General features: G+C 43.6%; 1 protein-coding gene and 1 long non-coding RNA gene across 2 annotated transcripts; both read right to left on the reverse strand.

The window, feature by feature from the left end:
- Window positions 1–27129: 27129 nt before the first annotated feature.
- On the reverse strand, window positions 27130–37434 carry LOC115073304. Its single transcript, XR_003851972.1, has 3 exons — window positions 36863–37434; window positions 30472–30668; window positions 27130–28259 (listed from the first exon to the last, which is right to left on the reverse strand). It is a non-coding gene; the product is annotated as an uncharacterized LOC115073304 (long non-coding RNA).
- A 1383-nt stretch (window positions 37435–38817) lies between these two features.
- TRNP1 (TMF1 regulated nuclear protein 1) lies at window positions 38818–43597 on the reverse strand. The gene has a single exon (XM_029571617.1). The coding sequence runs from the start codon at window positions 43430–43432 to the stop codon at window positions 42857–42859; it is 576 nt and encodes a 191-aa protein (XP_029427477.1). The 5' UTR covers window positions 43433–43597; the 3' UTR covers window positions 38818–42856.
- Between the last annotated feature and the right edge of the window lie 22920 nt (window positions 43598–66517).

Below are 66517 nucleotides of genomic sequence, written 5' to 3' on the forward strand. Positions count from 1 at the left end.
CCGTCCCCCCCCCCCCCGAACCTAATAGCACCCGCAACATGCAAATGCATGTTGATGGCCCTATTAGGTATTCCCGCGCGATTCAGAAAGGAAAATGTGCAGCCGAGCCGCACATTTTGCTTTCAGAAATTAGCGCCTACCCAGAGGTAGGCGCTAATTTCTCTGGGCACCGGGAAAGTGCAGAGAAAAGCAGTAAAAACTGCTTTTCTGTACACCCTCCGACTTAATATCATGGCGATATTAAGTCAGAGGTCCCGAAAGTTACAAAAAGTAAAAAAAAAAAAAAAAAAAATTTGAAGTCGGCCCGTGGCTCGCGGGTTGAAAACTGGATGCTCAATTTTGCTGGTGTCCGGTTTCCGAACCTGTGGCTGTCAGCGGGTTTGAGAACCGACGCCAGCAAAATTGAGCGTAGGCTGTCAAACCCGCTGACAGCCGCCGCTCCTGTCCAAAAAGAGGCGCTAGGGACGCGCTAGTGTCCCTAGCTCCTCTTTTTACCTATTTTTACTGCCGACCCTAATTTGAATACTGAATCGCATGCACAGGAGAGTGGCCTGTGCGCGCGCCGGGAGAGCGGACGTTCACCCGCTCTCCCGCGGACTTTACTGTATCGGCCCGTAAATGAGAAGAAGAGAAGAAGAAGAAGAGATGTGAGCCAGCAGAAGTAAACAGCTGAGGAGGAGCAGAGGGAAGAAAGAATGCAGAAGTGGAGGGAATTCAGAGGAAAAGAAAGCGTGAGGAGTGCTGGGTTACCTGACACTGGATCTTCTACAGCCACAAATGTAGGGCAAACTTTTATTGCTCCCAAGGTAGATAAGGTGAATTATATAACCTGCCTGCACAGCTTCTAGGTCATTATTATTATATTATATTATTAAAACTTGAACTGTTTCAGCTTCAGCAAGCATGTGTGCAACAGAGCTGAAAAATGACCTCATCAGGTACCATTAGGGCTTCACCAAATATACAAATGGAATTTCAACAATGTGTTTCAAGAAATTGCCCCAAGGGTGAGGAGGGCTCATGTGAGCATGGCTGTCTCCTGGCTGCCTTTGCCTGACCATTTCATTGGATATAATGGATATAAGTCAAGTCCACCAATCGGATTGCCCCTGTTTGTGCCCTGAGTTGTAAACGCTGGAAAGCACTGTGCCCTGGCTTCATCCATAATGAAATCACATTCCGCAATCATCACAAACTCTCGCACCTCTTTGATAGCCGCACTCCTTATTACAGTGCTGTACAAACCTCATTACACCGCCTTCATGAAAAAAGGCGGTGTTCAGTGTGTTTACATCACATTATCATCATGGTTGCAATGATCCAGAACACAAGCTGTGACCCGGGATATAAAGATCATTTAGTGTCCTAACCTCTCATCACCTCTCTTGCTATTTACCATGGGTGTCTATGTCAGTATCAAGATCTTCCCTTTAGACACAGCAGCCTCCCACTGTTGTTACAACCTTTCAGCCCTATTTTTTTGCTTGTCACCTTTAGCATCTAATAATAATAATAATAATATTTTATTTATTCATTACCATCAGTGCACAATGGACCAGAATTCAGGATGCTGTTCATTTGCTAATCAAGTCTAGCCATTTTTAGTGTCAGCTACCCAAACGTTGAGGATGATAAAATGTTCACCTGTAAGTGACCAATGCCTGCTTAAAGTCTGGCAATCCAGAAGAGCTGTATATGATGAGGAGTGAGACACCGATATGCACGGACCAAGAGAGGGATCTTAGGGTGACAGTGCCTGGCGACCTGAAGACGGCGAAGCAATGTGACAAGGCGATAGCTGAAGCTGGAAGAATGCTGGGCTGCATAGAGAGAGGATTAACCAGTAAGGAAAAGGGAGTGATAGTCTCCTTGTACAGGGCCTTGGTGAGGCCTCACCTGGAGTACTGGGTTCAGTTCTGGAGCCCTTATTTCAAAAGGGACAGAGACAGGATGGAGGTGGTCCAGAGAAGGGCGACCAAAATGGTGTGAGGTCAGTATCAGAAAACTTATGAAGGATCTGAATACGTATACCCTGGAAGAGAGGAGGTGCAGGGGAGATAGGATACCTGAAAGGTTTTAAGGATGCACAACCTGAGAACCTTTTCCATTGGAAAGGATATAGTAGAACCAGGGGTCATGAAATGAAACTCCGGGGGGGGGGGGGATGACTCAGAATCAACATCAGGAAATGTTTCTTCACGGGAAAGATGATGGAAGCTTGGAATGTCCTTCTGGAGGAGATGGTGAACAAGAAAACAGTCAACAAATTCAAAGGGCATGGGATAAACACTGTGGATCCCTAAAAGCTAGAGGATGGAAATGAAGAGGAGGGTACATTGGGGTAACCTGCACGGAGCAGCAGTTACTGCCTTTAATAGAAGGCATGGAAATTACTACCCTCCATCAAGAGCCTTTTTGCAACTGCAACATTGCTCCCTGTTATGACTATCCGGATGGGGGAAAGGGAACTGGATACAGATAACAATCAATATGGACCCTGACGTATATGGTCTGGGAGTACTGACACACAGACATAAGGACGGCTTCTACAGCCAAGTCCCAAAGCTAAGAACGTCAAGCAGCAGCATCTGAATTATCAAGAAGGCTCCTCACCCAGTAAAAATGTTGCAGGCAGTAATTCATGGGTTTTACAGCTACTTGGTTTTGATCCAGTGTAAATATTACTACCCTTTTCATAAGGCTTGGGGGCAACTGCAGCGGTTACTACCCTTGAGAGAAACATGAGGGCTTCCTGCATGGAGTGGCAGATAGTACCCTTGAGAGAAACATGAGGGCATCCTGCACGGAGTGGCAGATACTACCCTTGAGAGACACATGAGGGCTTCCTGCATGGAGTGGCAGATACTACCCTTGAGAGAAACATGAGGGCTTCCTGCATGGAGTGGCAGATACTACCCTTGAGAGAAACATGAGGGCTTCCTGCATGGAGTGGCAGATAGTACCCTTGAGAGAAACATGAGGGCTTCCTGCATGGAGTGGCAGATACTACCCTTGAGAGAAACATGAAGGCTTCCTGCATGGAGTGGCAGTTACTACCCTTGAGAGAAACATGAAGGCTTCCTGCATGGAGTGGCAGATACTACCCTTGAGAGAAACATGAGGGCTTCCTGCATGGAGTGGCAGATAGTACCCTTGAGAGAAACATGAGGGCATCCTGCACGGAGTGGCAGTTACTACCACAAGAAGCTTCTTGGTCAGACTGGATGGGCCATCTGGTCTGTTTCTGCTGTCATTACTATGTTATGTAACCTTCCTATTTACATCTGTCCTCATTGGCATGAACCCAGCAGATCTTGTCATGTGTAGCAGAGGAGCTGTTCTCATTCAGATCACTCCATTCCCCTCTCCTCCTCTACTCCACCTGAGCCCAGCCTTTCCTAGCACAGCAGGTTACAAGCCCTCAAGAAAGTTTTCATTTATAGAATTCTTCAATTTGGGGAGAGATCAGAGATCCCAATGGTGCTAGGATTATCAGAAGTGATAATTCATTGGCGTTATCTCCCACCAGACAGATGTAATGCCTGTTTTAATAAAGACATTGGGATCTTTAGTGGATTGGGCACTAAATTGGCCCATATGTTAAAACTGGCTATTAACATGAGTTAAGGATTGACTTTATGCTACTTAGTTATTGTTTATTTGTTCTAGGATTAGTCATTAGTGCGGATTTTTGGCAAGACACTGGTAATGAGGGCACTGGGCAACGGTTGCAGTCCAGGGCAGCAGTGATATGGCTGCATTGTGCTTCCTGGATTGCAACCCTAGAGGGGTTACAGTGGGAATGGGGGTTGGATTCCATGTGGGAATCTACTTTGGGTAAATGCTCATAAATCACTATTGGGAAGTGTTGGTTTTTGACTGCTTCATTTACTGTGTTACTGTAGGTTTAACTCTTAATTTGCAAACTGTGAAGCTTCTGATGAAGGACTGGATTCTGCTATTTCTAATTTGTTGTAGTCCACCTTGGGCACACTTTTCATTCACATACAGGCCGATTCTGTAACGTGCGCTCAGCTGAGCGCACTGTTTTACCCCAGTTGGACGCACGTTTTCCATGCGTGTCCACTACCCCTTATACATTAAGGTGTTTAGCGCATCGAAAACATGTGCCAATCCGCCCCCTCCAAAACTAATAGCACTCATCATATGGAAATATATGTTAATGAGGTTAATACTGCTTTTCTGTTCAGCCTCCGACTTAGTTTCCTAGTGATATTAAGTCAGAGAAACCAAAAATGTTAAAAAAAAAAAAAAGATTTAAAAAATGTGCCGGTTAATTATTTCTTATTTTAAAATGCCTCATACCAAGAGAAAGGCTAAAATCAGGCCTCCTCTTGGTACGTCGAGTATTGAATCTGTTCAGAGGACTGTGTCAGAGTGGTTAAACTCCCCTCAATATACCCCCATGGAAGGAGCCGCGTTAGGGGAAGTTTTAGAGCGAAAACTCCCCCTTTTGGCTGACGACATCTCATTAAGCCCGGGGGTGCCTGAGATTACCATCTCCACCTGGTAGAAATGGGGAGGAACCCCAAGAAATACCAAGTACATCTCAACAAGACAAAGTTGTTCAAGAAGGATTACAAACGTCAATAACATCTGAACTGGGAGGTTCTGATGCCCAATTATTTATTCCAGATCAAGGGAGCACACCGAAGAATGATAAGAAATTAGAACAAAAATATGATTATCAAAAAGTCCAGAATGTTACTATAAAACCTAGTAATATAACCATGGAAACACTATGGAATTATATTGCTAAACTTGATTCTTCCATCATGAAATCAGCTGATGTTGTTCATGAAACAAATGTAGTTGTGAAAAGAAATTCTGAAGTGTTGGAAACTCAACAAAAACAGATTGTCAACATAGAAAATCGAGTGGAACAGGTTGAAAAAATTCAAAGTTTACAAATTAAATCTGAAGGGGAAATACAAAGAAAGATTGAATATTTAGAAAATCATATTCGGGCTTTAACTTTAAGGGTTATAAATTTCCCCAAGTTGGAAAAGATAAGTCCTGCTGAATTATTTAGATCTTATGCTATGCAAGTATTAAAAATACCGGAACAATGCTTGCCAACAATAACTAAAGCTTTTTTCTTGAATACATATACAAAGGTCAAGAATAGAAAAGATGGAGATCATGAGGAAGTAAAGGATAAGGAGTTGAGTGAGCATAAGATAGATGTTGACCCATCTATGAATCTTTCAGATTTCTTAATGAAGTCTCAAGAGGAAATAAAAATTGAAAATTGTGGCATAATGCTTATCACTTTCGCATTCAACTCAGATAGAGAAAATGTGTTGAAAATTTTTTTCAGGAATAGAGAAAAAACTTTCTATGGGCAAAAGATCTTGACAGTGGGGGACAATTCTTATTAAAGTTCCCTTGTAAATGTGCTGTTAAATTTAAGGGGCACAACTTCCAGTTTACTAATCCTGAACACCTTAAGTCATTGTTAGGGATTGAAGAACAGGCATTAGAAACAAAATAAGGGAAGTAAACTTACTTTATTTAACCTTGAGATATGGTTTATTACATAAGATGTTGCACTCAGTAAGTAACAGTGCTTTTCTTATCTTTTCCTGTGTATAATACAGAATATTTCTCATATGAAATTATGATTAATCTTATATTGTATTTCTTTTATTTAAATTTTTCTTGATATTCTGTATTAATTCTGAAATGCAAGTTATTCTTGTATGATGTATAATTATGATAATTCGTTAAATAAATAATTTAAAAAAATGTGCCGGCCGGTCAGGATAGGAAAACAGATGCTCAATTTTACCAGCATCCGTTTCCCTAATCCGTGTTAATGGCGCCTCCTTGGCCCAGGAAGGAACCTTACAGAATTGGCCTGAAAGGCAGATAATAAATCCAAATAAGAAACCAATAAATGACTAATTTGGATCCCATAGTGAGCAATGTCCTTATTCATTCAGAGCAAAGAAACAAATCTGAATCTAGAAAGAGTTTCTTAAGCCAAACAAGGGGGGGTCAAACCACTAGGGATGTGTGCAGTCATTAAAAACAACATTGAAAACATGACATTATCTACTGTTTCATTTATACATTTCTGCATTGCAGTATGGGCTTAGTGCATGCTAAAATGCGGAACAGAACAAGACAATAAAATAGCAAAAGAAAATGAAACAACATGATTTTTCCCCCTATGCCCACCCCATGTGCAGGAGCCCTCCTGGGCTGAACGCTTGCCAGCTCTTGCACTGCACTCTCACTTCAGAACCTGTGAAGTAATGAAGAGTCCTGCAGCACTTCATTAACTAGTGGCAGACCTTGCAAGACCACAGTGCTCCCCTCTTCAGATGAGACTGGCTCAAAAACCCTTTTACATAAGCAGATAAGAGGTATAGCAGGCTGCCAAAAATGCAGTTTTCTCTGGGACTGGAATGGTTACTGAAACTCAGGACTATAAATATTGGTAAGCAATTATTCTGATATGCCCTAGTTACAAAGTACAGTGTGTTACTGTGTATCGTGTGAAGCGGATACAGTGCAACCTGCCCATACAAACTCATTTTGCCACCACTTGCCTTCTCTGTTCGCTGTTATATAAACAATAAAGCACACCCAGCTGTGGTTGCAAAGATTGTGCATTCCATCCAGGGGTTTCGGATGGCATCCTAAAACACCCAGCTGTAAGCGCGGCTTGAATTAGCAGGAACCTAAGCCCTGAGTCATCAGAAAACCAGCCATTGACTTGCAATTAATACAACTTTGTGCAGTAAAAAATGTACTTTCTTTATGGGCGACCAAAAATAACATCCTAATTTCACAGTGCAGAGACCAGTCACTCCAGTGTATTTTGGTGCAGGTCAATAAGCACTTTAGCAATGCACATGCATGTGCAGAGTCTGTCAGTTTGCGGGTTGTGACATCTGAATTTAAAGGAGCAGATTTAAGTTTCAGGGAGAAATAGGGAAAACTGCATGCCAGCTTTCTTATGCAGTTTTGTTTTGGTTTTTTTGAAAGATTTATTTATAACAATGCAATAGAAACAAAGATCCTGAAAATTAAGAGAGAGCAGTATAAAAGTACAATTGGTAATGCTACCAAATCTCCAAAAATTAGTTGCACAGTCCAGGAATGCATCGCATCATTAAAAAAAAACACAAAAACTTATAGAATGTCGAAAGATTCCACATGAACATGAGGCAACCATTCACAAACCATTCAGATTGAAACTGGAGCACTCCTAGAGTAACATGTAGGTTAAAATTTATTTCTGTATAACAGAATAATGTAGATCCTGTAACTTTTCTTTTGTTTGGTAACAAAGTATAAAAGTTTTCCCATGCTTTTACATAGTCTTTAGAGATTAAGCATTGTGAATAGATAGCATCCAACTTCTCCAATTGCATCCAGTCTAATATCTGTTGATACCATAGCGCAATAGACAGCAACATATCGTTAAGCCAAAACCTCAAAATCTGGACACATTTCCTGTATCCCTTAGATGAGTCCAGTGATCAGTTAGATGTTCCTAATAATAATAGCCTACCCCAAAAGGGAGTTCAGATAGATGTAACTTGCTGAATAGTTGTCAATATGCTTCCCAAAAGGCATGAAGTCTTGTACAAAGAGCAAAATTATGCACCAAAGTGCATTGTTCTGTATGACATTTAAGACATAAATCTGAATTGGCAATGCCCAGTTTATAGACCTTGACTGTATCAATGTAGCTATGTTGCAAAATCTTGAATTGTATTTCTTGGATATTTAGTATGTTGAAATTTAACTAATCTTATCAAAGCCCTGCACCATATCTCTTCAATCTCTATATCCAAGGCAGTGGACCAATATGTTACTAAATAGGTCAATAGCTCAGAGGAGTATTTAAAAATCTGCAATATACCACCTGGATAATTTATTTACTTTTGTTCCAACTGCTCGTATGACTTACACCAAAGTGCCGATTGAAATAGTGTGGGTTGTTATAATATAAGAACATAAGATATGCCATACTGGGTCAGACCAAGGGGTCCATCAAGCCCAGCATCCTGTTTCCAACAGTGGCCAATCTAAGTCACAAGTGCCTGGCAAGTACCCAAACATTAGATAGATCACAAGCTACTATGGCTTATTAATTACCATCATAGCAGTTTATGGATTTATCCTCTAGAAATTTATCCAAACCTTTTTTAAACCCAGTTACACTAACTGCTGTAACCACATCCTCTGGCAATGAATTCCAGAGCTTAACTATGCGCTAAGTGAAAAAGAATTTCTTCGATTTGTTTTAAATGAGCTACTTGCTAACTTCATGGAGTGCCCCCTGGACCTTCTGTTATCTGAGAGAGTAAATAACCGATTTACATTAACTTGTTCATCCTTTCATGATTTTGTATATTTCTATCATATCCCTCCTTCGTTGTCTCTTCTCCAAACTGAACAGCCCTAACTTCTTTAGCCTTTCCTCATAGGGCAACCGTTCCATGCCCCTTATCATTTTGGTTGCTCTTCTCTGCTCTTTCTCCAGTGCAGCTATATCCTTTTTGAGATGCGGTGACCAGAACTGCACAGTATTCAAGGTGCGGTCTCACCATGGAGCAATAGAGAGGCTTTGTGACATCCTCTGTTTTATTTTCCATTCCCTTCTTCATAATTCCTAACATTCTGTTTGCTTTTTTGACTGCCGCAGCACACTGGGCCAACATTTTCAATGTATTATCCACTATGATGCCTAGATCTCTTTCTTGGGTGAAGTTGTCTTGTTTGTAAATATGCATTAAAATGTTTCTTAAACAGATTTGAGCAAATACTGCAGTTGCAGTATTAGTCATAAGAACATAAGAATTGCCAAGCTGGGTCAGATCAAGGTCCATCAAGCCTAGCATCCTGTCTCTAACAGTGGCCAATCCAGGTTACAAGTATCTGGTGGATCCTATAAAGTAGATGTAATTCCTGGTACTCAACCCCAGGGATAGCAAAGGCTTTCTTAAGTCTACCTGGCTAATCATGTGTTATGGACTTTTCCTCTTTTAAACCCTGCTGTGCTAGTTGCCTCCATCACCTCCTCTGGCAATAGAGTCCAAGGCTTGATAGTGCGCTGAGTGAAAAAGTACTTCCTACAATGTGTTTTGAACCTGCTGGTGGTTAGTTTCATGGAGTGACCCCTTATTTGAAGGGGTAAAGAACCATTCTTTACCTGTTCCACCCCTCTCATGGTTTTATGAACTCCTATCATGTCCCATCTCAGCCCTCTCTTTTCCAACTGAAGAGCCCTCGCCTGCATAGCCTCTCATCATAGAAGAGCTGTTCCTTCCTCTTTATCGTTTTTGTTACCCTCCTCTGCACCTTTTCTAGTTCTGTTTTCTTGAGATGGGGCAACCCAAATTGTACACAGTACTTAAGGTGTGGTTGCACCATGACTCAGTACAGAGGCATTATGATATTTTCTGTTTTATTCTCCATTCCTTTTCAGATCATTGCTAACTTTCTATTTGCTTTTTTGATTGCTGCCACACATTGAACCAAGGATTTCAACAAGGACTCCAAGGTCCTGGAGTTGGGATTATTTTTCCCCTAGTGCATCACTTTGCACTTTTCCACATTCAGTTGCCCACATTCCTGGTCCTTCCACAGTTTTTCACAATCCACTGCCAGTTTAACAAAATTTCAATAATTTGTGTCATCTGCGAATTTGATCATCTCACTTGTTGTTCTCTTTTACAGATCATTTATGAATACATTAAACAGCACTAACAACCTTTCTCCATTTGAAAAATTGACCATTCAGATCTCCCCTTCGTTTCCAGTCTTTCAACCAGTCACCAATCCAGTTCTCTTGAATATGTTCAAACAAATTGTAGCTGAGCCCATTTTATTGGACTAAACCAAATCCTCTGTAACTAATTTTCAAGAGCATTGCTCCCTTCACCAAATCAGTGAAAGGATTAGAGCTCTCCAAAACTTGCCCCAGATGTATTGAGCCAGTCTAATAAAAAGCTTTCACCTACTATTTCCTTGCTGACCCTTTTTTCAACTTTAGGCAGTTTTGTTGCCCAAGGACTTATTGTCCTGAAACTTGAAGAAGGAAAATTAGAAGAATAATCTGATGCATGCACTCACAAATAAAGTGTTAAGGGACTTGTGATAAATTTCTGAGTCAGACACAATTCCTAAGCATTTTGTCCTTTTTGCACAATTTGTAAGTTGTAAGAAATTAAATCCTTGGGGGAAAGCAAACTGTTTCCCAATTGAGCAAGAAAACAGGTTTTTGCATTTTGCTTGCCTTATATATTCCTGAAGCTTAAATCCAGCACTATTAGTACATCCACTTATATATATAAACTTTGGTGCCTGTTAGATGGTGCATGTAGTCAAGACATGTAGCGTCAAATGTGAAGAACACTACTTTCAATTTTGTCCTCAAAGTATTGGTTGATACTGTGAAACATTTAGACAGAGGTCACCCGATACAATTCTACCATATATCTGCGGTTCGTATAATTGCCGGTCTGGCCGCATACAATAGATCCTGCCCATACATATTGCCCCTGAGGCAGCTCTTGACCAAAGAGCGAAACTCGGCCAGAGTCAGGCTATTTTCAATAAAGGGCTTTTTGTATATAAACTGATCTTCGCTTATTCTACTGCTATACAGCCAACTGGATCGGCTTCCGATTTGTTTTCTGGGTCCATCCTATATATATTTATATATACACAAAAAAATAAAAACATGTAGCACAAAACTAAAATCAAGAAATAGATAAAATGTATACATTAAAAGAAATCTATACCATATAGGCTGAAAGTAGTTGCTGAAATGACTGGCTGATCTGAACTGGGATGTTTCCTCTTATTACTCAGTCACCATATAAAAATATTCATATTCTTTTGTCACCTCAGCAACAGTGACACAAACACCTTCCATTGCCAGGCAGATGAAGTAACACAAAACCCTGCAAAACTGTCAGTTAGAACATATAGCAAACATCTTATACTAAACAGCATCAACTCCCAGAACTCAAACAGCAGCAACTCTACTCATGGAAAGGCAGCACTGCAAATCTTACATCAGGCTCCAGATCAGCATTACAGTCTTCCTAGTATGGAAAAGGAGTCACCCATGGTCAGAGTGATGGGCTGAGAACCAGGGAAACCACCTGCGACCTTCCGCAATATCTTTATCTCCCATTTCCTCAGGTACCCACAGGTTAGATTGTAAGCACTTTGGGACAGGGACTTATTGTACCTGAATTCTAAAAATGCTGTAAACAACCATGTAACACTCATTTTATTTATGAATGTTTTACATGTAAACCATTGTGAACTAGTGATTCTCACATGGAAGGATGGTATATAAAAAAATGTACATTAATAAAAATAAATAAAGAAGTAGTGTTTGGAAAGAGGGGCTTTAAATTGAAATATGTATTATGCTGGGAAAAGAGAACAAGCTGAAGTACACAGAAACTACATAATAGCATGACACCTCGTGTTGGTCACACACAGAAAACCCCTCACCAAATATAGAATAAATAATTATAAATAGAAATATGCAGGAAAAACCAACCACCTCATCCCTTCCTCTCCTGTTCCCTGCAGGGCAGGAGGGGAGTTGGAATGGGGAGCAGAGCAGAGTGCCTCTTCTGTGACTTGCTCTGTCTTCTCTAGCCTTGTACCCTCCAATCCTGTTTTTTTTGCATAAGGGGAAGAAAGAAGTGAAACAACAGGAGGGGAGGGGAAGGGAAGGGCTGAATTAGGATGCTCTTCCATGATCTGCTCTATGCTCTGTTTGCTCCTGGCTCTCCTTCTCCCCCCTCTTCTTCCCTTCTGCTGCTTGAGATTCAGGCCCTGACCAGCAGAGCCATCCAGCACATTCCTCTATGCTCACTGATAGAAGTCCCTGGTGCTGCTCCCACATTTTCTGCTTGCTAGGCAGTTGTCTAGCATGCCTAGACAATTGGAAGAACCCGCTCTGCAGCTGCAAGTTAAGTTCTTTTTTTTTTTTTTGCCTTTTCATTATGTTTCAGAGTGAAATCACCTTCTTAATTAATGATACAAGCATCTTACAAAAAAAATACCACTGCATGTCAAAGCCTGAATTTGGCATGGTATTTTGGAGAGAAAAGAGCAAATTAATACTGGAAAGGATCTAATACTCAAGTTGTGTGATTAGCGAGTCCTGTCCCTCAAGATCTGATAATCAGTAACATTCTTTCTTTCTTTCTCTTTTTGTTTTAAAGTAAACTCTAGGGTAGATCTGTAGGTGACAGCAGTCTGTGGACACCTCAGTGATGCATGACAGCTACCAATGTACAAAATCTTTAGCAACAACCACTACTATCACTATTAAAAATGTAGATAGTGCTCCAAGGTGTACACAACTGCTTTGAAGTGCCTGAAAAGCAGAATATAAATAACTAAATAAATAATCACTAACAGAGACACATAGGAGGCAGCCTCTGCACTGTGGAGTTTACAATCTAGTCAGGACAGAAAGAGAAGACAAATAAGCTTTTGAGGAGAATCAGGAAAAATATTTAAAGGTGGGTTAATAGGTGCACTTTAATTAAAGAAAAAGCAGCCTATTATTTAATTGGATATAGATGTAAGAATCAAGCCTTGTTCCACAAAACAATCTATATAAGAAAATTAGGAAATGGGATGGGTGACAGAGGGGTGGTGGTGTCTCTGCTGGGCGCAGTACATAGAAGGATTCCATAAAGCTACATGTGGATACCTTTGCAGGCCAAGTTTCTATGCTGAATTTTTAAATCATAGATCTAATTTATTGAGGGGTTTTTTTTTCCTAACACTGGACTCTATTCACCCATCGTAGAAGCCTATAAACATTTTCTGACAAAGTTATTTGTTGATTTGGTGCATAATCATATTTTACTTTTGTTTTTTTATGACTCCACATAACTTGAGAAAATCTGATCTCCTCTCCCCCATTCCTTCACTTGGAATCAGTGTTCATGAACACATTCTTCGTAGTCCTGTTGTTCCTTTCTTGAAGTCATCAATGTCTAGAACTGAGAAGAGGAGATGCAGTGACAATGATATCAGCTTGAAAAAGGAGCAAAAAGCCAATAATACATGGGCATCTCTCTGCATCCCACTTCTCCCCCATTCCCTCCTTTTCAGCCATCTCACTGCCTTATTTGAACAATTTCCAAAACATTTATTCACCCTAGCTCCATAATAATCAATGGGGGAAATGAATGATTATAGGAAAAATAGAAAGCTGTACTATTTGACTGAGAAAACATATTTTTATCTATCCTGATGGTAAAGAAGCTGTTGTAAAGGAATTTGGGTCACCTGAGGCAATTGTACCAGTAAACAAATGCTGGTATATAAATGTAACATAACAAATAATTAGAGAGAAATATTAGCCTCTCCCCACAAACATAAATCCATTGTAAAAATGTCTAAATCACCCCCCACAAGAAGTAACATCAGTTGTGCAGCTCTGGGGCTGGAGCAGTAGTAAATATACTTGGGTCTGAGGTCTCTGATAAAAATTAAAGGTATATGCATATATTTTGGTGAATGGGCATTCGTGAGAGGGTCTGGGGATGCAATGGAAGGCATTAATAGGGCATTTGTGGTATATTTTCCTTCTGGGTGCTTCAAACATATTTTTTGGGATCTGTACTTGAACCAGTGCTTTTCAATAAAATGCAAAACTGGCAGTGATCACACCACGGTGGTGTGATCACTGCCAGTTTTGCAGGCCCGCCCCCTGCTTCGGCCCCCCCATCACCGCGGGATTCACAAACCACTGCAATCTTAGAAAATCCAGCCCAATGTTAGGAATTATTTGGAAGAGAATGGTGAATAAAACAGAAAAGATCATAATGCCTCTGTATCGCTCCATGGTGAGACTGCACCTTGAATACTGTGTACAATTCTGGTCGCCGCATCTCAAAAAAGATATAATTGCGATGGAGAAGGTACAGAGAAGGGCGACCAAAATGATAAGGGGATGGAACACCTCCCGTATGAGGAAAGACTAAAGAGGTTAGGACTTTTCAGCTTGGAGAAGAGATGGCTGAGGGAGGATATGATAGAGGTCTTTAAAAACATGAGAGGTCTAGAACAGGTAAATGTGAATCGGTTGTTTACTCTTTTGGATAATAGAAGGACTAGGGGGCATTTCATGAAGTGAGCATGGGGCACATTTAAAACTAATCGAAGAAAATTCTTTTTCACTCAACGCACAATTAAGCTCTGGAATTTCTTGCCAGTTAGTGTAGCTGGGTTTAAAAAAGGTTTGGATAAGTTCTTGGAAGAGAAGTCCATTAACTGCTATTAATCAAGTTGACTTAGGAAATCTCCATTTCTATTACTGGCATCAGTAGCATGGGATCTTCTTAGTGTTTGGGTACTTGCCAGGTACTTGTAGCTTGGATAGGCCATTGTTGGAAACAGGATGCTGGGCTTGATGGACCCTTGGTCTGACCCAGCATGACAATTTCTAATGTTCTTATGAGACCATGATGATATATGTTTTATTGTAATCTGCTTAGCATGTGATAGTTAATATAGGCGAAATGTAAATATTTTAAATAAATAAAATAAATTATATATATTTCTTTTTTTCCTTTTGCCAAATATCTCCAGAATAGCTACTTCTTTTTAATGAGAGCTGCTAGTCAAGATTTTTTTTTTCCTACTCATCACTATCCAGGGGCCAAAATAAGTTGGAGTAAATAGGCCTCTCTGTGCCTGATACACCAGGTTGTTATGCTTGGCGGCCCCTGCAGCAAAGCTGCAGACCACTGCACTCACCTGTGATCCTGACGCTAGGCCTGGCCTCTCTCTCCTCCTTGCAGCTCCCACCGTGCCTTCGCAACCCAACATATCCCGACATCGGGCCTGCCTACTGTGCCACTGCCTCCTCCGGCTCTGTCTCACAGCTGCTGCAGCCCGACATAGCCAGACACCAGGCCCAGTTTGCCATCCATGCCTCCCCCCCCCCCCCCCCCCCCGAGTGCTCCTAAGGCACGCATGCTCCCAATCCTCTTCTACTTAAAGGGCCAGTGGTGGGAATAGCCTGGGGATGCCCCCTGATGACATCACTGCTAGAACCTGCCAAAGCTCCTCCAGATGCCCCTCCAGTGCCTCGGCAATAGGTCGACTCCTTTAGAGAAGTGCTTTGCCTCTGTGTTCCGGGCTCCTGGTTCCTAAACCTTGCTTCCTGGTTCTGCTGTGTCTTCCTGAGTTCCTGTGTCATGTTCCTGGTTCCTTGGCAGTCTGGATCTGTCTTTGTGGTCAGTCTTCCCTCCTTTGTCTTCAATGTCTCACCTGGCTCCCGTGGTCCCTCGTCCTCCTTCCTCCTCTTTGTCCCTCATCTCATTGGATTGGAATTCTGGCTTGATCTTGGATCAGACTTCTGGCTTTGACTTTAGAGTGGACTTGTGGTTTGACCTTGGATTGGACCTTGATGCTGCTTGACCTTCGCCTGCCCCTGACTACTGCCTGCTCATCATTACTGATTGAACTCTGCCTGCCCAGACCTCTGCCTGAACAATAACACTAATGAACTCCGCCTGTCTCTGATCACAGCCTGAACCTGACTCTGCTTGCCTGCTGCCTGTCTTGACTGCCACTTGCCCTGACTCTGCTGTCTCCATGCTGGCCTGGAACCTCTTCTACGCATTGGATCTTCACCTCCACAGAGGCCCGCTCCTAAGACCAGCAGCCCTGGCCCCCGAGGGCTCAACCTTAGGGGAATGAGGGCTGGTATTGGTGAAGCTCCAGTTGGGTCTCTGCTTCAGTCAGCTCCACCTGGCAATGGTGGGGACCTGCAGGGCTCCTCCCTGCAAGTAGCGCCAACTCTCCCTTGGCCTAAGGGTCCACGCGCACAACATAGGTCCCCATATCTGATAACAATTCTTAATTTTTTCCTTAATGCACCCTACATTTTATCAGATTTTCCTCTCGTAATTGAGGAGTGACTGCCAGAGTCAGACAACTTGCTTCAACAATCCAGAGACCCATTACTTCTGCTCTCATTCTCCGTCTCTCCCCTGCCTCCCTTTCCATCAGCTCCAGAGTCCGTTTAAAAGCCCAGCTGAATGACTTTCCTTCATTCTGCTGTTTAATTTCCAGAGCTCAGGTCTTTTTCAGATTTCTACCAGCTCACCTATGTTTCTTAGTTTTCATTCTTTTCACCCAATATTTTGAATTCCTTTTTGATTGCCTTCTGCTTTCTTCTGCTCTCAGTGTGTGGCCATTAACCTGTTGCTCTCTCCCTCCATATGAGATGGAAACCTGACTTCTTTTAGTTTCTTCTGAAACCTTTCAGATTATGTCTCTGTTCCTTTTTAGTGCCTCTTTCCACTCTTCTTAAAGCTGGCAGACAGAGGAAGGAGTTTAAGATGAAACTGCAACTCAGTAAACCCAAATACAAGGAGGGTTTTGGATCTCACAGTGAAAACTGGAGGATATTCAGGTGCATTGCAAAAGATGATACCTCTTAGCTCAATGGCAAGCAAAATACTGCCTACATATTTTGTGTATCCCATTGGTCGGGTCATGAAGGAACATGATTTATAAGCTTTACCATCTTTGGGGCTGGGATCACATTGTTACCAGGAACAATGGGGTGAAGAGAGCAAGAGGGAAAGAGGACGTGATCCCCCTGACATGATGGTTTGAGAGAACCTCAAAGCCCAGCTAGAGTATCCCTCTGTAGAAAGTATATGAAAAAACAGCAACAATCACTCTAAGGTTTGGAAGCCTTATACCCACTACCAATGAGTAAATCAGCTTTCTGGCCATCACCAGCTTCTGCCATCCTTGCCACAGGAAACACCAACCAGAAATAAAGATGATTAGGATCATTTGCTTCTGTGAGATCATTAATCACCAAAAACTCTTGTTGCAGTGAAGGTTTGCATTTAGGGCATGATGACAGGGGTTCAAGCTGCTTCTCTCCCATTTGCTGTTGCTCCCTGTATTCTGATTGGCAACTATTTCCACCCAGTTTGCCACTGTAGAACACTGGAGCACCCTTTTGATACACTTTTTCAATTGGTAAAAGATGGCACAGACCTTAAATGTGTTTTGAATGTTTGTGTGTGTGGTGTGTTGTGTTGTGTTATATCAAAAGGATCTTTGGGTTGGGATCGACTATAATCTGTTTCACCACATTATGCAACACTACATGGTGTAATCATATCACAACCCAAATAACAAGATGCATAATCTGTGCCAAACAGGGCAAAGCAGCACACACCTCCCAACACCACCTCAGACAGCCACACCTGACTCCTGGCACACCCACACCCCTCCCTGCTTGAAAGCACACACAGGGTCCTCAGCATCAAAGTTCGAATCAAGAAGATGTAGGACAGAGGAGATAGTGATAAGGGAGGATTGCTTAAAATATTCAAGGTGGGCCTAGCTGTGAGCTCGCACATGACCATGTGTACGCTTTGGATTCCTAATACCACGTGACAGTATCTGGTTGGTTCTGGATTATATCCTATGCAGAATAACACTGGCTTGGAGGGCTGCTGGTGGCATCCTCCATCCCCTCCCCATCTGTCAATTACGACTACCTGTATCCCAAGGCAGAGAAGAGATGGGAGTCTTAAGCAGATCTTAGTGCTTTCCCCCTCCCTAAGTGTTTTTTTTATTACCCAATTACCCTGTTTACTGGCAGCATCCCCAGAGATCCTGACAGGAGAAGGTTCTCCTCTTCTTGTTCAGAAGGTCAGCCAGTTTCGGGAAACCTTTCACTTCTCCTCTCATATCCATCTACTCATCCTGTGCTTTGGCCAAGCTCCTGACATCTGTGACCTTAGGGGTGGCACCCCCACCCCTACACCGTGCTCCCCAGCCTGCTGCATTAAAGGAACAGGGGCACAAGCAGTCCATGCCAGGGTACTGAGCTATAAGCTGACAGATAAGAACCACAGCTCCAGGATTTAGACAGAGGTGATAAAAGAACATTCAGATGCTTTAAACACTAATATCGCCTCCTGAAGGAAAAAAAAATCAGAATTAGTAAGATTTTGTTCGATTTTTGAAGTTCATATTTTTTTGTTTGCAGAGATTACCATATAATGAGAAAATTACAACATATAAGAGCAAACACCAAAATAAATCCAGTGACATGCACAAAAAAAAACCAAAACAAGCATAAGATTTTGTTTGTTTAAATTGCCGAATTAATTATTTGGAAACCAAACTGAGAGGCCGATGTACTAATGTTCATTCTGCAGAATGCACACAGTTTTTTACCAGCAGATGTGCACACAATTTTTTTGATGCAAATGTTACTCTCAATGCAGCAAGGAGATTTGCATATAAAAACTGTGCATCCTGCTTAGTGCAGATGAAGGTATTAGCTATTACTCCCAAGGTAGAGCGGTGCGCTGGCTTAACTCAGGTTTTCTTGGTGCTGGAAATATTACTCCTGGTCAGTCTATGGGCAGAAGCTGGGACCTGTAACTGGGATTTATGTGCAGAAAAGATGCTTTTAGTGCAGAAATATGATTTGTGTGCACAAAAAATATTTTCTGTGCTGAAAGCATTTTTATGTGCACAAATCATATTCTATGCTCAGAAATCATCTTTTTTTTGTGCACAAAAGATGAGTTTTGTGTGCAGAAATCACATCTGAGAGACTCCCCTGCTCCCCCAAGTTTAAAATGTGAGTTTAGCCTGTAATGAGTACATTTTCACTCTGGTTTGTGTGCACATTTTCTAGTCAGTGAACTTTTTAAACTCCCAAGATATTAGCAAAGTATTAGCTTATTGCACTGGGAGTTAAAAAATGTAACTTGTACATTAAGAAACAGGCTGAGGCGGTAATCTGAGGATCAAAAAGCTCAGATTAATTTTTTTTTTAACTCTCAATGTTATGCAAATGCGCTGGGAGTTAAAAAAAAAAAAAAAAAGGGTGTTGAGTGTAAAATATGCCATTAGCATAGGCCAAATGCACAGTTTAACTCAGGAAAGGAGGACTGTGTCCCCAACAAGTTGATCAGTGCTGTTAGCCACCACCACCACCACCACCACTTGCCCAGATAAATTTAAAATAATTTAATCTGGGCATTAAAAATGTGCACTGAGATCCAGCACACAGTTTCTTAAGCTGCTACAGTTTCTTAATGCATAGGTAAAATGTTTTTTTAACTCCTGATACAGTAAGCTAATGATATGCTAAAAACTGCGCGGACTGGAAAATGCATTCACAAACCCAAGTTAAAATATGCACTCAGCATAGGCTGAATGCACATTTTTAACTTGGGGGAGCAGGGAAGTTTGTCAGATGTGATTTATGTGCACAAAACTCAACATTTGTGCAAATAAAAGTTGTGATTTGTGTGTATATCCATGTAAGCAGGAGCCACCACTACAATATAACCGGATATGTTTATGTTTATACTTATCCGGGTAAGTGGGGGCAAGGTGGAAAAGTCCATTATTTTTCATTTATGTGCTGGCACAGCAGCACTGAAAACTTAACCCCATCTCTGTCCCCGGAGTTAGGTTTCCATCCCTAAAGGGCCGATGCAATATCGGCGCGTGTTAAAGGGGCACTCAAGTTTGAGCGTCTGTTCCCTTAAGGCACGCTGATCCACCTCTCTGTGGGCCCAATGCTACATGCAAATGGCTACCACAGTAAAAAAGAGGCACTAGGAAATATTGTGTACCCCTAGTGCCTCCTTGGCAGCAGGTGCCCGGGAGAGGTGGTTGTCAGCCACTTAGGAAAATGGATGCTCAATTTTAAAGCGTCCATTTTCCTAACCTGACCGCCAGCACACTTTTTTAGGGGGGGTCATTTCTAGCTTTTTTTTCCTCCGACTTAATATCGCCACAATATTAAATCAGAGGAAGTACAGAAAAGCAGTATTTTCTGCTTCTCTGTACACTTTTTTGGCCCCTCGAGACTTAACACCAGCTCCAGAGCTGGCGTTAATTTTTGAGAATATAAATTAAAATTTGCACCAGAGGCACACTTATTTATTTATTTTTTGCATGGAGGGGAAATCGATAATAGCCTCATCAATGTGCATTTGCACGCGATGAGCATTATTACCTACGCGCAGGATAGGATGCGCGTTTTGGATGCACTGACCCCCATTTTGCATTGGGGGATATGGATGCAAGTCCAATCACGGGTTATAGCATCGGCCCATACGAGAGAGTGCATTTGGCCACCGCAGCTCTCTGCATCGGGGGAGTACTGGGCTAATGCCCTCATTTGCAGGGGATTTCCATCAGAGGGTGCTAAGCAGTAGTCTCAGTTTTATCTGCACATTTTCCGTGGGTAACACTCCTTACTGCATTGGCGTTAAGGTTTACCCACAGGAAATGAGCCTTGGGTCAAACACACCTTTTTTGAATCAGTCTCTGTGTGCTGAATTTATTGCCACACATTATTGCATTGGCCTCAGAGACAGTAAACCACTAACGTCCCTCCTGGTCCCTGTCAGTAAGAAGTGATCAGAGATTCACAGAAGCAAGCAGATCCCCCATGCATCTTTAAATAGGGAAGAATAGCCTTCTGCCACGGGCTGAAGCTTCCCCTTACATCGTTTCCATATGAGGAGCTGTTCAGGAGACGCAGTCAGTCAGCCGGCCAAGCCCTGCCTCTCCCACCAACCCCCATCCTCCTCCCCAACTCCAGTGCTCCTTCCCATAAGAGGAAACGTGAAAGGGGGGAGGGAATGATAAATGGGCCCCACAGCACAGCCCATCCAGTAGCAGATAACAGTCCCAGCCTGAATCCGCTGAGACAGCGGCAGCCAATGCCAGGAAATTCAGAGCAGCCTTTGCAGGCAGAGTGGTGGTGGTGGGGCTGGTGATTAGGGGGAGGTGAGAGCTGCGATTTATCCCCATATATAGCCCCCAGCAGAGGCCGCTCAGACCCTGCTCTTGGCCAGGAAGGGCGGCTGTGTTTCCTCTTTCCTGGCTGCTGGTTACTGGAGATGCTTCCTGCCTGACTCAGACGTGTTCTAAGCCATTGTTTGGAACATCACAGTCGTTTCCACGGCAGCGAAGTGCAACGTCACAATTGGCTGACATCACAGACAATGCCAGACGTCCCCACAGAAAAGAGGGAGAACACAGCCTAAGCTTTGCATTCCAGTTTCAGTGTACAGTAAAGCAATGTGGGTGGGAAGGCCGGCACAGGATGTTTGACTGGAGATAATGTTACTGGCAGGACATTGTAATGAACTTTAAAAAGCTAGATTTAGACTTTTGGGAGGGAAAGGGCTTAAAAGTACCACAGAGAAGAAAAATAAAGAGGGGGGAGAGGAGAAGAACCTAAAAAATGAAAGGCTACAGCAGAGGGGAATGTAAATAAAAGGCCCAGAGCGATTAGGAGTCACATGCAGACAACCAATAAGACTTGCATGACACACAGCAATGCTTCAGCTCCAGAGGAATACTTGGAGAGGGCAAGGTCCAAGTGATGTACCCAAATAAATCACCTGCCCAAACATTGCCCTCCCTCCATCTGCCTAAAAGTGCAGGCGCCATACTAGGAGAAGGCCCAGAGATTGAAAATTCCACCCCCCCCCCCCCCAAATAAAAATCTAAAGAAATTGTTTAATTCATTGAGAGCAGGGATTCTCATCTCTTGTCCTCAGAAGGCCAAAAAACAGGTCTAGCTGTCAGGGCATCCACAAAGAATATGTAGGAGGTAGATTTGCATGTACTGCCTTCCTTGTTTGTAAATATTAGGGATGTGCATTCATGTCTTCCATTTTGGTGGGTGTACGCATACCTCACCACTTTCTAGTACATGCAAAAAACCAGATACTGTGTGCATAATTCATTATTAAAAATACACGTATGATATCCCTTTTCCCACATGTACTAGAAAGTCGGCGAGGTACACACGTACCCACCAAAACAGATGTAACGAATGCACATCCCTAGTAAATATCTCATGCGTATTCATTGTGGTTTTCCTAAACACCTAACCTGTACTCCTGTTCTCAGAGGGCCAAAAACAGGTCTGGCTTTCAGGGTATCCATAGTTAGTATTCGTCTAAAAACGCCTGAGATCCCCGAGGACCGGAATTGGGAACTCTTTCCATACTCCTCAGAGTCTCTGGCTCCCAATATCAACACGTGATGTAAGGGCTGATCATATCCTCCTAGCACCGCTCCTCCCCATACCTGTCTGTCAGACAGCCTCAGATTATTAACCGAAATGACTCCGTCTTCTTGCTCAGCTAGCCAGCTAAGCCAGTGAGGTGATTGCAGGGTAAGGTGAGGCATCTCTCCCAGGAGGGGCGCCTCCCTGCAGCAGCTGGAGCTGCCTGCCTAGGAATGACTTGTGATCTCTTCTGCCCCCCCTCCCCTTCTGTTTCCTCGCTGCTCTTGGAGGCTGCCATGCTGCTTTGCAAGGGCCCAGCCAGATGCAGAGAGAGGTCTGCAGCTGCTTCTGTGTCTTGCCACAGGCTCCTCCAGAGGAGAAGGGAGGAGTGGCAGGCAGGCAGGAAATGTGCCAACTGATAATTATGGTTTACATTTGGCAATAATGCTTTTAAAACCTTTAATTAACTAACCACTAGTTGCAGCTCCTATCCTAAGATTATTGTGTTCAAATCACTTATCAACAATTTTTGTAAATTATAATATCCTCTTGGTGTTTTTTTTAGTCTGTAACCTCTAGTAAATTGTTTTGCCATTGTTAGCCCAATGCTTTATCCACACAGCCGGCTGAAGAGTGGGCTCAGGGAAAGGAGCCATAAAACCAGGAGGTGTAACTGTAATAATAGGTATAAACATTTTATTTCTAAAGCACCAGAAAACCAACCAGACTTAGAAGCTGATTCACTAAGGCTTTTCTCCCATCCTGTGTCTATGGAGAAGAAGCTTAGTAAATCAGGCCCTTAGATTGCTGGCTATGCAACAAGTGCTCCTTGTATACTGTTACACTTTCCGCCCTTTGGGACAGGCCCACGAGCGGTTCACTCACCCCCAACGCCGTGCGCCCTGTCTCCATGGCGGGAGAGATGCCATCACTCCTGATGCCGGCTGGACACCGCCTCCTCCATCCATGCGGTGGTGAAACACCACCATTGCTGACCTGCTTCTTTCCAGCCCAGGACGCGTCTTCCCCCCTGCTGCTGGCATCTTCCGAGGTGCACATGCATGCCTCTGTTTGCAATTTAAAGGAACTGCAACGGGAAAAGCCCCACGGCCCTTCCCGATGATGTCATGCTTTCAGCCCTATAAAACACTCCCTGGTTGCGTTCACAATGAGTTCTCCTGCTCCTGGAATCCTGTTCCAGCTCTCACTCCAGGAGTCATCGGTGTTCCAGTTTTCACTTCTTCATTGGAGCTCCTTTATGTTCTACGTTCCATGTTCCTGATCTCTCAATGGTCCCTGCATCTTCTGCTTGTTGCCAATGTCTAGTTCCTGATGTTCTCGTTGCCAAGTCCCACCTTCCAGATCTTCTCTCTCACCCACTCCTCAAGACATGCCAGCATCGTGGTCCACAACCAGTCCATGGCTTGTGTAGGGTGACTCGTGGTCAAGCCTCCGGAAGTCCCTTGGTTTTTTTTTTTGTAATTTAAAGTTTATTGATAACACAACATGACATAATAAGCAAATAATATTAACATATTACATATCTTTCATGTAAACCTGTCGTACATCATGTAAAACCAAAAAGTAACAGTGACATCAGAATATGCAATAAAAGAGCATGAATTCAAAAAGAGGATGTTGTGTCCATTTTTTTTCTTTTAGTTGACATCTTGTATTCAGACAAATAATTTCCCCCCTATTTCTTCCCCCTTCCCCCAACAAACTGCAAACTCTGCTACTAAAGTTGAACACAATGATAATTATAAGAGCTGTGTGTTACCAAAACGCATCAGAGATTTATAACACAAATTGAAGGTGTAGAGACCCCACTTCTCCAAACACAGAGTCCCAAACAGCCAAACCCTTCGGAGTGAGGAAACTCACTCCAAGATGAGATTTGGGCAAGGTTCTCTCAACCTAGCTTGATGGACTCTCTACCTGGGTAACATCAAGCTAGGTTGAGAGAACCTTGCCCAAATCTCATCTTGGAGTGAGTTTCCTCACTCCGAAGGCCAGCAAATCTTCACAAGAGACCACTGTTCTGTTCGTAGGTGTCACATAGAATGTCAAAGTGGTCCCTAACCCCCTATACTCTTACCTAATCCCCACCTCGAGTTACTAGGTGGGCCTACCATAGGGATACAAATACCTGCCTATGGGCCATGATATTATGGCCAGTCTGTCTCTCTCTCTCTCTCTCTCTCTCTCTCTCTCTCTCTCTCTCTCTCTCTCTCTCACATTAAAAATGGTGGTACAGTGGGACTTGAATCCTGGTCACTGGTTCATAGCCCATTGTGGATACCATGTCACCACTACCTATGATTTTTTAAATACCACAGCCGTTAAAAACATCACCTCGGTTTACAATAAACAATAATTCAGTAACAGGCTTTACAGAGAAATTGAAATAACACAGACATGATATATATCACAAAATAACAGCAAATACAATAAACCAATGGTAATCATGATCCTTAGTTAATGGCAAGTCTAATAATAAATGGATGTTCAGAGACCAAAAAAGTCAAAGTTAGCAGTGAGAAGTATCAAATCAGCATGTAGCAATGATTCATTGAGAACAGAAATATTAATCGGTATTTCAGTAGAGGAGAGGATCATTGAGTGTAAGCTTGTTCGAACAGCCATGTTTTGAGGTTTTGCTTAAACTTCTTATGGCAGGGTTCAAGACGCAGGTCGGTGGGCATTTTGTTCCAGATGTTGGTCCCGGCAATAGTGAATGTACGGTCTCTTGTAGAGACGTGCTTGATGTGTTTAATTGTAGAAGAGGTGAGTTTGGCTTGGTGCATTTTTCTTATTGGTCTGTTTGATGTGCGGAAAATAAAATGATCGGAGAACCATTGCATATCTTGGTTATGGATCGATTTATGTATGAGGGAGAGAACTTTGAATAATATTCTAGATGCTACAGGAAGCCAGTGAAGGAACATGAGTACAGGTGTAATGTGTTCATGGCAGTGAGAGTTAGTGAGTAGGCGTGCTGCAGCATTTTGTAGCATCTGTAGTGGTTGTATTGTGTTTTTGGGGAGACCTAGTAGTACGGCATTACAGTAGTCCAGTTTTGACAATATTGTAGCTTGTAATACTGTCCGGAAGTCATGTGGATGTAGAAGCGGTTTAATTCTTTTTAGAGTATGTAGCTTGAAGAAACCGTTTTTGATTGTGGCTGAGATGAAATTCTTTAAGGAGAAGTGATATCATCATACCCTAACATCCCAGTCACCACTACCCCTGATATCATCATACCCTAACACCCCTGATATCATAATACCATAACACCCCAGTCACTACTACCTCTGATATCATCATACCTTATCACCCCAGTCACCACTACCCCTGATATCATCATACCCTAACACCCCAGTCACCACTACCCCTGATATTATCATACCTTATCACCCCAGTCACCACTACCCCTGATATCATCATACCCTAACATCCCAGTCACCACTACCTCTGTGCAGTGAGATGCTATAGAAAGAACAGCAGGTTTGAAGAAAAGTGCTTTTCAGAAGGATTATTGTATCTTTTTCTGCTCATGTAGGAGTACCTTAGACTCCCCACTAATGTCTCTTTTTGACAGAGCGAGGATATGTTTTTTTGACATAATGAAATGGTAGGATCCATTTGTAAGAGCACCCCTTACATAATAATATAGTAAATGATCCATGTGACCTTGGGCAAATCATTTCACCCTTCTTTGACTTGGGTGCAACCCATTGTAAGTATTCTGGGGAAAGGAAATATCTACAGTATCTGAATTGTGACTCACCTTGAATGTGGAAAAGACGAGGAATTAAATCCAAAAAATGTGCATTAAATGCAAATGTGATGCCACAAAATTGAGGATTAGCTTGCAAACATATTTGTCAGAATATAAAAGATAAGAGCTGAGCAGACTTGGTGCTGCATGCCTTATAAAGCTGAGGAAGGACTCCCTCGTGTTAGGAATGGGCAGCACTGATACAGATTGCTGCGTTCTTGAAATGAAAATGTAGAAACAGGTAAATCAGTACATTATGACAACTTACTGACTAATGCATGAATGAAATTAGAATGAAACTGATAGATTACAGAATACTATCCTAGCCCCCTAGTTAACATGCATATGATCTTGTGTTGACATAGAATATGTATTAGTTATTATGTTGACCTAGAATATGAATACTGCTTTTGTACACCATGGTGATCTTCCTTTGGAACGACGGTATATAAAATGCTTAAATAAATAAATCAGTATCTGAGTAGCATCTGAAATTTCTACAGATTTGAGAAAATTGTGTCCTCTTTAACTTTTTTAAATAGGACATTTAATCTTCCTGCTGTGGCTAATGTATTAAAGTAATCACATTCCCAATAGGACAGGGATGGGGGAAGGACAGGGTATTAACTCCCTCCTCCACCCCCCATGTTGTACAAATTCTCATTTTCAGCCAAAAGGGCAAGAGGAGACAGTCCTCAGCTCGTAGTTCAGATCTTGCACTTGGATCATAGCCTATAAAGGCCATACAGTGGCACCTTATTTACAGCAGCAGAAATCCAGGTCTACTTTTCTCATTCCTACATTATGTAATGGAAGGGAGTGCTCCATTGCACCTGTAAGAGGTGGTGGGTGGGTGTCTGTTCTTTAATGAACCCTTGGAAGCCTGCAGCTTTTTGATGTCATCCAACACTGTTAAGGTAAGCTGGAAACGTTTATTCTCTGAATGACCACCTCGCCCATAAGGAATTGAGGTACCAGTCCTGAGCTTTCAAACCTTTTACAAAGCATTCTGGGAAAAATGTAGAAACAAAGATTGAAAAATGAGGGCTGACTCACCTAGTTATAATGATTAATTTCTTTTTGATTCCATTCCTGACATTCCAGCTCATGGCTGGATTTCTGAGTGGGGTGAAACTGAACTGCATTATACAATAGGCCAGGGAAGGAAACGCTTGATAGTTGATGACATTATTTATTTATTGGGCAAAGCACAGCAAAATTGCAGAGTAAACGGCACACACATATAATTAAATATAACAAAGAAAAATGTGTGGCTCAAAAAATAAATAAAGCACTGCTCAAAACATAAGTCCCCAATTGTATCTGATTAGTGGCATCAAAGGAAGGTTTTGAAATACAATACACTTATTGATCAAGGAACCCCATAAGGTTTATTTGTTATAATTATGTATTTATTTACAGTCATTTATAGAATCTCCTGCTGAGCAGAGTACAGTAAACATAAAACAAAATTTTAAGCAATAAAATACACACTTAGATAATAAAACAAAACATTAAAACATTATAATCATGGTGGTGTATTTCAACCTCATCAGAGCCACAAAGTTGTTATTTATAACATAACCTGCAATTATTTGCAAATGCAGACATGGGTCATGGTTGTGTATGAAATGCTCAACCATCTGGCTCCAGCAACCTAGGAACTCCTGTTGCAAAGGCTTCTGGGATTGTTCCAACATGAAAACTTGGAAAAAGGAGACAGTGCAGTTTATGGACAGGCTTCCCTCACATGGCCATAATGTCTGACTATGGACATTATAGGTATATAAATACTGTATATCCAGGGTAAGATCAACATGATAAGTATGACATTTTTGCTGGAAAGGGGGAAGTGATGAGCATTCATTTTACAGCTTGGAATGTTCTTAACTAGTCAATTATGATGGCACAAGAGGAAGACAAAGAATACTGCATGGTAGGAAAATGGGAGTTTTGTAAAATATATATTTAATTCCTGCATCAGACAGCAAATGTTATCCATCCTTACATTATGAAAACCAGCACAAACTAGTACCTTGCCATGAAAGTCAACCCAAGCCAGCAGCATCTGATAAAACATAGCATAGACATACTACACACAGAGGCGGATTGGCCTATCGGGGGATCGGGCATTCCCCGGTGGGCCGGTCGCTCTGGTCACATGGTCTGCCAAGCACGGCCGTAACAGAGCTTGCCTCAGCAGACCACGGGATATCTCCTGGGCCGGCCTGGGCGGAAAATCCCCGGGCTGATCTTTACCCGGAATCCGCCCCTGATTACACAGCATAGCCAATACCGTAACGCACCATGAAACAAGGCTCAGGCATGATCCAGGCATCTCAGTCCAGTCCCTGGGATCATACGGAGATGATGGAAGTTTGATGGAATGTTCCCAAGCTTCTTGGCTGCCTTGAGAAGAGATAAAAAATGTTTTTCCTAAGCAACACTAATATACATTATCATATATATCAGCTATAGCTGGCAACTGCCCACTGCATTTCACAATTTTCTTATTGTCTTTGGACTGAGATTCTGGGAAACAGAATTCTGACCTATCTCTTTCCCAGAGGGCATAAAAACAGAACCATCTATTCCTGGCCAGTATCAACTTATGCAAGTCCTTCCTGCTCTACCAGAGGCTGCTTCCTCTTTCAAAGGAGAGCAACAGCCCCACCTGCCGGGCAGCAGGGGCAATGCTTCCGCTCCCGTCCTGCCTGCTCTTGTTCCAAAGAATGCCAGGTGTACAGCACCAAAACAGTCCCATCTTAGAGTGGACTTTAGATGCCGAAATAGCCTCCTGCCTCAGTAGGTTCGTACTCCTCCTTCTCCTGCCTATCTTATTATTATGCTAAATGCTGAACAATTGTTTTCTAGCTCCATTAAAAAGTCACTCTTATCTGAGTAAACTAGCATGCAAAGTTTTCATGCTCGAAATGTTTCAAAATGGAAAACAGAAATATTCCTCAGTTCAGAGGGCTGGGGTGGGGGGGGGGGGGGAGAGACATGAGCTTAGGCAGACTATGATGTGCTGCTTAAGGAGGGGAGAGAGAAGGAAGATAGAGAGAGAAAGGGAAGAAAAAAGGAGAAGAGATCATTGCAAAGGAAAGCCGATTGATTTAAACATTTAAGAACCTAACACATTTGTTGCTGACCCTAACCCATATCTTAAAGAGCAATACTAATTAGTAGTCCTCGCCCAGTACTTGTGGACCACCTGGTCAATCTGGTTTTCAGGATATGCATCATGAATATGCATGAGCTAGATTTGAATGCACTGCCTTCATTATATGCAAATCTATCTCATGCTTATTCATTACAGGTATCCTGAAAACTCAGTTGGACTCAACTTACCTGTTTCATAGCTATTTTGCTTCCTATATATGGTCTTATTTCTAGGTCTTCTTTCTATATATCCATATGTATTTGGTTTCTCACATATGTGCATTTTTTGCAATAAAAGGTGTGCATGGAAACATCCTAAGGATTTACATGTGTAATACTGGGTTTAAATGAACTTTACATGTGTAAATAGGCTTTTGAAATTTCTAATGCATGAGCCCAACTCCTTAGAAAATTCACTCCATAGGGCTGAATTATCCAAAGGGTTTAGGTGTGTAAATGGGTTTTTGAAAATTGCTATGCTATATGCCACTTTTATGCATATAACTAATTTGAAAATGACTTCCTATATTTTTAAAAACCTTTTTTTCCCTTTGGGATGTCTGGTAGGTATTCATGCTTTACAGATATCAGTAAAGCATGACTCCAGTTTTCTTTGATTCATAGTAGAAGGGACAGTTAAGGAGTTAAAGATTTTGTTGTTTCAGCTGCCAGCAGGACTATATTTTGTTTAGGGGAGATGGGAGCTGTTAGCATTGCTGCTTTAAACTGTAGTTAAGAACAGGACTCCAGCCTGAGGGAAGTCAATTTTATTAGCAAGTGGAGGGATTACTAGGAAGGCAAACATGTGGAAGAGCTAAGCATGAAAACAGTACAGTATCCAGTTTAAATAATTCTTCCTTGGTAACAAACATTTCTTCAGTCACCCCTCCTTTGCCACTGAGATGTTCTTTTATTTCCAAAAGCTGTGCTATTTGAATGCAGGTAGTTGGTGAAAGATCCACCGGTACATGGAGCCACTTCTGAGAGCTTCCTATTTGTAGCTTCCCTTTTTACTCTTGTTTTGTTACTGTGGAGATCAAGCTGATATATCAAAAATAAAACACCCTTAATCAGATTCTGCACTCACCTCTCAGTTTCTTTCTTTGTTTTGGTTTTTTTAAGGGGAAACTCCACAACTTCCCACCTTAAAGGGTGGCAAACTGACCTTATCACACTGTCTTTCTGGCTTAAATAATGCACCATCCCACATGCTAGAGCTACCTGATTGTAATCTGCTTTGAATTGTGTGGAAAAAGTGAACAATAAATCAAATAAACAAATGCCTCACCACACAAAAAGCAATGCAGTACAAAATAGAAATATCAAACCTAATGAGTCAATGCATATATGTTTCCTTAACTCTTGTTATGTGTGTCAAGAACATTTTAGACTAGTGACTTTAACTGTCTGGCAGGCTGCAAGTACAGTAATAACTAGAAATCCTGGCGGAAATACATACATTTACACAACTGGGTCTGTCTGGCAGGCTGCTCACTCCTCTTGTCAATTGGGTCAGTGTAGCAGGTTGATGGTGGTGGAATATCCAAAATGGTCACAAAGAACTAAGAGGCCAGATGTTTGATCAACAGCAATGCACCCTCTGCGCTAGTCCTCTCCAGGAAAGTCGATTAAGGTAATGTTGTTTTCAGCTGGGTCCTGGATATAGAGTGAGTTGCCCCATGATCACCCAAAGAATCAGTGACAGATGCACAGAGAGATACAGAGGCTGACCCTGAGGTCATACAAGGAATGACTGATTGAGGAACTGGGGGATAGAGTGATTTGCTCAAGATCAATGACAGTTTTGTAGTCATGTCCCATGATTTCTCCTCGTTCACATCCTGGTGCACTAACCACTAAATTACTGCTCCCCCCCCCACCTTTAAAGATCCAGAGTCGATGCCTCAGCTAGAAAAGTGGCTCTCATACAAACCACTCTATCCCCGCTCGCACCCAAAAATCAAGATTGACAAGTTAGGATTTATTAAAGCATGTTTTACTGCTGTTCAGCACCATGGTCTGGACAGCTCCTCTGACAGACTGATGGACAGATGCCCATGTTAAAATGAATACTATAGTACCTTTCAAATGTATTAAACTTGCAAAATAAATAAATTAAAAGGAAAAGACACACTATTCTTCCAAGTGAAAATAAGAGACACGGACAGAAAAATAGACTTTTGGGGCCACCTTATGAGGGGCAGCAGGTAGATAAGCAGAAGGCACCCATAAGTGTGTGCTCTGTACTTAAAGTCCAATAGGCCAAATTCAGCCCAAACTATATGAAATCTTAATGACCAAAAACAGTGTTTTTACACTTTTACAAACCAAATTGGAAATTCTTAGTAAAACTCTACTTGGTCAATATGCAGATGAAAATGTGGCTGATCTCAGCTCTTTATGATAAAAGTAACTGTAAGTCATCACAAGCCATTTTTTTCTTAACTGGTAAAGGTGAATTAATACTCTATGACAGAGCAGGATAGAGGGAGATAGAAATCACCATAAATCAAAAGGGGTTCTCCTCATTCAGCAAATTGTACAAGCTCACCCGATAATAGCACATACACTGAGAGTATGGAAATCAATTAAACAGCACATCAAGCCATTGGATGTTCCCAGGTCCTGTAGGACCTTGGTGCATAACCCAAACTTCTCACAGCATATTTTCTCTCCAGATATTGAGCTCTGGGAGGTGGGAAGATTAGGATTTCTTGGGCAAATACTAGAAGATGGGAGGTTTGAAACGTTTACTGAGCCGATGGGGGAATTTCAAGAATCTGGCATAACTAGGTACTTATACGTACAACTACGGAAAGACCTTAAGAGAAAAATACTTAACAACTCAGCCTTGGTCAAATGTGAAAGGGTAGAAGAGGCATTATGTTGTTAGGAATGAGCAAGGCATCTAATATCTGTACTGTATATAACATCCCAGACTAAGTTATGTGAGAATGGAGCATCAGCTAAACTTATCCACCAATGGAATGCAGATCTAAAGCCTGGAAATCCATATGGAAAGCAACCAGATATATTACAATTTGTAGTAAAGGATAGGAAGTGCTATGTAAATTGTTAAATAGAATGTGCCACATACCTGTTCTCTTTGACAAATTTAGCAATGCAAGTCTGCTCTGTTGGAGGAGGTGCAAGTAGATTGCAATGTACCTACATATATGGTGGGAATGTAGAGAAACTCAGACATTATGGAAGGGGTGACAGACTGCAACTCAAGGATATGTAAACAACAGCTAACAGCAGTGGCAACTCTCTTTCTTTTGGGAAAGTGGTCTTTTAGGTGGGACATCAGCAGTAGCAGAAAATTGTTTGGGCACTTGTCACACTCTGCATGCCTCATGGTTGCTCACCAATTGAAATGCTCCACTACCATACACATAGTGGACATCGCTATGATGGAGAAATTGATGTACATACTTCAAAATCAGGCTGGTATCCCTGCCAAGTCCAGTGGGGGACCATATTGGACTTGGCAGGGAGAAGACGTAGTTAACTAATGCACACTGTCATACAACTATTGAAGAAAACCCATGTTTAAAATCTGCATTATGTATCATATTTCTGGGGGTAGTTGTATTGGAACAGAACATTTATTTATTTTGTATATACCAGTTTACATTCAGGTACTGTAGGTATTTCCCTATCCCCAGAGGGCTTACAATCTAAGTTTTGCACCTGAGCCAATGGAGGGTAAAGTGACTTGTGCAAGATCACAAGGAGTGACAGTGGGACTTGAACCCTGGTTTCCTGGTTTGTAGCCCACTGCTCTAACCTCTAGGCTATTCCTCCTCCCTTGTTATAACATGTGATATATGAATGTTATATATGAATGTTTTTTCTATGTTTGCCCTGGTGCCTGTTAAAAACAAAAAAAGTTAAAAGGGAGTTCTCCTCTAACTCACCAAAGGTAGTTGCTCCCTAAGCTGGCTAGTAGAGTTTGGAGCTAGAGAGCATAAAAACATAAGAACTGCCAATGCCAGCATCCTGACTATGAATATGGTCTATTTTGGTCGGGGGTCACAAGTACCTGGAAAATCCCATAATGTTGACTTCGTGGACCCTTGGACCGATCGGGACCGATGGATGGATGGGGGCTGAGAGGGTTCTCAGCGCTGGTGCCGATCGGAAGGCGGCAGAGGCGGACTCGAGGATGGCTGGCGGAAGAAACCACGGAAGGCCCTATGCGACCAAGGGCTTGTCAGGGAGTTGAAGAAAAGGTGAGACTGGCCTGGTGGTAGAAGGTCTTCGCCCTGGAAGCCGGTACTCCCCCGAGAGGAGCTCGTAAGAGTCCGGCCGCTGGGACTTAGGAGATTCACCCTGGAAGCCGGTGTCCCCCCAGGAGGAGCCCGTAGGGACCCGGCCGCTGGGACTTAGGAGATACCTCGGAGACGGAGTCCTGAAGAAGTCCAAGGTCGAGAGCCCGAGGAACGTCGCTCACCAGGCCAAGTCGATACCAGAGAATCACCGCTAGCCGGAGCGAGTCAGGAACCAGAGGATCGTCGAAAGCCAAACCGAGTCAGGAACCAGAGAATCACCGAAGCCAATCCGAGTCAGGAGCCAGAGGATCGTCGAAAGCCAAACCGAGTCAGGAACCAGAGAATCACCGAAGCCAATCCGAGTCAGGAGCCAGAGGAAGAAGAGACGAAGCAGGAACTCAGCAACTGGAAGCAGGAAGAACCTGGGAACCTCGTTGCAAGGCAGGGAGGACCTGGACTGCAGGGCTTAAATAGCCCTGCAGCGTCTGACGTCACAGCCCGAAGGATTCGAGTTTTCCCGCGCTGGCCCCTTTAAAAAGAAAGGAGGGGCGCGCGCGTGCGTCTAGGGGGCGGGGCTAGCCGCAGCGGGACGCCGGCTGCTCCGATGGAGTGAAGACGCGGCGGCAGCGGAGCCTGCAGGCCCGGGCGAGGTGGGCAGACGCCGGGCCTGCAGCGGCAGAGGTCCCCGGGGGCCCGGGGAAGGCGGACAAGGACCGGGACCCCGACGGGGTAGGTGGAGATTCCGGGGCCGACCCGGAATCGCAACACATAAAGCAGATAAGGAATGCAGGTTGAATTCATTTTTATTTTGGAACAAATAAACAACAAAAAAAGATTTGGATTCCTTCCATTTAAAATATTCCCTTTATGGTGAAAATTATGGACAAAGTTGTAACTTCATGTCAGCTGCTACATTTTTGGAATATAGATTTGACAGGAATGGACTTCTGCCAGGCAGGCTTTCATACTAGACATAGCATGGAACAAGTCCTACCAGTGAATGAAAACGTTTTGGCATATTAAGAAAGAGGAGTGGTGGTTGTTTGGTGAAACTAGTCCTTACTTGTGCATTTGACTTGGGTTATTGTTGAACAAATGTAGAGAGGTAGGCATGGTTGATTCTAGATTGAAGTGGCTTTCTTCCTTCCTGACTGGGCAAACCTTTTGGTGGATGCTGGGGATAACTTATCATGGCCAAGGATGGTCAAATGTTGGTTCCCCAGGGATCAATTTTGTCACCAGTGTTATTTAATATTTGTGTACGACCTCTATGGGACATCATTGAAGGTGTGGGGATGACGGGCCATCTCAATCGCAGGACCAAAACTCTGGTTTACCACAAAACCTGAGATTACAACCTGATCTGAGAAAATTTAGAAAAGAGTTAAAAACATGGTGCTTTCAACAGGCATTTAAGGTTGATCCATAAGACACTGGTCGAGAGTTATTTGAGTTCTATTTTATATGAGTGTTACTTTTACTGTTTATTTTTCCTGATTCTTTTAGTAATGAACGTAGTTATCTTTTAGTCTTATTTATTTTTTATTAAGATGGTTTATGTAATTTTATTCCAATAAACTATCAGGCATGGCTCCACTTTTGTGGAATGGTTTGCCTTTTCACATTATCTAAGATATGAGCTTCAGAAAAAGCTTAGTTTGGTTTTTTTTTGTTCACTGCAGGTTGGGGTTGATCTGCTTGTTGCTGACTGAATTATGGGCTGTTGAGACTGCTGCTGCTTAACTAGGAGGTAGGTTACCTTCCTGAAATGCTGGGGTTTCATAATAAATCAGCCTGCTGACTATTTTATTTGTGAGATTATGGGATTGGGAAGCAATATAAAAATGTTTTAAATTAAAAAAAAATCAGGCTTCTAACTAGGAAAAAAAACTTGTAATAGTGAGAAATACTACAGCAACTGTGAAACCACATATAATATAGGCTGCTATAGCTTATGTGGAATCTTTACCTATAGAGGATGTAGTGCTGTTGAATTTGGTACCATAGCAAGTGTAGAATATTCACCTACAGACTTTAGTACTGTGGCATGCCACAGACAGTGTGGAGTCCTCACAGTCCCAGAATGATTCGGAGTGGAAGTGTAAACATGGACCAGCCTGTCCGTAGATGGAGGTCTGCCTCTTGAATGGCAGCCCACACCCCTCTCTGCACTTTTAGTGGCCCCAATTACACAATGTAATGCTTGTAGCTGCACACTGCAGTTATTTCTTCTTGAGTCTGGTGTGCTTTCTAGCCCACTGTAAAATATTGTATTTAAAAAAAAATGTAAATAGAGCTTAAATAGTGCTGTAGATATGATAAAAATTATGAGATGGGATAATAATGTGAAAGTCTGAGTGGTATAGAGAAAAATATGTGCGCATACTTTATTGGACCCATGGTAACAGTCACAAATGGATGAAGAGTGCTACTGCTCTCAAGTTTCAGTCTTGTGCTACCTCAAACCTTTTTTTTTGTGTGTCTGAGAGAATGAGAAGAGACAAGAAAGTGAGGATGACTGAAAATCTGGGCAAGAGGATAGAGAGAGAATATGCTTCCCCTTACTACATGCAAAAAAGAATATTCAAAATCTGGTGTCATCTCAGTAGCAGCGACACGAACTCCTTCCACTACAATACAAAGCACTCTGTGAGGTAACACAAAACCTGCAAAAAATGCACTCAGTGTATATGTAGCAAACCTGCCATACCAAAACTGCACTAACTGTCAGGATTTACACAGCAGCAACCCTACCTATGAAAAGGCAGCATTACAAATATTGCAACATGCATCTTATTGGGAGGTACAGATTAGAAAACAGAACAAACTGGACTGCTCAGGTCCCTACACAGAAGCTGCACGCTAGCAAAATACCTCATCTTGGCCACATACACAAAACACAGACACCCACTAAATACAGAGTATGGGACACAAACAAGAAATAGAAATTTGCAGACAAAAGCTGAACTGGAAACCTCAAGAAGCCAGACTCTGCATGCAGTGCAGGAATAGAGAAGTAGAAACAGAAATCAATTAGCTCCTATCCTGTGCAAAATACAAAAGATATCAGAAATGCACATTTTTCAAAAGTAACCGAGAAAAATCAGACTTCCCCAAAAGATTGTAAATGTTTCTGTTATCATCACTATTATAGATTTTTTTTTCTCTTTTTCTTTTTAACCATTAGTTTGGCAACATGTACAAACTTCCAGGCCAATAAATTCTCCTGGATCTGAGAGGGAGAGAGATATCTTGCTTTTCATTTTCTCTTGTAATGGTCAGAGTTTACTCAGCTCTGAGTCTGCTTATCTTACCAGAAGAGTTTATTTGGATAGCAAAAGCTAAGAGCTTTTTGTTCGGTGCTTGCTGGGCATATTCCAGGGAAGCAGATGGTCTGAAATGACATTGCTGATTTTCCCTTATCATACAGTAATACATTTGAAAATGAGAAGCGAGGCTCCTGTGGGCAAAACAAGAAGCCTTCTGGCATCCAGAAAGAATGGTGGCCAAGGAACTGCAAACGCTCTCAACCTAGATGTCAGGTTTAACTCATCCGCAGCAGGCTCAGACAAATACCTGGAGTCTCCCTAAGGATCCGCTCATTTCCAGGGCTGGAGGCAGCAGAGCTTGTAAATATAAATCCCGAGTGCCAAGCAACTGCACTGGAGTCAAAGAAACAAAACATCCAGGTGTGAGAGCTTCCCAGCTGCCTGCTCCGGTAATAACCCCCAACCAGTGACTGCTGGCGGCCTTACCCTTCCCACTGCAGCTGAGCAGATCCTGCCTCCTGCATTAAACGAGTCTTAAACCTTCCTGGACTTGCAATATGTTACTTGGTCATGCCAATAACATTTCCTGAATCTGAATTGTTTTTTATTTATTTTTACTTTAAATAGGACTATTCTTTTGTTTCATGAAACAGGAAATGTTAAGGGGCTTTTCTGTTTTGTTTCACTTCATTTTGAAAATGGAGCCGAAGAGAAACGAAAGCCCCTCCCCCTCCGTGGGTCTAAGGAGCAAGTTGCTCCTGCGCAGGTGGATCTCCGTCTCAAAATGGCTCTGGCCAGCCCCGCGTCCGGTGTCATTTGGTGCACAGGTCGGAAGTTACAGAGAAGGCTCCCTACAGTAAATGGAGAGTCCGGAGGATGCAGTGAGAGGCGAGGGCTGGAGCAGACCTGTTTCTGTTTTGGTTTTCATTTGGGGGGGTTTGGAGATGCAATGAAAGAAACAACAAAGAAAATGAAATAAAACAAATGTTCGCTGTACTCCCTTCATTTGAAAAGTTTCAAGAGCTCGGCTGGGTGCACCAGCAAAACCAGACTTGGCAAAAAGCGGAAGTGAGAGGCTGAAAGCCCTTCCCCCGCGGGGCCCTCATCCTTTCGAAGACCATCACAAGAAAGAAGAAAGTTGAGGGGTGGCCCACTCTGCTCCTGCAGTGCCACAAACAGATCATTTGCAGCTACTGCCTCCCGCCTATGCAAATCAAGCTCATGTTTATTCATTGTGGTGGTCCGGACAACCAGACCAATTTGTAGCACTTCAGGACTGGAGTTTAGTTCACAAAATGTGAATTTCTTGCAGGAGTAAGCCCTGCCTATAACACAAGCATAAACTGTACTTCAGCTGACCCTCTGTAAAGCTGATTTTTCTCCTCAGGGCATATTTGTGCTTTTGCAGACAATAATGAAGGACATGTTGCAAGCAGATGTAGCCTGAATTGCTATTATTCAGACATACAGTATATCATTTATGCCAAATCTAATTGTAAGCCATCCCAGTCCTTGCCGCAGTTTGAGTCACACTCATGACTCACACTCAAGTTCATGCTTCACCTTCCTAATTTGCTGTCCCAACAGCTGGACCTTGGCCATCCTTTTTTTTCTTTGTATTTTTCATTTGTCTTTCTTTGTTACAAATGTAAGTCAATGCAAAAGGAAGCAATGTACTTTTTAATTACTCTAGAATTAATTGTGTTTATTATTTTACTGCTAACCAATTTTCCTTGTTTTATTTTTGTTTTATAAACCATTGTGACGGCATGTTCCAAACATCAGTATATAAAAACTGCATACATAAAATAAAATAAATAAATGATCATTTACCATATGGAAACGTTTTCTTCCATGCTGTAGCTGAATGTCCTGGAAAGCCACCATGCAAGGCAGCAGCTGCACAGAATCAATGAGGGCAGGGACAGTCAGCGCAAGCCAGGAGGTGGAAAGGCAACACAGCAAACAGAGGACCCGATGCAATAAGGCGCCCGCTGAAAATGGGAGCTCATTTTGAGCACCCATTTTCCTAATGTGCACGCAACCACATCCCCTGGGTGTCCGATGCTGTATTTAAATGAGGGGCAGCATTATAAAGGTGCGCTAGGGGAGAATTGTGTGTCCCTAGCGCTCAAATGCATCGGGCGCCTACAATTGCAAGGGCGCTCAATACGGGCATCTGCTTTTATCCCGCTTCTTCTGGACGATTTTGCTGAGGTTGCTGAAGGTGTCCATAGCTAAGTGCTTCTTGCTATGGGCATCTAAATTGTGCGTCCAGAAGATTTTTTTTTTTTTTTTTAATCAAGCCAATATACATTTATTTTTCAAATGTAAGTGTCACAATTATACTAAGTAGGAGGAACCACTCATGAACCCTTGACTCGCGGATTGACTTTCCGCCATCTCTGGGGCTGCAGTTAAATTTGCCACATTAAAAAGTGTATGTTGGTGCATCCAGCGATTTTCTGCATTGGGGGTAAAAGCTAATAGCCCCATCTACATGGAATTTACATGTGACGGGTGCATTTGTTTGGGCGCGTGTTTTGAATGCGCTAATCTCCTTATTGCATCAGGTGCTAGTCTAGCATGCATGTAACTCTGTGTGATAGGCTGGGCACACTTTATTCATTCAGCCCCAAAGCCACTAACTATTTAGTTCTTGTCTTGATTTCCCGTTCTCGGACTGTACGCTGCTCTCAGACTGGGAAAGACGTTCCCCTCTCCAAGGACACAGGGTCCTTCAGAGAAAAGCTGGCTGAAAGGAACAGAAACAGCACTAGAGGTCTCCCCTGCATCATTGACTGGCTGAGAGTCCCTTGGATAAATCACACTCACATGTTCAGTGGTTCGAGTGCAAGAATATTCTCCACATTTGACTTTGGTTCTATGCAGAAGGTGAGCCATGGCTTCCAAATAAATATCCCTCCCAGCTGCTAAACAGGCAAATTGCCTCTTCTCATATAAAAGCATCAGTTCGTATGCTGATTATTACTTTACTGACCACAGGTGCGAACACTCTGCTGCCTAAATTATAATCCCACGCCTAAAATAAATACGGACATCCCTACAGCAGAATTAAATTAAAGAGCAGGAATATAACATAGCAGAATAAATGGTAGCACTATTTCACACACAAACAAAAGTATATTAGCAGGTAGAACCTTGTATGGACCACTTTGAATTCTTTGATAATGGTTTGTAAGATCTTGCTTTGGTGCACTGGGTATTCGACAACCTTTCTAGCCAGGGACCCCTTCACCAAGGACTGAAATGTCACCAGCTCCCACTAGCCCTCATCTTTTAACCTTGAACCACAGTTAGTTCTTTACAGTTTCTGCAAGATAAAATGGATATAGTAAGGGTCCTGGTAAACATGAACATCCCTAGAGTAGGGAGAATCGGACCAAGGTCTGCCCCAGGTCCTGTGTTTTGTTTTTTTTTTTTGGGGGGGGGGGGTAAGGGGTGCCTGTGCTTCAGTGACACAATCCTCCCTCAGCCTCTCCTCCTTCTGTAGGTCCTCTTCCACCAGCAAAAGGAGAGCAGTGCTTCTCACCTCCATCTCTCTCCTCCTCTGAATGTGTGGGGCCCATACATTCAGATTTCAGATTGAAGCTGGCGCAGGTAAGAATCGCTGCCCTTCTCCTGTCACTGAGAGACGATTGTACAGAGGGGATGGGGGTAGAAAGGATCACACTAAGCGGGGGGGGGGGGAGGTGAGAAAGATGGAGAGGATTGCACCCCCGTGAGAATGTGGGGGTGGGGGGAGGGCCTGCAGGAGTGTATGGAGAGAGACCCCATACCGGTTGCATTTGCCCCAGGCTCAGTAGCTCCCTAGGGTCAGCCCTCTTCATATGCCAAGTGTAGCAGCTGACCCTTGAATTACAAAGCACTGAACAGATCAAAGTCAGTATCTCCAAGCTCTCCAAGTTTATTTCTTTACCACTTCATCAAGTTCTTCTCTCACAAACACAGAATGGAACAAGGAATTTGCCCTGCGCTGTGCCAGGCTCAGTGTTTTAGTGCTGGATGAATAATCACATTTTTTTTAAGTCTGATTTAATGGCAATGAATTCTTTCACCATGGTTATTCTCAAAGCAAACAGTCTTCAAAATGAGATTTAATTTATTCTAAACTAATAAAAACTACTTGTTCTTTGCCTAGATTAAAGGATTCCTCTCCCCCTGTGACTCTGCATTAAATGCAAGAATATAACATTTTTTTTAATTGATTAAAGCCTTTTCATGTACAACATTAAGGGACTGCCTCCCTCCTGTCCAACCCCTTAGGCTCTCCCCCTCCCAGCCCCAAGGCCCTCACCCCTTCCTGTCCAACCCTGGAAGGTAGCAATTATTTCTTGCAACTCCAATTTATTTTTATTCTGATTTTTGGGGAGCTAGGTTTTTTTCTTCTGGCTGTCTGAATGCAGAAGGGAAGGTGAATACCTGAGGGGCTGTTATAAATGTCCACATCTTCTCTTCTGAGGCTGCTTTAACTGCCCCTCAGATAGTCTCCTCCTCGCCGGGGAAGGTTGTTTGCAAGGTTCAGCCTCTGTAATTGCAGTGCTATTTTCGAATTCACTGCATCCCAAATGGAGCGGTACCAGGTTATCTGAGAAGCAAAATCATCTCAGTCAATGGAAGCCCATAAAGGGTCAGGTCTAACGTGACCTGTCTCTAATTTTTCTTAAGTGGCATGCCATTCAATAATTGTGTTTGGAGTAGATAGAACTGGCCATTCTTGTAAACAGACATACATAGAAACAGACAAAAATGCTCTACACATACAGACATATACTTCATTCTAGCTGCAGGGTTTCAGGATACAAACAGAAAAGGAATCAGTTGTTCGGTGTCCTCTCTGCTCCAGCTGCCCATAACATTCTCCAGCCTGAAAAAGGCACTTGACATTTCTCTTGGGCTACTTGTCAGCAGACGGTTGGAGCACTGTTAGCTACTTCCTTTGAGTAAAATTAAGGCTTGATACTTCGTTACAGTTGACCTTGTGTGTTTAATGTTTTGAGCTTTTAAATCCCGGAAGTTCAGTTACCCTGTTGGGCAGAAGCAACCTAATCAATCATGAATCTAGTGCGTTTGTAATTTAAAGGAAAGTTTCTCCTCTTTGAATAAATAATGCCCCACGTGTTGCCTCGAGTCTTCACTAGACAGTGCTGACTCCCATCAAGGACCATTTGAAATGAAGAACAGGTGCAGTTTCATGCTGGCCATGCTGGTTTGTGCCGATCCTGATGGCATAAGCACAGATATATATTCTGCAGTCAATGCTATAGAGGATGTTAAGCGCATTCTCCCATATTGGAAAACACGATTTCATTCAAGGAAGGAACAGTCTCTATGGCAGAAAAGCAAAATTATATATTATAGCAAAGCAGTCCGATAAATGCAGACAAAAGGTAAACCCCATGCTAGATGTGCACCACATAGGACAGGTTGAAGTCTACATGAAATAGCATTGGGTCTAGGAAGGATGTCATAATGTTTCAACCCCGTTCAGCCAAGTGACATAAAAGAAGCCTCTGTTTTCTACCCACTGCTTACATTCCTTTACAGAACAGATGTGAGATATTCGAGGTGCACTATTAGAAAAGTTTCACATTTCAGATTGGACGTCGTCTTCTGCTTCAAGACGTCTTCTCAAGTCACTGCTAAACATGGCATGAAACACTTTAGGTTGTCCTGCTGGAAGCTGACGGATACTGTCCTTTGTTTGCAGACACCTGCCACTCTTGATGGAGCTGTGTTTTCTCGCTTGCTGAACAATATCACCCTTGAAATGTTGGATGGCTGCTAAGTCACTTGGGATTGGAGTGCTCAACAGCTGTCTCACCTTGCAAAGGATGTTCTCCGTCTCCACTTAGATGTTGGCTGTTTCACTTAAGGTGGGGGTTCTCCCAAGTCCCAGTAAGTGGTGTTTCCGGTGGAATGAACCTACTCTAAGCAGACGGCTTTGCTTACATCTCACAATGTTCAGATGAAGGAGTGCTAGCACAGTAGGCCTGCGCTCAGGTGGATGACCATCGAATATGACATCTTCTCTTGAATGCATTTAGTATTGGCTTGGAAGTTAAACTGCACTCAGAAGGGCTGAGGATAACTGAGCATCTTCTGTAGAGTGCCTGATGGTCCAGATCCAAGGGATGCTCTTTTCCCGGGGAGCGGGGCTGTAGTTGGTGAGCTGGGCGCCGGGCACTTTCTTCCATCGGAGGAGCAGGATCCGTCTGGGTGGCGCGGAAGGGAGCTGTCCCGCCGAGGCGGGTCCTGAAATTGGGCTCCCGGGATGGGGCTAAGGACGCAGCCGGGAGCGGGGGCTGGCGGGGCGCGGCAGCCTCTCCGCGGGGGCGGGCTCCGCCGAGGCCGACCTCCGCCGCCCCCTCCGGCCCCCCCAGGGCACGCAGCCGCCCAGGCCCAGGGCGGAGGCCAGGATCCGCGGGGGCTTCCGGTGGCGCCGGAGGCCCTTCTTCAGCCGCTGCCCGTGGGCGGCCACGTGGACCTGGGCCTGGGCCACGCCGCCCCCCAGCCGCCCCAGCCCCTCGCCCCGGCCGGCCGCCTGCAGCTGGGCCTGCAGGAAGAAGCGGTGCAGCTGCTGGACGCCGCTCTCCAGCTCGCAGAGCAGCCGCTGCTGCCCCTCCACCTCCAGCAGCCTGCGGCGGGCTTCGGCCAGCTCCAGGCGCTGGGCGGCGGCGCGGGGGCGGGGGCCGGGACCCGGCGGCGGGGGCAGCTCCGCGGCGGCGCTGGGGGCCGCGGCCGGCTCCGGCTTCAGCTCCCTGCGGGCGGGATCGGGGAGCCCCGCGCTGGGGAAGACCTTCCGCAGGCTCCCGGCGCTGACCCGGGGCATGCGCCGGCGGCCGGAGCCCGGCATGGAGGGAGGGTGCTCGGGGAGCCGGGGGCAGCTCCCGATCGTTGGGTCTCAGTCCGGGCGGCAGCCCCGAGTCTCACCGGCAGGCAGCGGCCGCTTCTGGCTCGGCGATTCCCCGGCGCCTCGCGCGTCTCCGGCTCGTACGGGGCTCGGAGAGTCAGCGCTAGCAACCGGGCTGTGACGTCAGGCGGCCACGTGCTCGCTCCCTGCTGCCCCTTGCAGCTTTTGCTCTGCATCTGCCGTTCAGACTCTTCTTAAGGGCTGTGTGGCCCACGCACGAAACAAACGGGCTGTAAGCACTTGGGAGATATTATTTGACTTATTTTAAAAGTGCTGCCAGAGGAAGATAATTCTGGGATTTTGCAGTTGCCTATGTGTTTGCTCCATTTGTTGCCCTTGTGCCTGGTTGGGATTGCATGGCATGAGGTAGGGAGGGAACTAGTTGTGTGCTAGTCAGACATAAAATATTGCAGGGGTGGTCGACTCCGTATTCAAGAACCACAAAGCACCAGCAATGAATATGCAAGAGATAGATTGCATATTCATTGGAGGCAATGCATAAATGCATATTCATTATGGTATCCAGGACTGGCGTTAATGGCCACCCCTGGAATATTAATTAGCATGGCAGAGCAGCAGCACCATCCTAGGAAGTTTGATTAATTCCTGGATGTTTCATAGCAGAATGGGATGTTATAGAAAAATATACAGACCCACTCAAAAAAGTATAGTTAACTCTCTGTCCCCCTTCATCTCATTGCCAATCTTTGGTAGGATGAGAAGAATCAAAAAATGCAAATCAGCTTTGTGAAAGGATAACCTGGAAGCATCCATGGCTATAAAGGAAAATCTTTCCGCTCTTCCTGGAGTTTGCATCTTTTAATTAGATGGTAAATGTCTCTTCTATTGGCCAACTGGAATGCTCTGAGACCTGCATTTCCCCTTGGGATAAAACCTTATGATGAAATAATCTTCTCAGTTTACTTGTTTATGCACCTGTTATAAGGTGGAGCCTTGTAATATGCACCAAAGTGAATCAGAAAAAATGTGATATAGATTTATTGTACAAAGGATACTCCTGCAAATGTGCTCCAGGTATGAAATAACACATTAACAAGTTCATTTTACCTCTTCATAGAAAAGCAACAAAGAAGTGTTTATCTACAAGATGACATTTGTGTTTTTCAGCTTGGCTGCAGCTGCGTCCTATCCCCAGAGGTAATATGATGGAAAGTCAGAGAAATAGACAGGCAATGATCTCAGAAGACATGAAACTTTAATAACATAGTAACATTTAAACTTGGCTTTGCAAATTTCTTTGGGGGCTCCAAATCTATTTTTCCAAATCTCTATTAAATGGAAGTGTACAATCCATCAAAGAAACTTCAGAGGAAAGACCTGCCTCTTCCCCAGTTTTCTGTTCCTGTACAGATGCAGCGATGTCAGGCAAGCCACACCTGGCTCCACTGCCCATATCACTCCCAGGACAGATACAGATGTCGTAGACGAGTCACTAGTGCAACAGGCAAGAGTGTCTCTGACAGGACAGGTATAGGAGAGTCATTGATAGGGCAGGTATAATTGGATCACTGATGATATGCATAGGAGGGTTACTCATCTCAGGTGTGATGCAGTGCTCAAAGCCATATTAAAACTGGAGACCCACCCTAGGATTGAGATGAGCAGCAGAGCCTAAATGAAAGATGAATTATTGTATAAGTAAGCCTTGCATTGCAATATCCCAAAATAAATAATTTGCCCTCATTTACAATGTGGACTCCTGTGAGTCTCTACTCATGTTATTCACCAAAGTGGGAAATGGATGATGAGGCAGGTAAGGCTGGGTTACTTATGGAGCCGAGGTGATTCATGCACTGAGAGATCAAGGATAGAGCCCGTGAGAGAAAAGATCAGAGGCCTGCAAATCACTTGAAGATACATGCACTGGAAGTATTCAAAACCATCACTGCAGCAAAAGTGTTACTCCTCTGATACTTGGAATAAAAGTGCGAATCTGTAAATATCTGAGTCAAAAAGATCCAAAGCAGGTGAATGGGGAGATTCAAATCAAGCTGCACATGGTTCATCTGCATCCTACTCCAGGGCTTTCCAGAACTGCCCCAGAGATCCCCACAGCCTATTGAGTTTCCAGGATATCCACAATGAATATGCATGAGATAAATCTGCATAAACTGGAGACTTGGTATATGCAAAATACCTCTCAAGCATATTCATTTTGGAAATGCAGTCCTAATCTATTCATTTCAAATTAATAATACAGCTAGAAAATACATCAGAGACAGATCTACATCTTCATGCGTGCGTGCTCATGCAGCAATATTATTATTATTATTATTTATTTCTTTTATATACCGACATTCAATCGAGATATCACATCGGTTTCCAGATAACCAAGAGAATAGGGCGTAGTCCGCCCTATTTTACATTATAACATGGTAACCAAAAAAAAAAAAAAAACAATTATAACATTATAACAGTGGTACATGGAACAAAAGGTTATAGGATATAACAAAAGGTTATAGAAAATAACATATGTACATGAATGTGTTGTTGATAAAATAAATTTAGGATTAGGGACTTGTTGGTTAGGTAATTTAGGAATAGAGGTGGGGGGGATGAGGGAAGGGAGGGGGGAAGGTGGGGTGGGAGGAAGTAGTGGAGTGAGGGATTCAGGGGGGTGAGAAGACTTGAGTATGGGATGAGGTGGGTTGCGTTCGGGCAGGTTAAGGGTCGGGTGGGAAGGCTTTTAAAAACAGCCATGTTTTTAGGTGTTTTTTGAAGGTTTGCAGTGATGGTTCATTTCTGAGACAGGTGGGGAGGGTGTTCCATAGGGTGGGTCCCGCTATTGTTATGGCTCGTTTGCGGGTTGCGTTGAGGTGTGCAGATTTGAGATTGGGGATGGCTAGGAGGCCAGTGTTGGTGGATCTGAGGGTTCTTTGTGTGGGGTGTGGATGTATTGCGTTGTTTAGCCAGTTCATTTTGTTGTTGTGTATTTTTTTGTGCATGAGGGTGAGTGTTTTGTGATGGATTCTTTGTGTGATGGGTAGCCAGTGGAGTTCTTTGAGGGTAGGTGTGATGTGGGAGGATTTTTTGTTGTTGGTGATGATTCTGGCGGCGGCATTTTGTAGAACTTGGAGGGGTCTGATGTGGATTTCTGGTAGGCCGATGAGAAGGGAGTTGCAGTAGTCGAGTTTTGAGAGGATAATTGATTGAAGGACTGTTCGGAAGTCGTGCGCTTGGAGAAGGGGTTTAAGTTTTTTCAGGGTTTGGAGTTTGAAGAATCCATCCTTAATTGTATTGGAGATGTGTCGTTGAAAGTTGAGTTGGCTGTCAATTGTTACTCCTAGGTTTCTTGTGGATGGAGTGAGTGAGATTTGTGAGATCTGTGGCACTCCCGTGTTGATTGAGGTTCCTGGGTGGTTGGAGGGGGTGCACTTGAGGGGATAAGAGGGACGGTCATCGTGGATGTGAAGGATTTCTGTTTTGGCTTGGTTGAGGCATAGTGATAGTTGGGATAGTAATTGGGACAGATTTGAGCTGAGGTTGTTCCATTTTTCCATGGTGAGTTGGATGGACTTGTTTATGGGGAGAAGTATTTGTATGTCGTCTGCATAGACGAAGTAGGTGAAGTTTGCATCTGAAAGGTATTTGCATAGTGGGAGGAGGTAAATGTTAAAGAGGGTTGAGGAAAGGGAAGAACCCTGTGGGACCCCATGTGTGAGGGGCACTTGAGAGGATTCGGATGAGTTTGTCTTGACGATGTAGGATCTGTTTGAGAGGTAGGATTTGAACCATTTGATTGTGGTGTCTTGAAGACCAATTTCTTTAAGTCTGGCGAGGAGTGTTCTGTGATTGATGGTGTCAAAGGCGGCTGATATGTCAAGGAGTATCAGGAGGAACGATTTGCCTTTGTCACGGCCTCTGAGGATGGTATCAGTAAGGGAGAGGAGGAGGGTTTCAGTGCTGAGGAATTTTCTGAAACTGTGCTGTGTTGGCTGAAGAACATTATGGGTTTCAAGGTGGTCTGTAAGTTGGTTGTTGACTGTTTTTTCTATGATTTTTGCTAGGAATGGGAGGTTAGAGACTGGTCTGTAGTTTGCTGGGTCTGATTTGTCGAGTTGAGGTTTTTTGATGATTGGTTTGATGATGGCATTTTTGAGTTTTTCTGGGAAGATTCCTTGTTGCATGCAGAGATGTTCATTCAAAACACACAAACTCAGGACTTCCTAATTTGTTTGGTGAACGCTCCCCCTGTTGTGTTTTGGACATTGAAGCGTGGGCCCTTGGTCGCTGTAAGAGATGGCACCTCCCACAGGGTAGGGCCCAGTGGGGACTTGCAGCGATAGGCTAGCTCGAGGCAGAGATGGACACAGAGAATTAGCTTTATTGTACTGCAACATAGATGGTGACCCAAGGAACAGGTGATGATACCAGCCAGGAGATGAGGAACCAGATGGCAATGTTTCATCTGTAGGTTGCAGGGTAGAAAAGGTAGTTCCACAGTCTCACCACATCTTAAGAGGGAGATGGGTCCAGTAGTGGTCCGCGAAGCGGGGTAGGCTGAGAACCCAAGCGTAGATGGAATAGCCAATAGATCCGGTAGTGGTCCGTGGTGCGGGGTAGGCCGAGGATCTATGGAGAGAGAGATGAGACAATGCAAAAGCAGAACTGAAGCGGCAATACTCACTCTGATGGTAGTTGAAGAGAGATGGAACCCCCGAGGAGCGGAGGTTCCAGGCGAACAAAACCCCCGAGGAGCAGGTACCGTAGGCGTCCTGGTAACTGAGTAGGCAACCTCGAAGGGAAGGTAGAAGCACAGCAAGGCCCCCGAGGAGCGGGTACCTTAGGCGGGATCCTTAGGCGTCATAGATGGTAGAAGATAACCCTGGAGGGTAAGGAGGAGCGAGGCAAGGCCCCCGTGGAGCGGGTACCTAAGTCGTCCTGAAGCGAGCGTACACAGAGCAGGAGCGTCTGGTAACGCTGAAAATTCTCCTAAATATAGGCCTGCAATTTACTTGCTTAGACCAAGGCTCCTGTAACTTTTCTCTCTGCCCTAACTCCATCCCAGTACCTGATCACTTTTTAGGTTCCTACATTTAGGGTCACAGCACTAGTCAGTTTTCAAAGAAATTGATTTAGGTGCTTAGCTCCCAAAGATATGTGCCTAAACCCTCTGAAAATGGACTGCACCTGAATTCTTTAGCATTGATTGATAAAGAAATGTTGTTTGGATATCCCTTGAAAAGTCATAATGAGGTTTGAGATTTGGGGATTATTTTAGATTCAGAACTTTCGTTTAAACCTCAAATAGCTAAGGTGGCCGAGGTAGCATTTTTTAATTGAAGATGATACGTCCATTAAAAAGTATACTGGCTGAGGAAGATTTTAGGATTGTGGTGCAAGCAGTAGTTTTAAACCAATTGGATTATTGTAATCTGCTTTATTTGGGATTAATGAAAAAGCTTATAGAAATTTTAGAACTAGTGCAAAATGCTGCTATATTGGGTTATATTTGGCTTACCATATGGTTCGATTTTGACACCATATCGTAAGAAATTACATTGGCTACCGATAAGGAAATGTATTTGTTTTAAAGCTTTGACTATGGCATGCAAAACTATGTATTGGAAGAATTACTGTTTAAAGACAGATTACAGTGGTGTAACCTGAAATGCATTTTGCATTCTGTTGAGCAAAAGTTAATGGATCTTCCCCTGATGGCATCTTATCAATTAAAATGTACAATTAACAGTTCTATTTCACTGGCAGTTCCTAAACTGTGGAACTCATTGTGTGTGGAAATATGCCAAAAATCAGATTATTTAAAATTCTGAAAACAGGTGAAGGCTTTTTTCTTTAATCAAGTATATGAGGAAGTTTAATGAGAATTTAAAGAGCAGAGTTTTTAAGTTTGTTTATTTTATATTTTGTGTTAATTTTATTAATGGTTTTAATGTATAATGTTATTTTTATGTATTATGTGATAAATTCATGAATGTAAAAGCTGTAATCTGCCTTGCATTTGGAACTGGCAGAATATAAAATGGAATAAATAAATAAATTATACTGTACTGAATAAAATAACTTTTCTATAGTCTCTGTGAAAATCCTAATGCTTTCCAAGATGCTGGTTATTATTTACAGATCTATAGGAGTCTTTTTCTGAAGGTAAGAGAAATAGCTTGGAAAAAAGTCTAGTATAAAATGCTGTGAAAGGCAAGGTGACCTGCATTCGATCCAGCAATGGAGTGTGAAGCCAGATCTTTGGCTGAGTCAGAGCTCTGTGTGATGATTCATCTAACTTTAGGTGCTGTGTCTTCATTTTGCTGCTACGGTTGCTGGCTGCACCTACACAGTCAGCTTTTTACATTTCAGTAAGCTGTAAGGGAGGGTGGATCCTCTGCAATCACTGGTCCATATACATGGATACGGCTTCTTCTTCGGTGACTGCCAGTGCCTGGATCGTGCCTGTACATATGAGCCGAGCTCATCATTCCCCACGCCCCTCCAAATTTTGTTAATAAATCTCTGAGTGATCTTGGAGAAGTCATTAAATCTTTCTGGCCCTTGTTTTATGCACGTGCAGTTGGGTAATTGTAACATCACCAGTCACAGCATCCCTACGTGCTCTGATGTGTTTCTTGAACTAACTTATGTAGCCGTAATTATTCATAGCAAGGATTCTGGGTCAGAAGAAAAGGACATAAGGACAGACCGTGTGCAAGCAGCGATTAGAATATGGAGTTTCTTCCAGACTTAGCCTCTTTGCCTAGGAAGCCAATGAACGCACGAGTTCCAGAAAAACCTAAAAAATAAAATGGAACAATTCAGTTGGCAGGTTTAATAAAAAAAATATTAAGCTTCTATTTTATGTATTGATTTTTATTTCAATTTTGAAGAGAAATAAATGTCTACAGGAATTAGATTCTTCCTACTTAACAATCCCAGTCATGAGGAATGTAAGGCCAGCAGAGGCTGCGGTGCTGACTCCATCCGAACCTCCTGATCATGAAACAACAGCGACCTGCTGTAAAAACGTTAACACAGAAGCAGCTCAGGACTAGCTGCTGCCTTCTGCAAATACTGAAATTGGTGTGTTTGCCCCCTCCCCCTGACTCGGCAGCAGCTCTGGTACAGCACCCCCTCCTTCAGCAGTGGCAGTGACTCCAGCACAGTTTACCCATCTCTGCCCCCTCTCCTCACTCTCTGCCCAGCACCAGTATCCCCTCAGCCACGTTTTCTTTCTCCTTGCCCGCAGTGCCCAACACCCCCCTAGTAGCCTCCTCACTCTCTCCTTTTCTGCCCAGCAGAATCCCCTTTTTTCTTGCTCCTCCTCCTCCTCACAGGCTGATCCTTCACCTCCTTCCTCCTGCACCACATTCCTGAGTCTCCTGCTTGTAGACTTCATATAGAAGAGTGGAGGAGGGAGGAGGTAGAGGCAGTGCCCTATGTGGCCACAAAGGTCACACACCCTAAAAGCCTGTCCTGTTTTGTTTTGGGTTTTTTTTTTTAATTTTCTCTTTATTACATTTTTCAAATGTTACAAAATTTGCAAACATTCAAGGAAAAAATTAGTGAAATACAGTTCAAAAATATCAACCACGACACTGTATCTAATAAGAAACAAAATTATTTACTGTCTCACTATTATTCAGCCCTCACTTAGCCCAGGAGATCCTCACAGGAGACATTTTACAATAGGAAATTAAGTATTATCATATACCAGGATTAGATAGGAGACGGATAATATTACATTTACTTAGAACATTTTTTTACCCTTAAAGGAGGTTTACACAGCTGCTATTTCTGAGACATCCTCTGGCACGGCATTAATTCTATCATTTATACATTTCTTTAACTGCCGTAGTTGAAAAAAGGTATAAAATACATCTCTGAATTTTATGAGACACTTACAGGGAAACTTTAAAAAAAATTGGGCTCCAATTTAGACCACTTCCTCTCTTAACTCAAGAAATTGTTTTCTCCTGGTCTGTGTCTCCTTTGCATAATCTGGAAATATTTGAAACCACAGAATAACTCCATCTTATTACGAAAATACTGCCTAAGAACCCAGTCCCTATCAGAGTCTAAAAGAAAAGTTATTATTAAGGTTGCTGGTAAGGCCTCTTCTTCCATTGATGACTCCAAAATTGCCGAAATATTCGGAGAAATTAATTGTTGTAATTCTTTACCTTCTAATTGAATCTTTTTCCTTGTAGGGAGGTAATACATTTTTGATAATGGGGGAAGAACAGCTTGAGGTATTTTCAATATTTCAAGGGCAAACTTTGTCCACATTTCTGAAGGTGTTACCGACGTTCTTTTAGGAAAATTAATCAGTCTTAAATTTTTACTCCTTTGATAATTTTCCATATTTTCAAGTTTCCACAGAATATAGATTATCTTTAATCATTCCTTGATTTAACTTTTTCATTTCTCCCATCTCAAATTTCGATTGTGTTACTTCCTTTTTATTTTCTAAAATTTTCTCTTTATATTTTGCAATTTTCCTTATAACAGGTTTGAATTGAGCTATCATATTGTTATTCATCGCCTCAATTGCCATCCAGATAGATTCAAGAGAAAAAGTTTCCGGCCTTACCAAAGATGTTAATTCAGGACATAGGCCCTGAAGATCCTCCTCTCTCACTTCAGCCGCTTGCCACGAAGTAATCTCTTCCAGCACCTGTTTCTCTCCTCCATCGGGTAAATCGACCTCCGACCCAGCAGTATCTGGAAGCGTCGTTCTCCTAGGGCTGTCTCCAGCACCGGCATTCGGCACTTCCTTCTTCTCAAAATGCCCCAGAAGAAATTCCGGGTGTTCAGAGGTAGCTATCCGACTGGCTGCGGGGTTTCCGGGGGCTGTTCTATCGTCCAGGGAGAGAGATAGTAGTGAGTCAGGGAAGGCGCCGGCTATTTCCTCGTCTCCACGGCGTCCCTCCAGCGACTCCTCACCCGGTGTTGCCGCTCCTCTGAGAAGGTGGACATCCATCGGTCCCCGAATCGTTCCGGCTGAAGAGTCCAGTATCAGCCTCTTTCGACCAGAGTGCGGCATGAGGTAATTATTCAGACGGTGAAAAATCCGGAACGGGAGAGCGAGGCAGAACACGTCCTCACTCTAATGCACCATCTTGGATCTCTCAGCCTGTCCTGTTATAAAATCAAAACATAGTAACATAGTAATAGTCAGACAAAGACAACCAAATGGTCCGTCCAGTCTGCCCAGCAAGCTGTATGTGGTGGCAACTGCCGCACCATCCCCAAGCCTTATTTAAGGGTAGTAACTGCCACTCCCCAAGCCTTGGGTAATAATATTTATAATCAAAGCCAAGCAACTCTAAAACTCATAACAAAATCACTGCTAGCAACATTTGTATAGGGTGAGCAGCCTTCTTGATAATTCAGGCAATGCGGCTTGAAGTGCTCTGCTTTGGGACTTGGTTGTAGAAGCATTCATTCCTGTGCTACTTAATGCTTTTTCCCAAATGTCTGCATATCAGGACCCCAAAACATAAATGGCAGAGCCCGGGGTTGGCTGTCATTTGAATCCAATTCCCTCACTATCAAAGCGAGAAGCGATGTTGCAGTTGCACCAAAAGCATCAAAGCTAATTGGGCTGCAAATGTGAAAGTGTCTCCTATATAATTGCTCGATGTCGCTACCAAGCCATGAATTTGTGGCCCCCAGTTGTGCAGGCTGCTCACCGCAAGCCTCATGTTAAGGGTAGGAACCCCCGCTCCAAAATGTTGCAAATTGAAAGGGACAAAGAAAGAAAGGAGGCTTGAGAACAGAAGAAACGAAACAACAAAGCCAAGAAGCAGGCTGAGTTGATATCTGAGCAATCGGTGCCCTTTCAGTTTATTCCATCGCGCAGAATAAAACTGCAGCAGTGCCTCAGAGCTAACAGGAGGAGTCCAAAGAGAAATCAACCCTTCTGCCCACACTGCAAAAACAGTTCCTGGGGAGGCGAGAGAGGTAACACGGAGACAGGGAGAATTGAACACAAAATAAAAATCCTAGTAGAAGGAGAAAGAGGAGAAACATTGAGAAAAAAGAAATGAAAAGACAGAAAAAAGACTTTAAAGGTACCGAGAGAGAAACAGAGTGAATGAAAAGGACAAGAGATGGAGGGGTGACAAATATTAGGCCTTTTTTTTACACCCCCCCCCCCCCAGTCTTCCCTTTGCTCATTCCTAAAGCAGGAGTTCATTTCCTACCTTGTTCCCCTGCTGACGCATTTGGAAGTTTGATCTGCACAAGCCCTGGCCAGTGCCACGAGAACATGGGGGCTAGTGCCAGGAGAACATGGGGGCCAGTGCCAGGAGAACATGGGGGCCAGTGCCACGAGAACATGGGGGCCAGTGCCACGAGAACATGGGGGCCCCTCACTTCCATTTTCATAGTGAAGCTGTCAGAGGAGGAAGCGGGCAGATCAGGAGAGGGGCACTGCTGCTGTTTGCCTCCTGTTGACTAAAGGACAGGTGGGTGCCTGGGGATCAGACAGAAGAGGCGGCTGGCAGCAGTAGCTCTTCCACCAGCAGAACCGCAACACCAACGGGGCTAAGGGCACGGACAGGGCAGGTACCACCTCGACCATGGCGCCCTGTGCTGGAATACCGGGTTGCATACCCCAAAAGCCAGCCCTGCTTCTGGCCTGCAGGCCAAAGCTTTGAAAACCAAACAAAGGGGAGAAATGGAGATTTTAAAGAGAGGAGCAGTGGAACCAATTGCAGTTTTGCTGAGCAAGAGCCACCTACCTCCTTCCTTCCATCCCTCGTCTGCACTCCTTCAGAAAATCCATCTCAGTGGACCCTGGGCTCTGGGTCACAGAGCATGACTCGCCCTCCATGTCAGCAAAAGCGCTGCATTCAAATTGCTGTTCAGGGCTTCCCCAAGGAGGGGGGAACCCAAGCAATGGAGTTCCAAGTCTCAAAGCCACCTAAAGAGCACCACAGAGGATTCATGTAACTAAGGCTCATCCTCCTCTCTCATGAATCAGGCCCTAAAACAAGACAAGGCAGCTTTCATCAGGGTACAATGTGCATCCTTAAATCTCCTGAAGTGCAGTGATGGAAGCTAAAGAAGCAGTAAAGCCATGAACCAGGCACCCCACTATTGATTCAGAAATAAATCTTAGCCATAGTCGGTCTTTTAGCTGTGAGCCGGGGGCTTCACTGGGCCAACAAAATGCTTAAATATGACTGAAGATCCAGAGCCGTCCCTGTATTATAACTGCCACCTGCTTTAGTTCAGGACTGACCTCGCAGGTGGAAAGAGCCGCCAGGGGCTTTGAAATTCATTGCAAAATGCAAATGGAAGAAAGGGTTTTTCTTAATTTGGCATCTTTGGTTTTACAACAATGAGACCTTGTGGAGCTCTCCAGAGGACGCTCCCTGCTTTAGTGATTGGGAAAGGAGAAGCTCTGACCTTGCCACATGGCAAAATCATTTCGATATGTAAGGATGTGGTGAGCAGGCCTTTCCATTTCATTACTTTAGCACAATAGTAGTTATTTTATTGCACGATCATCAAATCAAGAGCCCTCAAGGAGAATAATGCAAAAGGGACATCCGTAAATATAAATGCAGAGAAATTTCAAGCCCCCAGAACAATTTTACAGCACTACAGAACCAGGACCATAGAATAGGATGACGTAAAGAGACAGTAAGGACCCGATCCATCAAAATGGAGAGGGCAAATGATTGGAGCTGCCAGAGGGCAGAAAAGAGGAGCGAAAGGCATGGACTGAGGGAGAGAGGACCAGGAATGGTGGGAGAGAAAGAGATTGGATCCTGGATCTTAGATGTACTGTGAGGAAGGAATCCAGGGAGATAAGGAGGGAAGACCAATGGAGGAGAGGAGGAGAAGGCACAAGAAAAATGAAATTGTATGTCTGTCTTGATTAGATTGTAAGCTCTCCTGAGCAGAAACGGTCTCCTATGCTTTTGTGCAGCGCTCTGTATGTCGAGTCGTGCTAGAGAAATAAGTAGTAGTACAAAGAGGCGGAGGAACAGGAACAGGGACAGGAGTGCAGGCAGGAAGAGGAAAAAGAAGTGTGCAGAAAGAGAGAGAAAGAGAAGTATTAGAATATGCACTCTGAAGGAAAGAAGGAACACTCAAATAGAAAATGAGGAAAAAGAGACACTGAGCCAGATACGCCAACGGCTGGTACCTTTCATTGTGCGATATTGTTTCAATGATTGTACAATCAGTTCTCTTGTATGGAGGAAATAACCACTAACTCAGAGGTTTTTTGTATTGGCTCGGAAAGATGTTGTGGTTTCTAGGCATATTTTGGAGAGTTTTCTAGGGGTACTGGGAACACCCATTCCAGATTCATTCGCCTTACAATAAATGCCAGGACTGCCGCACATACCATTGAGATGTACGGTGCCATGGAAAACCAAAAGGATAAATCAGAGCCGAAAACACCTGACAGGAAACAGGAGGAGAAAAAGGACCTGCCTTTATTATTTTATAAGGTGCAGTCCTAGGAGTGCTCTACACACTCAGGGTGTCTCAAGGGGAAGTGAGCAGATGAATCTTAGCTGTTTTGATTTATTATTCCCACAGAAAAACATTGAAATGGATTCAATGCTGTCACCGTTTCCTAATGATCTACATAGAGATCTGTGAAGTCAAAATAACCTCTTCCCTTTGTGACCCAGTTGCACACTTCCTTCATTTAATTTCAGATGGGCTCTGGTCCTTCTGATAAAGGTCATATAGAAGTCCGAAACACTGGTATGGCTGAGTGAAAATATTTTTTGTAATGAAAAAAGTGCAGCTAGCACTTAGTTTCTGTGACCCCCCGTGCAGCAGTTTGAAAATCTGCTTTATGAATAATTATGGCCAGGCGTCTTCCTGATTCTCTGACCCTCCCTCACGCTTGCTCTCATGTCCTAGGAGCAGAATGAGTGCAGGGTGTTGAAGTGACTCACTGTGCCTTTGATTACAAGATGGGGGGGGGGGGGGGAGGGAATAGTAAAAGCCTTGGAGATACTCTGAAAGGTGACACTTAAGTCATGGCTGGGGGGGGGGGGAGGCAGGAAGACGTATCAGGCACAACCTGGCGGCTGAAAAAGAAACTACGGCCCCTTCAACTGGCACACAGTGGACCTTTTCAGAATCAGACTTTAGAACTTCTTTTTTTTTTTTTTTAAGTTTAAAAGGGGAAAAAATACACAGGCAGCAATGAAAGAGTGGGGGAAAACCAAAACCACGAGCAAGATGGTGGCTAAAAAGGAAAACTCATTCAGAACTCATCCAGAGGAAAGCAAGATCCCCAGTACTGACATCTTTAATACGGAAGACTCTTCTTAATGACTTACAAAATAAGAAACATTCAGGTTTCCTTCTTTAGGTGAGTTATGCAGTAACTAAGACCACCGTAGCAAAAGTATGGAGGTCTGACTGGTAAACCACACAGGTCTGACATGGAAACACTTAGGACCTGATCTTCGTTCGCATACCTTATCGAAGCTTTCTAAGTCACACTGCCACCTGCTGGCCAGTAGAGCTCCCTACAGGTTCCATCACATTAAGCCAGCTTTTTGCACGTAACATAATCTAGCACAAATACATTCTCAGGCCTATGAAATAAAGTGCGCTCAGCCTAGCACACAGGTTTACACATGGTTGTACACACGTTTTGTATGCACTAGACTAAGGCCCGATGCAATAAGGAGATTAGTGCGTCCAAATGCGTACCCAAACGCATAGCCGATAGCGCTCATCACTTGTAAATTCCATGTATATGAGGCTATTAGTTATTAGCCCCTGATGCAGAAATTCACTGAGTACCCAACGCCGCACTTTTTAATGCAGCAAATTTAACTTCAGCCCTAGAGCTGGCATTAAATCAATCTGCGAGTGAAGGGCTCAGAAGAAATTTTAAAAATAGTGTCCTGTGTAGATTCTACCTTTTCTTAAACACCTCTGCTTGCGGTGTTTAAGAACAAAGGTATAATGTAACACCTTGATGAAAAAAAATTCTGGACACATAATATACATGCATAACAGACATCCTCCAGGCCGATTTCACCTCTTGCTATTGTGTGCCTGTATTGAACATCCAGAAACAGACCTGGTGGGGGAAAACAGATGCCTGTTTTGAGTGCCCATTGCGATTGTGGGTGCACAACCATTCTCCTGGGTGCCCAATAATTTTTAAACTCTAGGGACGCATAATTTTCTCCTAGCACGTCCTTTTTAATGCAGCAGCTCATTAAAATATAGCATCGGTTGCCCAGGAGACATGGCTGGGCACACGTTAGGAAACAGGTGCTCATACGTGCCCATTTTAATGCTCGTCTTATTGCATTGGCCCCTCTTTGTTTTAAGAGCAGGCAGATGCATGCCAGATCTGAGCCAGGCTTGGCCAGCTGTCCATCAGTCAAGGCTCCATGCTTTTCAGACTGTGCAGAATTCTGAGGCATAGGTGTGACCCGGCTACCTCTCACCCCTGTGCATTGGTGTGCTTTAAGATGTTGTCATGAATTTTTAAGGCATTAAATGGATTGGCTCCAAAGTCTTTAAGATCTGCCGTTACAGTTTACCAGCTGGCATGTCCACTGAGGTCTGCCTCACAGAACTAATTAAAGCTAATTAGATTGTGTGAATCTAGGAAGCCCTTGTTCTGAGTAACAGGCCCGGGGTTGTGGAAGCTTTGCCAGGTGACCTTCCAACAGAATCTTCCCATTTGCAATTCAGGAAGATGTTAAAAGCACATCTTTTCAGACAAGCTTCTGGAGAAGGCAATTCTATCTTGAACAGAATACAATTAGAATAGCAAAGATTGGTCAATACTTGGCAGTGTTAATATTTTTTGTTGGTCCAAAAAAAGGTCTTTTGACCTACAAAAAATTACATCTGTCCATCAGTGAGGTAGAACCAAGAAAAAGCTAAGCCAGAGTGAGCACAGAATTTATATTTCTTCAGATTTAGCTCACTCTTTTCAATGGTAGCAATGATCATAGGACAAAAACAGATTCCTAGCACTTATCATGGTTTACAAAAGGATTAGAAATCCTTTGAAAACTGAAATGAATGCCTTGGGATTATGAATTTGCTCACTGGATGGAGGCGTGATCAGTGAATCTAAGGCTCTTGTTTTGGCTCATGCTGGACCCCTTGGCTGAACTCTGGCTTCTTCTGTCTCTGTAATTTTTGATTCACCTAGCCTTCAATTTGTTTTCAGAACCTGATGCACTGTGCCAGAATCAGAGCACAATGATCAAACAGCCCATCTCTGGCCATGTCACAAAGCCAACAGCTCTGGGATTCAGGATGACCAAAATAGCCTAATAAACTGGCTTTCTAGGACAAATGTATGCTGCTCTGCCTGATGAATATTCATGGCGGAGATCCTATGCCTTCAGTATACCTGTTCCCGCAATTGCTTCATTAGAGGCCCCCTTGCCCTCCGTGGGCCCCTGTGGCTGATACCGAAGTCTGTCTGCTTTCTTGTGCTCCTTGTGACTTCTCCCTATCGCCTCAGAGCCTTGTGCACTTCTAGTGCTCTCAAGCTCCCACTTATGGCTTTGACCTTCTGCTTCCTAAAGCCCAGTAATGAAATCTCTTGCTTGATGAGAAACCACTATTGAAACAAAGGGCTCACGCTGGGTACTCTGATACCTTTCCACCACCATCTCCAACTTCTGAAAAGAGAGTGAGCACTGATCCCCTCCTAAGCGAGCCCACCTCCAAGTTGAAGAGGCCTGATCTTGACTCCTCAGAAGAAATGAACCTGAGGGAGAGTGAGGAAGCATTCGTTCCTGTGTCCTTTTTGGCAAGCCAGACTGAGCCTGCCCTTGTAATCTTTGTGCATCATGCCTTCCTCTCAGTCTTCTTTGGTGAAAGGACACCATTGAGAGCCTGGACTCCCCGACCAGAAATATTATATCTTTCATAAGCTGACCTTGCAGAGGCTCCAAACTCTACACTTTGCTGTGTGGTCCGCCTTCACACCACCAGTGGCCTTGACAACTGTCATTGACTATATTTCTTATGTAGACTGCTTCTCTTAACTGAGAAGTCATGGATCTTCTGGGGAAGATTTATTTGGCTAAGCTGAAAAATATACCCTTTTGTGCACCTCTTGGACTAAGTCCAGGACTATACAGGCTTCTGGCTCCTCCATTCTCTGAAGGCTGGATAGCAATTATAGTTTCCCAGGACATTTGAACCCCCCCTGGTTCCTGTTTTCCCTTTTTCACCTAAGAACTTGCTTGTCTAAGACTTAATGAGGTTAACCCAAAACCCCTATGATAGCGCATTACCTGACCCTTAGGAGGCCCAAAGGCTACTTTTGCCAGACCTTAACTTCCAGGTCTGCAGCAAGTCAGCTCCAGGCACCTCAAATGTAGGACGATAATATTGGCCCTGTAAGTTACTGCTCGGTGCTGCAGGAGAAAGCCACATAGCCTGAATCTAAGTAACTTCCAAGGGTATGTGAGAGCTAACTGTTCTTTCAGTTTGCTCCCGGCCACTAAGGGTACACTATTGGCTACTGCCTCCTGGGCTGCCTACTTTGGAATTCTAGACCATCAGGGAAACTCTAGACGGTTGGCCCTTGTCCTCTGCCTGGGCCCAGCCGCCTTGCTTCTCTGCTGGGATTCCCATCCAAGCTACTGCTAGGTCTGACCATATCCTCCTTCAACCTATACGGCTCATGCCAAGGGTGCAATTTGCAGGAGGGGCAGCTGTGAGGACTGCTCTGTACTGAAGCTCGGGAAGACCAGTTAGTATTTGAGATCCTAATCTGTGAGCGTAGGGGCTTCACCTTGGCCCTATACCAATGTCTGCTTAAAAGGAGGAACTAGTTCCGCTCCTGGTATACGAGGCTTTATCCCTCCTTGTCCTTTGGTATCTGGAGTCCCAGACTCCCAGCTAACCCTTCTTGCTGTCCTTGAGGGCTTCAGGAAAAGGCATCTGAACACTAATTTGGTCATAGGCCTAGCCTGGGGGACGGGGAACTCCCCTTATTGGTGTTCTGCCATGCAGAGAAGAGACTCCCTGCGTCTCTGTGACTTAAGTCCACCAGTACCTGGGAGCCCATAATGACAATGAAACTCATGACATGGCTTACTTCCGAGGAAGAGAGACAAAAACTCCTAAGCTGATTGCTTTTTAGCCTTTAAAAGCCTTCACCTGCTGAATCAGGACCATCTCTGGTTGGGGGGGGGGGGGGGGGGGGGGCGCTGTGGAGAAGGAGCTTTTGATAAGCCGTCCTCTTTAACCATGGACAAATACTGTGCAGAAAGGTTTCCCTGTGAACTTGGATTTATTGCCTGATAACCGCAAACATTCTGTGTGTTAAAGCCCTAAGTTTATACCTAAGGCAATGGAGGTCACAAATAGCAGCTGCTGGACTTGAACCCTGGCCTTGCCGGTCCACAGCCCTCCTCCACTCCCTCTGAGGGCGCCTCTGGTCCCTCTTGAACTTGCCCCAACCAGGCTACACGGGGGCATCTGACAAAGGGCGACCCCCAGCACTTACCCGTCCTCTGCGAGAGTCCAACCGTGACTCCATCTGGGTCCTTATGTTAGAGGGTTTATGACCTCACCCCGCCTCTGCCCAGGAGAATTCGAGGCCCAGAGACAGCGTCTGGGGAGAGAGTGAGAAGGAAAGACAGGTTAAGTGGAGCCTCCCCCTATCTGACCCGGGAATCCTGAAATCTTTTTCTTTCTCCGCCCGCTATGGTCTTCATGGCTGAAGGCAACGCTCACTCACTGACTCAGTTTCCCACCCTGGAGAAATTTCTCCCAGTGGGTACCAGACTAGCAGATGGTTAAACATAGGTAAACTGGAAGAGGCGGACCTTAGGCGCATCAGATAATCTTTGTTTAACTGCGGGGCTTTAAAAAAAAAAAAAAGGACCACCATCCTCTTCAGCAGCGGCAGCTTATGGTTCTACAGCCCCTTTAAGAGCCTCTGTCAGGCAGAGGGACAGACAGCCGGATCCACTGGATGTTCCCCCAGCTGAGAGGATGGGAGAGGTGAGCGGAGCGCCCATAGACTCTGGGAGGGAGAAGAGGCAGAGCGTGTGGCTTGATTGTCTAAATATAAATAACTACTTACTATTTTATCTCTCTCTATATATTTATTTATTCATTCATGTGCATGTGTGTGTGTATATAAATATATTTTTTTTTTTTAAACAAGGGAGCTGGAGTAAGGCAAGGTACTGGAACTTGAAATTCAAGCCACTCCCCAGATAACTGATTGCAGCTGAAGATCTAAGTCAGTGCCACGTTGCTTGAGTTCACAGCAAGAAGGTTCCCCTTCACCCAGCTGCAACCTGGCCATTGGGATTGCTCTTCGCCCACTCGGCTGTTGCTGTGATTCCTCTCATCCAGGGAGATTCCCACAGCTGTAGCCCATCAAAGGTTCAGAATCTGCAAATCTACCTTTTTCTTTTCTCTCTCTTTGGCTCCTGCCCCACTCCACCAGGGAAATCAGTACCTTGTCAGGCCTGTTGCCCTGGGAGCCCATCCTCAGCTCCTGCTGCCGGACCCACCCAGGTAAAGCCACAGGGAATTCTCCTCCACTGCTTGCTCCTTGGTACTGGAACTCGCCCTCCAGTGAGAGGAGGGTGAGTTGCTCAGTGTAGCCCCTCCTTTTTCAGTGAATGGCTACCTCTAAGCACCTCAGGAAACCAGAGAGACCCAAGCACCTGGTTGCACTGGGGAAGGGAAGATCATCCCTTTGGGGGGCTGTCACCCCAGGGTGTGCTAGGCAAAGCAACACTACGGAGTGCCGTTGCCCTGGGGCCACTCCTTTCTGTTCCAAGAAGCTACAGCACCAGACCGTCCGTCTGCACATCTGCTGAGGCAGAGACCACACTGAGGAACTGAGGCAGCACCGGGCGCTTACATGGAGAAGGGGCTCAATGGTGAGCTTTTGGTCTCTGCCTCCATCTGCTGGCCGGAAGATAATCCCACTTGTACAGACTGGTCTGGCAGGACGATCAGGAAAAGCAAGTTGCTCACCTCTGTCGCTTCTTTTAGCTGCACACACCTACATCCATTTCTTTTCCCACTTTTACTCTACATAAAACAAGCAGATGAAATTGACCCTTCAGTCCCATCTACAACCATAGAGAAGTTCTGATCTGGGAACCTTCCTGTTGCTTCTGTAGCCTTGAGTTTAAAGACTGAAGTTAGGTCATTCATTCATTCATTCTGCTTTTGTACTTAGCCAGGAAGACCACAGGCAGGTTATCATCTTCTACTGGGAGGCAGAATCAATCATGAGCTATTATATACCCTTATGTACAAGTTATGTACATAGTTATACAACTTATACAAGTTATGTTCCCCTGTACTGTGACCCTGTGTTAATTTCTTGGTCACATGGCTCTTTACCCCTTTTAATTTCTGGCTCGCTGGAAAAGCCTATTATTTATTCGTTCGGTTAATCCCAGTTCTTATATCCTTTGTTTAATGTAACGCATTCTTACATGCTTGTTATCGTTCTGATGTAAACCGAAGTGATATGTAATTTTCTACATGAATATCGGTATATAAAAGTGCTAAAGAAATAAATAAATTATAAACTGTCACCTGACCATAGTACTGAAAATATGTTTTTAATATACAGCCTTTAATCAATATGTAATTAATTATTTCTTTCCATCTGCTCTTATTTTTGGATAGAAAGTTCATTCTGAGGCTGGCCTTGGGACACAGGTACATGAAAATAAGGCAATGCAAATCTAAAGTACAAATGCTATAAACCATGGACCACTGAATGGCAGTTCCCCTCCACCTTGCCTGCACCGTTGTGGAGCTTGAAACTTTGTGTACACAGAGATAAGTACATAAAAGACTGGAAGATTGGAAGATTGGGCATCCAAATGGCAGATGAAATTTAATGTGGACAAGTGCAAGGTGATGCATATAGGGAAAAATAACCCATGCTATAGTTACACAATGTTAGGTTCCATGTTAGGAGCTACCACCCAGGAAAAAGATCTAGGCATCACAGTGGATAATACTTTAAATCGTCGGCTCAGTGTGCTGCAGCAGTCAAAAAAGCAAACAGAATGTTGGGAATTATCAGAAAGGGAATGGTGAATAAAACAGAAAATGTCATAATGCCTCTGTATCGCTCCATGGTGAGATCGCACCTTGAATACTGTGTACAATTCTGGTCGCCACATCTCAAAAAAGATATAGTTGCAATGGAGAAGGTACAGAGAAGGGCAACCAAAATGATAAAGGGGATGGAACAGCTCCCCTATGAGGAAAGGCTGAAGAGGTTGGGGCTGTTCAGCTTGGAGAAGAGACGGCTGAGGGGGGATATGATAGAGGTCTAAGATCATGAGAGGTCTTGAACGAGTAGATGTGAATCAGTTATTTACACTTTTGAATAATAGAAGGTCTAGGGGGCATTCCATGAAGTTATCAAGCAGCACATTTAAGACTAATCGGTGAAAATTTCTTTTCACTCAATGCACAATAAAGCTCTGGAATTTGTTGCCAGAGGATGTGGTTAGTGCAGTTAGTGTAGCTGGGTTCAAAAAAGGTTTGGATAAGTTCTTGGAGGAGAAGTCCATTAACGGCTATTAATCAAGTTTAGTTAGGAAATAGCCACTGCTATTAATTGCATCAGTAGCATGGGATCTTCTTAGTGTTTGGGTAATTGCCAGGTTCTTGTGGCCTGGTTTGGCCTCTGTTGGAAACAGGATGCTGGGCTTGATGGACCCTTGGTCTGACCCAGCATGGCAATTTCTTATGTTCTTATGACTTCCCGCTTGGACACTACCATCTCATAGTGTTGCAGTACTTTCATCCTTAACTGCATGTCTTTGTGAGATTTCCATCCAATCATAATACATGTTGCAGAACAAAGAATCCCAGAAGTCTTTCATCCAGACAATGGCTGAATGTTGCTTTGTTGAGATACTATTTATTAATAGGACTAGGGAACACTCCATAAAACTATCCAGTAGCAGATTTAAAATAAATTGAATAAAGCATTTTTTTTTCTGTCAACACACTATTAAGCTGCTGAATATGTTGCCAGAGGATGTGGACAAGGCCAATAGAATAGCAGAGTTTAAAAAAAGGTTTGGACAAGTTTCTAGAGGGCAAGTCCATTAAAGACTATTAATCCCAGGCAGGCTCGGGGAATGCCACCCCTTCCTGCCAGGAAGTGAGAGGGATCAACAAGGAAAAGATCTCCAGTAGGATCTCTCGGATCATTTTCCAAGTAATTCAGATGGGCCACTAACAGAGACAGATGTTGGAACTTGGTGGATCACTGATCTCAGACCTGGTGTTAGGTGGCAGAAAGGAAGACAACTGCCCAGGGCTCCAGCATCCCAGCACAAGGGGTCCTCTTGGTGAAGCCACATGGTCACTGAGGCAGAGCTTCAGGGTATCTCACACTGACCTGGCCTACTCCTTAGTTCCTGTATGTTTAACACTGGCTCTGATTGATCTGACCCAGAATGGCATTTTGTATCTTCGTAGATTTTTGTTTTTTGAAAGGTGCTATCTATTCCCACTGCAAGCTGAAGTATTAGCAAAATAATTTTAGAATATTCAGTTGTTAGTTCAAATATACAAGTTCACAAAGCGTTCTCCTTTATCTCATTTCTGAGGAGATTCTAGGATTAAGTTTTTGAATGCTTCTCTGACTTAGCTGCTCCCACCATTATGACTTTGCCTACATCAGAGGCACTGCCGTGAATCTCATTCAGGTAAGGCAATTGCTGAACAAAATGTCACCCTGGGCATGGGTTGCTTACAGTGTCCTTCTTCCTTTTTGGGCTGATGTGTTCATACAAACTGGCTCAAAAGGCCAGCTTAGCAGCTGAAATGGTCACTATGCTTGCCCAATGCCCCCACCTTGGAGAAGCACTGCATGCAGGTTCGCGGGCCCGGCATGACCAGTTGTGCTGGGCAGCACACTCAGGGGAGGTGGCAAGCCGGTGGCAGCAGGAGAGACAGCGGGGCTGCCTGCAGCCGAAGAAGAAGAGAAGCTGCAATGTGCCCACAGCTTCCACTCCCCCCCCCCCCAAACAGGAAGGCCCACGGTGCCAGCCCAAAGACATTAGGAGGCCATGTGTGTATGTATGTGAGTGACTAAGAGCATGTGTATGTCAGAGCCTGTGTGTGTTTGTGCATGTATGTGTGTCTATGTAAGAGCCCATGTGTCACAAATAGGCTCTCACAGAACACACACACACGCATAATTATTCTGTGAGGGAGAGGGAGCCTGTGTATGTTAGAGAGAGGGAGTGTGTGAGAGAATGAATGTGTTATTGTGAGTGTGTGTGAGAGAGAAGATAACTTTTGGGCGTCCCTACCTCCCCCAATCCACGACAATCTCAGGGTGACTGGAAATCAGAAAATTACAAGTATGGAGAGCAGGAGATTTTTAAAATCCTTATTAGTTGTAATTAATTATTGGGTATAATTTGATAATTCTGCTTTCAAAATTTTTTTGAGGGGGGAACAGAACATTTTTTAATTATTGGATTTTTTATTCATCAGATATTTTGAAATATGTTTTTGGTGTTTGGGAAATTTTGTATATTCTATTCATTAACTAGTTTGAAATATTTTTTATGAATATGATTTTACTATTATGATTGATGTTTTATATTTCTTGATGTTATTATTTAATGTTTTATAAAGAATAGTAATGTTTCTCTTTTTCCATTGTTGCTCTGCATATAGAGACTGCTTGTTGTGGGTTCCAATTCAGTTCTTCTCAGCACAGTTTCTGTTTATACTTTCTGATTTCTTTATTCTGAATTTGGTGAGGGTTTGTCTATGGTCTGCATATGTGACCGAGGTGAGGTATTTTGCTGGCATGTAATTTCTGTGTATGGATCTTTAGCAGTCTGGTTTCCTAATAAGTTTTATTGGTGTTCTAGGGACTTGTGTAATGTGTGCAGTGTTGCCTTTTCACAGATAAGGTTGTTAGGGTTGTTTTGGTATGGGAGGTTTACTATATTGTAATGGTAATTCCATTTATTCATGGCTTTCTGAGGGCCAAGCTCACACCCAATACACATTACAAAAAGTCAGATTCCAGAGGAGTTCCCAGTG

Source organism: Rhinatrema bivittatum, chromosome 11, assembly GCF_901001135.1.
Source record: "Rhinatrema bivittatum chromosome 11, aRhiBiv1.1, whole genome shotgun sequence".
In the NCBI taxonomy this organism is placed as follows: Eukaryota; Metazoa; Chordata; class Amphibia; order Gymnophiona; family Rhinatrematidae; genus Rhinatrema; species Rhinatrema bivittatum.

Excerpts from the sequence above, each read along its gene's own strand:
- TRNP1 (XM_029571617.1), bottom strand. The coding sequence starts at position 43,432 with ATGCCGGGCTCCGGCCGCCGGCGCATGCCCCGGGTCAGCGCCGGGAGC.